General features: G+C 47.2%; 1 protein-coding gene across 1 annotated transcript; it reads right to left on the bottom strand.

Annotated features, from left to right (window-relative positions):
• Nucleotides 1-20,178: 20,178 nt before the first annotated feature.
• Nucleotides 20,179-57,537, bottom strand: SNAI3 (snail family transcriptional repressor 3). The gene is made up of 3 exons (XM_078671582.1): nt 56,393-57,537; nt 35,303-35,905; nt 20,179-21,347 (listed from the first exon to the last, which is right to left on the bottom strand). The coding sequence occupies exons 1-3, from the start codon at nt 56,466-56,468 to the stop codon at nt 21,082-21,084; spliced, it is 945 nt and encodes a 314-aa protein (XP_078527708.1). The 5' UTR covers nt 56,469-57,537; the 3' UTR covers nt 20,179-21,081.
• Nucleotides 57,538-72,089: the final 14,552 nt, after the last annotated feature.

The following is a 72,089-nucleotide window of genomic DNA, read 5'->3' on the forward strand; positions in this document are numbered from 1 at the left end:
AATAATCTCACAATGCCTCAAATGGGTCCTTTGGTTTCACACTACTACACTCTGCAACTTCAGGACCTGCACAAAGAAAAGAGAATAAAGATTGCACCTGTGGCAACCACCTTACAACTGCATGACTACGACTTGTCCTGGACCAGAGACTGGTTCCAAAGGAGAGAGGAACCCCTCCAAGAGCCAAAGGCAACTCCAGAACTCACTTGGACTAGAAGGTGCTAGTCCCTTGCAGCCTGCAGGAAAAACCACACCCAGATCCAAAGACTCCATTGGGCCCACCGAGGGAATCACCAAAAAGTAAATTGTATAGTGCATGGTAGGAAACACAGTCCTGACCTCCAGCAAGTTTCAGGCGGCTATTGTTTACCTCTGGACGTCAAAGTGACTGAAGGCCGAGCTTGCCGCTGCCAAGACTTGTTGGTGATCAGTCCGGCACCACTACCTTTGATCAACAAAGCGCATCAAGGGAACCCTGCAGCATCTTCAACCCGATGACTCCGTGGCCCAATTGTCGGGATTTTGCGCACTCTTTCCTCACCACCACCATCTAAGTGGTAAAACCAGCAACGACGGCTCCTGTTTTTCAGCACCAAGAACAGCCAGGACTATTCTACACCCAGGCCCTATGCGCTAGGTAAAAATCAAGTGACTGTCAGAGCTGGTCCTGGGACCCGCATTACCTTACCACCAACTGGTTTTGCACTGAACTCGACCTGCTAGTGACCCATTGTCACTAGTGTATTTCCCAGTTGACCACGACGTTATCGTTTTGGGAAACAGCCACTACAACACGCATCACATCATGATGCCCTTACAACGCGGTCGTTACAACGACCGCGTTGTTACCACGCACTGCCATTACTACGCAAGTCATTACATCGACTTGCAGTAGATGGCGTGCTAACATTAGCAATAGTATAGTTTACTTTTCCAACACCTTCCCTACTGTAACGTGGCCTGGAGTTGGAATAGTGAGTTATACATTTCTAATGTCAGCACGCCATCTACTGCAAGTCAATGTAATGACTTGCGTAGTAATGGCTTTTTGTGGTAACAACGCTGTCGTTGTAATGACCTCGTTGTTCTGGAACGCATTGTGATGACTCGCGTTGTAACAAGTCATATTCTATCATTTTGCAAGATTGAAATGCACTGATTTATTTTTCCTTTTAAAATCTATAACTTCGGTTAGACTCATCCGATTGTCTTTGTTTTGGTGTCTAAAATTATATAAAAATCTGCTTTATTTTTATGCATTGGTTTTGGATTTCTTTTGAGTTGTGTTAATTACTTATCCTCCATGTTGGTACTCTGAAATGCTTAACATATGTTCATCTAGTAAAGGTTGACTGTTCTGTGCCATACTACCAGGACTGAGCTAGTGATTTAGTAGTGTGAATCCAAAGGACCTATTTGGGGCATTGTGAGATTATTACATAGTGAAGCCTAACCAGCCTCATGGCATAATAATCAATTTTCCTACAATAGCTGACACTCACACTATTCTTATATCTTCTGGGGTGCCTGGAATAGTCTGCATTGTCACACTTGTAAGAGTGAGATTGTAAATGTGTTGGTACTGTCATTGGCAGTGCTGGAGGGGCAATGAGCGGCGCAAGCTGCAGTCACCTCCTGAGAAGGGCCCTGGTACATACTTTTGGTTTTCAAATTGAGCACTGCTTGAAGTGAAAAGCACATGTACCATGCATGTTAATCAACCACAAGAGATGCAGTGTCAGCAGTAAACTGCCAGGGATTGCCACACATCCCCCTTCCTGTCTCACATTTGATTCTTGAGGATGTTAATTGATGTTGTGGTGCCTGATACATGACGTAGCAGGCATGTTTAGGAGCATCAGACTCTGGTGTGGGTGTGAGATACAGGAAGCACCTGACAAGCAGGCCAGAAGCAGGCAGTGTTATGCCTCACATCTAAAAGCCTGCTAACAACTGACCTCGTCCAAACAATCTGATGTCCCCCAAAATACTGCTGTCTTGAAATGTGATCAAAAGAGTGATTAGTTTACCTTCCGATGCACAATTCACAAGCAGGGGGTCTTTTGTTGAACACCTAATAATATTGCAAACAGGCATCTGTCTCTAAAAAGTGTGATGCTCCCACAAACTAATGTTGAAATCTATTGTAAACAAAAGGTTGCTTAGTGAACCTCCTGGTGCACAATACCCAAGCTGGTGGTGTTACATCACAAATTTAATAAGCAGTTAATATCTACAATTTTCCAATGTGTGCCTTACTTAAGTCAAAACCCTAATCAAACTACAAGTCTTAGCCAACATTTTAACCTTTACCTACTCCTAAAACTAAGTTTATTCCTTATCCTAATTAAAAATCTCCCCCTTAACCTTATTTTTAACCTATTTGGGGTCAATGCATCTCAATGTATGTAGTAGTAGACATCATGTTTTTTTTTATAGCAGGGCCACCCTTTTGTAGCCTAATAAACCACTAGCCACAAACAATCATCCGAATGTCTTTAAGGTTCACTAGGGTCGGTGCAACCAAATGGACTGAAAATTCGATTAGTACAGCAAAATTTGGCGGAACCAGTTCACATTGAACAAGCCACAGGTGTTGCAAATTTCAGGCTCCAGTTGTTTAAACACAGAATTTAACAAAATGGTGTCTAACTTCAGTGGTATGATAGCGAGTGGGGTTCTTGGTAAATTTTATTTGAAAGCTGGCTTACTTGACCACTGTATTGATCTGTTTAGTAATAGATTTCAGAGTCCTTGAGAAAACCTGCTGGGCAAGCTTAAGGTAAAAATGTAGGCACATGGGAGTCTGTATTTCAGTGTTTGAACCACTGAAAAGGAAATGGTTAATTGAACGCAAACAAGAATTTTTGGTCGGGCACGCCAATATTTTGTCACCAACAATGGAGGTAAGTGGTTGAGGGTACGTGGTGGAGTTGAGGCACATACAGTGTTAAGTGTACAAATCTCACTTACTGAAGCCTGGTTGTTGCACCATATCCCATTCACCCTGACATCTAGCAATGACTGTATGTTAACGACTTGTGGACTCAGCCAGAGAACTTTCAATAACCTGGAGATCCCCCACTTTACTTTCTTACATCAAAGACTTCTTGTGGCATTAGAGTCCTTTGTTTGTTCACTTCAGCACCAACTCACAGAAACTCTGCCATTGCATCTGCAAGGTTATTCTCACAGGGAACATGGATCACACGGATAATAATGTTATGAGCAACCCTACGACTACCCCCATTTAAACTGTCCTGGTTGCTCACCCATGCACCTACAGGTACTTCTTATGAGGGCGAAGCGTGCTGGCCAACATTGCTTACTTGATGACATCTCGTAAAAGGAAATGGTTCATAATTTTTTGATCCAGAAATCAGGAGGTTGTCAAGAGTTGAATGTTTGTGAGCAGGCTGCACTAACATAGGATACCGTTGGGTGCCATTGTGAGTTTGTATGTGTATGTATATATATATATATATATATATATATCGCAGCTCCAAAACACCAGCCTGCCGCACTCCAGAGCAGGTGCTCACGTAACGGGGGTGTACCCGTCAAATATATACTGCTCCTGACATCCACAGGCCCTCAACCTGATAAGAATCGCAGCACTCACAGGGGTGGTTTTCAATCCGATTTAATAGAAAACCCTCAGCACATGAAGACGCGTTTCAGCATTGCCTTTCGTCAGTTGTTGCACAAAAGGCGCGGCGGCCATTAGTATTTTATACTCATTAAGCATGGAACATATCATAGACATCAAAAAAGGACTTACATGCAATCGCAAAAAGTATGCTGCCATATTGAAACGTGCAATTTACAATGACGATAGATCACGTCCCCCAGATCAATAATGCATATAGTATACATAAAAAATCCTTGTAATAGTCATAAATCCCTTATACATTTAGGTATCTGAATAATACAGCCCTGAATGGGCATAGCTCCGCATATAGGTCCCTGATGATGAAATGAAATGAAAAATGAAATGAAAATAACTCTTTTGTAGCGCATGGCTACCCGGAGGCATCCCAGCGCTTGCAGCTACAACAGGAAAAAAGGTCCGAGGTGGACAGGATCGAAATCGTTAGTTTATAGGGAAAAGCCAAGTTTCTAATTTCTTACGGAAAGAAAGATAATTGGGCTCCTGTCGAAGAGGGGTGGGCAGGGAGTTCCACAACTTTGAGGTGTTGTAAGAAAAGAGGCGACCACCCGTATGAGCCTTATTGATTCTGCTGACTCGTGCCAGGTTAAGATCGTTGGAACAAAGGTTTCTGGAGGTTTTGTGAGGTTTGATCAAATTGGCCAGAATGGGGGGGCCTTTGCCCTGCAGATTTTTATGGGCAATGCAGAGGGCTTTGAAGTGTACCCGTTCTTTTATAGGCAACCAGTGGAGTGATTTCAGCGCTGGTTTAGCTGAGGAGCGATGGTTGGTGCTCGTCAGCAATCTAGCGGCAGAGTTCTGCACCACCTGTAGTTTGTGGACGACAGAGACCGGGGCTCCCAGGTAGAGCGCGTTGCCGTAATCCAGCCTCGACAGGATCATGGCTTGGACCAGTATTTTTTTGGCTTTGTCAGGAAGTTGAGGGAGGATTTTACGTATGGATTTAAGCAAGCCAAAGCAGGTGGCCGCGGTTTTTCTGGCTTGTACTTTAAACGTAAGATCATCATCAAGCCAGAAGCCCAGACTCTTGATCACGGTTTTTGGAGTTGGACTAGCACCCATAGAGGGGGGCCATAGCGTGGGGGAGTTGAATGATGCCTTCCTGCCCAGTAACATCAGTTCAGTCTTTTGATTATTGAGTTTTAGCTGGGACAGGCCCATCCACTTTGATACCTCTTCAAGGCAGTTACTCAGACTCATGTGGGACAGGTCAGCCTGGTTAAGAGAGACCACGAGCTAAGTATCATCAGCATAGCTGATCAGTTCGATTCTGTAAGGGGCCACTATCTCAGCCAAGGGGGACATGTACACATTAAAAAGTGTGGGGCTGAGGGAAGAACTCTGTGGAACCCCACACTGCAGGGGTAATGGCGAGGAGTGGCAGTCTCCTTCAAATACTTTAAAATACCTCTCGCAAAGAAAGGATTTAAGGCAGGAGAGAGCTTTTCCCGAAACTCCGATTTCATTTAGGCGGGCTAGAAGGATACGGTGGCTTACCGTATCAAAAGCGGCGCTGAGGTCCAGGAGGATGATGGCTACATTGCCACCTGTGTCCAGGATCCTCCTGGACTCTTCCACCACCTTGAGGAGTGCCGTCTCCGTCCCTTGGCCCGGGCGGAAGCCTGTTTGAGAGGGATGAAGTAGATTGGAGGCTTCCAGAAATAAAGACAGTTGCTGGTTTATACATTTTTCTGCCAGTTTACTAATGCTCGGGAGAAGGGAGATGGGGCGGTAGTTGGAAAGATCTCCGGGGTCAAGGTTAGGTTTTTTTAACAGCGGTTTGACCATGGCCACTTTCCAGTCCAAAGGGACAGTGCCTGTTTCTATCGAGGTGTTGATCAGGTTGATGACTGGAGACTCCATGATAGGCAGGACTAGCTTTAAGATGTTAATAGGGACAGGGTCAAGGGGGGAGCCACTTTTGATTGAATTAAGAAGGGGGGGTAACAAATCCTTAGTGAGTGGAACAAAAGAAGAGAGTTCGGGAGTGGAACCTTGAGAGGGGGGTTTAGGTAGCGGGGGAGAGTCGGGGGGGTGAAGGGTGGAAGGACCAGAAGAATGTTTTGAATTTTAGTGTGGAAGAAGAGCGCCAGTTCTTCACAACGGGGCCCAGCTGCTTGTGGGGCCAGGGGGGGGGCGGAATCAGGGGGTTTCAACAGACTTTTCACAATTGTGAAGATCTCTTTCGAAGAGTTGGGAGATGCAATGATTTTCTCGGCATAGAAGGCTATTTTTGTGGCCTTTAGCGCAGCTTTATAGGCTTTGATGGAGGCTCTATATTTAGTTTTCGTCTCTGGATCAAAATCTTTCCTCCATAATCTCTCCTCTTTTTTGCAGCTCTGTTTGAGTTTTCGGAGCTCTGGAGTAAACCAAGGATGATTGATAGATCCCCTTTTTTGGATTACGGATTTCCTGGGTAGGGTAGCGTCCAGAGAGTTCTCTATCCACTGGTTGAACTCTGAGTTCGCTATATTGATGTCCGGATTAACGGGCGGTAGGGAGATCCTTAGTGCTTCCGACCATTCGTTTATCTTGAGTTTGGACCAGTGTCTTGTCTGTTTGGTGCTAAAAGGTTTGGTCGGGGCTGGGAGAGGGACGTTCCAGGTAAAGGGAATGATGAAGTGGTCAGACCATGGGATGGGGTTCGGGTGAAGAGTAGTTAGGTCGGTGATATTAGAAAAAATGGGGTCAAGCAGGTGTCCCTTTATGTATGTAGGCTTATGAATTGTTAGGACCATTTCACAAGTCTCTAGGTCTTGGGCCAGATCCGCAGCTAGCATGTCATGTGGTTCATCGAAGTGGAGGTTCAGATCTCCCAATATAGTGATGCCTCCTCGTTTTCAATCACGCCCTCTATGGGCCAAACCAATTATTTCGTCTCGATTTTGTCTATAAATTCTATTTCATCTTACAACGATCTCAGATGCAGTACTTCTTTTCATACAACTTTCTCCAAAGTCAATTTCATCTTATATACATACACAGTAGATTATAAAATGTCATACAGTATCATTGAGGACTAAAGGAAGGGAAAAGGGAAAAAGAGGAACAGGAAAGAATATCTCTCATCCCAAGTGTACCGCCAATTCTAATGGACATCGAGTCCATTGGGCATTTTACTCTGAAGGTCTATGATATAACGCGATTCTAAGCGCCTCAATTTCTGTAATCGGTCACCCCCTCTGATGGTAGCAGGAACACTATCAAGGCAGATATAAGACAATAGGTCCCTATTGCGATTATGGGCCTTATCAAAGTGTCTTGCAATGGGGTAGGCTTCATCAACATTCTTGATGGCTCGCATATGTTCCAATATGCGTATCTTTACCGGGTGGGTCGTACTACCAATATATCTGAGCCCACAGGAACACATTAAACAATAGACTGCATAAGGTGTCGAGCATGTCAGAAATTTTTGTAGTAAACCAGGAGCGCGAGGAGGAACGGCCAGGAGCGCGAAGAGGAGCGGCCAGGGCAGCGAGGCTGAGGAGAACCGGCGCCCGCGGTGGGCTAAGGTAGAGGTCCGTCAAAACAAAAAGAGAGGTAGGGAGAGTAGAGAGACACTCTTTTTCCCCGGTAATTATCAGTAAACAAAGAAAGAGTGTCCACTAGTAGTATTCAACCACAGTCTGGAACAAGTAAACGGCTTCACTTAAGACGTCCTAAGTGAAGCCGTTTACTTGTTCCAGACTGTGGTTGAATACTACTAGTGGACACTCTTTCTTTGTTTACTGATAAGGTAGAGGTCCGACATGCCCAGGGGTAGGAGCGGCCAGGAGCGCGGGGAGGAGTGGCCAGGAGCGCGAGGCTGAGGAGCGGCGGCGCCCGCGGTGGGCTAAGGTAGGTGAGTGTCACCCGATCTTTGGCCCACGGCTGCACAGGTGGTTGGGGGCCGGGGATTCGGGACGCGGCATGCTGCCGGAGGTCTGTGCACGCGGACCATGTGCGGCTGCTTGGGGGCCCTGAAGGTGGCGGTTGCGCTCCGGAGGACTGCGCAGTGAACCTCATTGCCCCCGGACAACGTCGGGACTGGCTGCTAGTATATATATATATATATATATACACACATTTATATCATTTTCAAAACAAAAGAGGCATTTTGTTTGTAAATGCAGACCTACCTATAACTAACCAGTGGCCTTCTGGGTTTTATTTTTATCAGTGGCGGCTCCTCCGCAAAGCCAGAGGAGCATCACCCCACTGCTTTTCAGCAGTGTAAGGAAACATAAAATGATAGCTCATTCCTGTTGCAGCAGCTTCGCATGGGGCGGGGCTGCTCTGCTGACAGATCAGGGGAGAAGTGGTTTCCACTCCCTAAGTGCGCATGAATGTTTGGCCTGCCACCTCGGGCCGGCCAACCTTCCCTCGCATTTAGCAGGTTCTCCACCCAGGCTGAATTACAGCCTGGGTGGAGAACATGCCCAGGCTCCCATTCCCTGGCTGAACGCCGTACCACGGCACTCAGACCAATCACAACGCTGCATTGCAGCATTGTGATTGGCTCAGGGGAGCCTGGATGCTTAGTGTTATGGTCGGAGGGATGAGGAGGAGAGACGCAATGAGTAGGAGGAGGCCAGGAGGTAAGTGAAATTTCGGTTTTTATTTAGCTGCACCTGTGTTTGTGTGTATATAGATATTTACACACATACAGCTTTATCTGTTGCCCAATGTTGTCCCCCGCTAAAATTAGTTCTAGAGACAACACTGTTTCAGGTTACCTCACACATTTGGAATTCAACATAGATTTTACCATACGCTGCCAGACATGTACACACAGACAAACTATGGCAGAAACTAAACACACACACACACACACGTACACGTACACACCTTCACCCCCCTGGTAGACATCTCTGCTGAAGAACAAAGGAAAAAGGTATATCCATTCACTGTGATGCACACTGACAACTATAGGTGGCTCCGGTGGGGGAGCCACTGAAAGCGAAGCCAGAATCAAGCTGGATGCTCTGGCTCAACTAGGCATCCTTGTGGACCCCCAAGCTCAAAATGAGCAGAGATTTATTGTGGCTTGTGCAAGTCGCCCACACTTAACACAATGTGGGTCGTCAGCCAATTTTTGGTGGATCGTGAAAGTCCAAGCGATAAATAAAGATGACTTTAAAGTCTGTATTTATCTTGTTACATTTGCTGCTCGTCAGTGACAGAGGTCAAATGTCACTCTGTTTTCTGACGAATTGCTGCTTCTGTTTAACCCCTTGGGCGCGGCCGCGATTCTGCGCATTGGCGGCCGTTTTGAAGAGTGGGCGGGTTCATGACGGCCCCCAGCCGTCATCAGTACACGCCCACCGTGATGCATGATGGCCGGGGGCTGTCATCAGCATGTAAGGGGTTAATATGAGGGTTGGTGTTTACAAACGCCTCAGTAATTACCATGGGCTGTAGCTTTTTTATTTACATTTGTGCCAGACCCTGTTTGGGGTCCACAGGGCAGACAGGAGCTATTGGGCCCCAACCATGGTGGTTGAGGTTGTGTGCCACAGTTGTCTTGGGGGCAGCCTTGCTATGACTCTGCCAGCTGGGCCAAATACAAGCCTTCCCCCTCTGACTCTCAGAGTAGGGAGAGCGAGCAGTCACAGGCTTCGCGAGGAGGTAGTGTATGGAGAAAAAGCTCAGAACTCCGCGATCAACCAACAGACAGAATAAGGTAAGGTGTGGCCCAGGGCTTATCTTTACGGGAAAGAAAGGACTTTAATTTAACAACAAGGCTAAATGCAATACAAATCAATGGATGTGACAAAAAGAATTGCAAAATGCTGCATTCTATCAGTGAGATGCTATAAACCCAGTATTCGTAGTCCTTCCCGCTAGGGCGAAGGTTCCCACTATTACCGTTCCCACCCTTCAATGGCTTTAGGCAGAATTAGACTTGGTTGTAACTCAGATATTCTCATTGTTTTAGGATACAGCCTAGTTCAATATTTTATCGTTCCTTTAGCAACAGCAAGCGTGGCACATTGGCCTGCACGCCTTCGTGTCTCATGTTCCCTAGTGCAGACTAAGCTCTGCAGTTTACATGCAAGTTATTCTCAAGCGTGCCACTCTTCCTTGTGGGGTCCTGGTGGCAGCCTTTATGAGGGGCACTGCAAGGCAAATAGGAGGAAGCTGGTTTTCTTAGCAGCACCCTGCTTAGCATCAGTTCTCTTGATTGGCTGTGGGCAGGCACTCGGAGGTACTTTCGCCTCCAGACTCCATCTTCTTGTGGTGATATCTTCAGGCAGTCGCAGCCTCCGGTAGATGGAATTCTCGCAGCCTCCGGTAGATGGAATTCTCTGTGCAAGGGTGAGGCAGTCCTTTGCTCCTCAGTGATGGTGGCAGCACCAGTTGATCAAACCAGTGACCAGCTGCTGGGGGACATATTCTGGCACAAAGTTGGAACAGCCAGGGGCTGCGCCTCTGCTATGGCGGAGAAGCATTGCACCACTGCTTTTAAGCAGCAAGGAACATAAAATGACAATAACAGAGTGATTGCCACGATGTACGGTTTGGACTTATTGTGCCAAGCAATAGGTCCCCTTAGTTGGGACTGTTTCCCGAACATTGTTCTTCCTTTACCCCCTCTTCCATTCCCCCCTAATACCTCGGTGGGAGCATATGACGAATCTTCAAATACAACGATGTGGAGGGAGTGTGCGGGCGGGTATGGCTTTGATCATAGACCACGAGGTGGGGAAGCACCGACTTACAAGACAAATTACAGCACATGACTAAAATCTCTAACTCAGACGTCACATTCATCACGCTAAATGTCAGAGGTCTACACACGGCGAGTAAGCGCTACGCTGTCTATGCTTATCTAAAAAGACAGAAGGCACATATCGCCCTCTTACAAGAGAGCCACTTGACGACGACGGAGGTTGGCCGCCTACAAAAAAAATGGAGGGGCATAGTATGCGCCACAGGGTACTCTGCATTTGCTAGAGGGACATTGATATGGGTTAGGCCGGGCATCCCATTCAGAGAGCAGACAAGGGCGGTGGATAAGGAGGGACGATATGTGCTACTGGAGGGGCTGTTGGACGGACAATCGGTTCTGATAGGCAGCATTTACGCCCCTAATGCAGTCCAGAATGTTTTTTGGAACCGCCTCACGACAATACTGACACACCACACCCATGCCCCCTGGATACTAGGAGGGGATTACAACTGTGTCCTGGACACGACCCTCGATCGCATCCACCCCCCGCCAGCACGCTCACCACTTTACAAGCAAACGGAATTTTTTAATACCTGGGTGCAACACTGGGCATTGACTGACACATGGTGAGCACTACACCCTACCACGAAACTGTATTCATTCCATTCCATTCCACATGACCTCCGAGTACGTCTAGATAGATTCCTTTGTTCGGCAATTTTGCATACTAAAGCACATAGAGCAGACTATCTTGGGAGGGTACTTTCCGACCATGACGCCCACATATTGACACTTAGATGGAAGCCACCCCACCCCCCAGTGCCAACATGGAAACTCCCTCGGGAATGCCACACAGACCAGGCATTCACACACGATCACGGGACATACCTGCAGGAACATTTCACCATAAACGCAGGGACGGCATCCTCCAGACTTATAGAATGGGACACACATAAAGTGACGGCGAGGGGCCACTGTATACAACAGGTGGTGGGAGTGCGTAAGACCCTAGAGCGCGCGCTCCAAGACGCAGAATGCGCGTTAGCAACCCTGCTAAAAGCGAACGACTGCGGTGAGGTGGCCCAGGAACGAGTGGCTGAGGCCAAAACAAAGTACGCGGAAACACTGCGGGATTTACGCAAATATAACTTCAGGGCCTATGCAGCCAGGATGCACCGAGAGGGCAATAGGGGGGGGGGGGGAACACTTCTAGCATGGTTAGCCCGGCAGGACCCAGACCTAAAACCCATGACAGAAATCAAAGATCAGGATGGTCGGCTCCAAACCTCCCAACTCGACATCATGAAAGTATTCCACACATACTATACTCACATATACCAAGCACCGAGACAGGGAGACCTCCACGCGATGGACAATTTCTTCCTCACCCTGCCACTCCCCCAGATCTCGCCAGACGTTCAGAAGGACCTGGACCACAAGATAAGACCTGCCGAGATTAAAACAGCGTTAGGAACACTAGCCAGAAACAGGGCCCCGGGAATGGACGGCTTCCCTCTTGAATATTATCGTACATTCTCGACCCACTTAAACCCACGATTAGCCATTATGTTTGAGGATGCGCTCAAAACAGGGATCTTGCCAAGATCCCTCAGGCAGTCAGTCATCGTTACGTTTCTGAAACCACACAGGGACCCCAAGTTCCCGTCGTCCTACAGACCGATCACGTTACTAAATGCGGACTGCAAACTCCTCGGCAAAATGCTAGCATACAGATATGCCCAGGTTACACCCCAACTGGTTCATCCTGACCAGAGTGGGTTTGTGCCAAACCGAAACACGTCTCACAACCTTCGCAGACTATTCCATATCCAAGACACGACACGCGATAGGTTTCCGAGGGAAACATCCTTTACAACGCAACTTTTACCACGCAATCATATTACAACGCAGGTTTTACAACGAAAACCATTACAACGCATTGCGCTGGGGGCGCTCTAGGATAGGGAATAGATTTAATTTACTATCCAACACCTTCCATAGTGTCCACGGGGACTGGAGTTGGAATAGTAAATTAAACTATTCACTATCCAGCACTCCAAAGCTCTATGCGTTGTAATGGTATGCGTTGTAAAAACTACGTTGTAACAGCATGCGTGGTAAAAGCATGCGTTGTAACGTCATACATCCGGTTTCCGAACGCGGGCTGCCTCATATTAGACCTTGAGAAGGCGTTCGACACTCTCCTATGGCCATACCTGTTTGAGGTCCTCAGGAAGAACAATTTCGGCCCGCGCCTGTCAGCATACACCAGGCTCCTGTATACTCAACCCACATCTAGGGTCCGGATGGGGAGTTACATTTCCCCGGAGTTTGCGGTGGAAAGAGGAACCAGACAGGGGTGCCCGCTGTCACCCCTCCTGTTCGCCCTTGCGGTTGAACCCCTGGCGGTTCGCCTGCGCCAGGAGGGCGAAGACTGGGGAATTCCCCTGGCACACACGTGGCACTGCGTGTCCCTATATGCGGATGGCCTAATATACGTCAGGGATGCTACAAGCGACCTGACCCGCATCTGGACGACGCTGGAGGATTTTGCGAACATTTCGGGCCTTAAGGTCAACTGGGGGAAGTCCTCGCTGTACCCGTTTGGTTCCCGCATGGCCCCATTCGAAGCCCAGATAGGCGCCCGGTCACTCGCATGGAACGCAGAGGCTCCACGCAATCTGGGAGTGCAACTGTACGACACCCCTGAGGACCTATACGAGGGAAATCATCGTAAAGTCCTAGCCGGACTACGGTCAGCAGTGGCCTTTTGGAAAACGCTACCGCTGGCACCTATCGGCCGAGTGGCCCTAGCAAAGATGGTTATGGTCCCTCGACTACTATACCATTTTGCGAATCTCCCAGTGGTCCCACCACGATCGTTCTTCAAAGAACTGAACAGTCTCCTTACGGAGCTGGTGTGGGGTGGTGGACAGCGGCGAGTAGCATTGTCAACCCTTTACCTACCCACCACAGAGGGGGGGACTAGGAGCACCAGCCTTTGAGGCATAATTCCTGGCGGCCCAACTCCAATGGCTCTCCTACTGGACGGCGGGGCGTCATATGGGAGAGACCATTACTACCGATGGTCTTATGTCACAAGCAGCGCTTTATCGAATGCTGCTACCGGGCACTAAACCTATACGGATGCGCCCCCTGCAGATGTCCATCGCCCGCACCTGCATGATGCGCATCCACCGTATGTCCAAAAAACAACCGCCATACTCGCCCCTGCTCCCACTGGTAGGCTTCCCACGAGGATACACATATTACACACAGGGAGCACTTAGAGTCTGGACAGAACTATCAGTCACAGAGGTGGAGGCAGTGTTTGAAGAGGGACAGCTCAAAACATTTGATCAATTGATGGAGCAATATGACCTCCCCCCGGGGCAATTCTTACTCCATAGACAGTTAATAGATAGCAGTCGTAGGCACTGGAATCCGGACACAGGGGAGCCCACGACGCACCCAGTGATACACGCGATCTTACATATGGGAGTGGGCCGACACCTGATAACTTGGCTCTATAAGGCGATACGTACTCTGCTTCTGCCTTCCCTCCAACCCTTACGCCAGAGGTGGGAGACGGATATCGGCAGGGTGGTCCACGACAAAAAATGGAGCACCGCCCTGGAATACCCTAAAAAAGTATCCAGAAACGCCAGATTCCGTAACATACAATTCAACTTCCTCCATCGAGCCTACCTCACGCCGCACCGACTGCAGCGCTTCTTTTCCGATACTCACTTCGAGTGCCCCCGATGTCACCTCCCGGGAGCGGACTTCAGACATATGTTCTGGGACTGCTCCACACTCCAAGGATTCTGGAGCGCGGTCCATCGAGTCCTCGAAGAGGTTACTGCCATCACAACCATGTCCACATGGGAAGGATGCGCGCTCGGGATTTTCCGCAGGCGGAATACCGAGAAAGTACAGTATCGCTTCCTCTCACTAGCCATTCTTTTGGCAAAGCGGGGGATAGCTATGCATTGGAGGTCCCCCACGGGGCCACAAGAGGCGGCGTGGGTAGGCGCGGTACACAAGTGGGGCAAGGCAGAGGAGGAGATACTCCGGGAAGAAGAGGTGAGGGGCCACCGCAAACATCCCATATCCCTAGAATGGACCCAGCTAATGTACGAATTTACACAGGCAACACGCCCACCAGAGTCGCTTACAGCCTCGCAGACCCAGACACGGATAGCCACACCAGTAGCCGCACCTCAATGACACACCCACGAATGCTAACAGCACATCGACAGACACCGCGCCCCGCCACCCTAGTGACCTGACTCGCGACACCCACTCCACACACGATTTTATATCGCGTGCCCTGGCAGCGCCGACACACCGCTCCAGCGCAGCGACTCGACACCCGCTCCCCTCCTAGCCTCCCCCCCTCACCCCACCTAGTTTATCCCCAAAGGTTAATTTCTTTGTCTTCTTTTTGTTCTTGTTGCAAGAGTTAGAAAGTTCAGTGTGGAGGGAGTATCCCCCCACCATTACAGATGCATTGGGAGGACCTATGGATGACGAAATCATGTTCACACATGAGGCTGTGGACCGAGTCGACTCTGTCAGCGATCCCTGTGACGACCACATACCAGTAGCTACACCATGAGGTCACTACCATCCCATGAATAGCAGACCACTAACCGCGGGCAGTCTTAGCTATACTCAGGGGCGAACAGCCGACCCTGCAGGGGACCATGAGGTAAACGCTAATAGATCACGCGGTTCGGTGTGATCGATGGACACAAGACCGCCAAGGGGGGGCTGAACACTGAACACTCTCCTTGGAACAATGTACCTATGCTATGGTTGTGTATTACTGTACCGTATATTCATTGCTATGTTGGTTGTCAAATGCAATTAAAACCCAATAAACAAATTTAAACAAAAAAAACAGAGTGATTGCCATTTTATGTTTCGTATCCTGCTGCTCTGCGGCAGGCGGGCTGCTCAGCTCTACAGGCAGGGGAAGAGTGGTTTGCCCACACCTAAAGTGCTCAATGACTGTTGGGTCGGCCCTCTCGGGCAGCCCAAAACAGTCATGTGCACTTTCTTGTTCTCCATGCATGCTGCATTACAGCCTGAAAAGCTGCATGGACAACATGCCAACAGCTCCAGCCCCTGGCTGAATGCCGTGTTACGGAGCTCAGACCAATCACAATGCTGCATTGCAGCATTGTGATTGGCTTTGGGGAGGGAGCCTGGTTGCCTGCATCCTGTTCCTGTTGGAGGCAGGAAAGCAGGAGCAGAGAAGATGCGGGACTCTGCCTTGATGTAAGTTTTTTTTATTTTTAATTACGATATCCCCCTGCATGTGACACCTGTGCCCCCCCCTCCCCAATACCTCCGCGCCCACCCCACCATCCGCGAGCCATGTCGGCCTCAACTGGGAATAGCTCACTTCATGAACTGCATAAAGAAGCCAGGGAAACAATCACATCTGGCACACTCTCTAGGGCCATCAACTTCCACTGGTGTTCCATTCCGCTTGCTGGGAACACACAGGCCTCTCTTCCTGGACAGACCCTTCTCTTGCAAGGTCAGGAGCACTCCATCCCTCTCAGCTGGCAGGCTTCTAGACTCTTTAGGCAGATCCTCACCTCCTCCAGCCGAAAGTGTTGACTTCAGGTAATATCCCTTCACCTCTGGAAAACTGTCAGGCAGACATTCCGGCCTAGTTCCACAGCAGGTCTTCGAGTACTCAGTGGGTCACTTTCTTGGTCAAGAAGAACATGAGACTTCAACAAAGTTGGGTGGCTTGTATCGCACTTTTATACATTTTCCAGCCAATAGATGTGGATGCACTATCTCAAGCCTCAGAAGCAGTTTGGGTTGGTTCTCTTTCAAGTGTCCTTCTCAGGCTGCTCCCCAGTCACACTCTTTGGGAAAAGTGAGGCTTCTCACAGAGGGTAGCACTAGGGCTGACTCCAAACACGATATGGGCGCAATGAAGAGTGAGTTTTCTACATCTGACTTTCATTGGCCATCCTCAAGCAATAATCAGATAGAAGGGCATGCCTAGTCTAGAAGCCATCACCTCAAACAACAGAAGCTGAAGACCCACCATTTACCACTAACATATCTAATGGCAGGGCTCAGGAAGAACGAATCAGCAGCCCCTGGTTAACAAAGTCTGCATGATTGAAATGATGAAATGATTACGCACTTGTATAGCGCACGACTACCCGTAGGCATCTCGGCGCTTGTACGAATACCGCCAAGGAACCCTTCCTGGCCTTTCCCTGTGAGGATACCACTCCTGGGCACCCCCAAGGTGAAGTCAGGCATCCTCAGCGTTGTTGGGGCCGTTGTAGAGATTAAGCAAGCTATTGCCCAGAGGTGCAGAGTGGGACTCCTGATTAGAATAGGCACCGAGGCGAGAATTATGAGGTCCGAGGAAATTGAGCCCGAGACCCGCCGAGGCAGGAATTGAACCCTGGTCCCTGGTCCCGTCCCGACTACTGCATCAGGGTCTGCCGCTCTAACCATTGAGCCAGAGTTCTCTACTTTCTAAACGTAGCCCGATATCCATTGTCCTGAATCAGTGTCTGTCTGGGTCTCCACCCTCCAGTCACATTCATGCAGGCAAAATAGGCAATACACCTCCCCTGTCTGGGGAAGCTATCCCTCCATCTTGTACCATGCCACAGTCAGGGACATCCAAAATGGTTTCTTCTGGCTTCAGTACTTCCATACACACAGGTATACATACACATAGGTTGGCAATTTGCGCCACAGTTAAAGAACCACCAGCATTGGAGGACCACATTTTGTCCTACAGCGATCAGCCAATGGGGGCGAGGGACAGGATGGGACCTGTAATGGGAGGTCTCCCGAATAAGGAAAGATATTTCTGGCTAAGAAAACACACCGAAAACAGGGTTTGCGTGATAAGTAATTTCTCCCTTAGCTGCTTGATACCAGGCACATTGGTGAGAACATGCCCTGTGACCTCCCTGTGATAATTTTACCATAAACGCATTGTGACATATGTTGACGAGCAGTAGCTTAGCCCGTGTGCCTTGGGCCCTAGTGCAAGGAACAAAACAGTCCCCAAGGCTGCTCTTTGACTTATAAAAAAACAGCAATAATAAAGTTTCAGTGGGCCCCTCAGGCCTCTGTGCCCCGGTGCCACTGCACCTGTTGCACCAAACGAAGCTACGACCCGTTGATGAGTTTTGAATCAAATACCTGCACCCCACAATGGCCGCTCCCGCAGTAATGACGAAGTTCCACTGATTAGGAGGGGGAGGTGGGTGTGGGCAGGGCGTAAAAGGGGTGCTGCATCAAGCTGGCCTGGAAGCGAGGAACATTGCATCCATTCATTCCAGTATAAACTGCCTGCGGAGCCGGGTGCCCGGATTAGAACGCCCGGCTGGCTCCGCCATCTGCATTAACACTGGGCTCGCGCTGGCTCCCTTCCACCTGACAGGAATGGCGCGCATATTTATAAGTTATTTTCCATCCACTGTTGCAGAAGGGAAAGCATCCGGCTTTATTTAGAGCAGAGAGATTCTTTCCTCCGCTCCAACAGGTGGATTCGTTGCATTTAGATACTCCCCCTGGATATAGGCCCAGCTTTTACTATAAAGCGTTTTCCTTTAGGATTCTGAGGCCTATTAATACCAGAGAGAATGACACCGCGTGCTACCCAAAATATGAAGATGGTCAGGGAGTGACTGCTACAAAACAGCAGTCACATAGCGCAGTGGCGACGAGAGGCGAGATCCCAGAGTCGGACTGGCCTCAGTGGAACTGCAAGAACTCCAGGCAGGTGCCTCTTAAAGGCCTGCAGCAGGACAGATTCAAAGGGCTTTCTGCAAACCTTACGATTTCCCTGGAGGCAGGTGTCCCCCCCACCCCTTCTCTTGCTTTAAAAAAAACCACAAAAAAAACTGTGCATTGCTCCTGTCTTTACCTAAAGCACAATACAACCGTAAACAAATTCAATCAATGTGCCTAAAACAAGATTCCTGTTAAAAAAATGTTTTTTAATTGTTCCCCATAGTGAGTTTAGGGGTGTTGGGGGGACGGGCATGAAAAATGATGTGGACTACCACGTACATACTTGTAAGTTTGTAGATATTCACAAACATTTCAAGGGTAGAGATTTCAACCCTGGAAATGCAAGTAAAACTGATCCTGAATAAAAGCAGTAGTAGTGGCCTTTCTAGAGGGGAAGGGGTGGGAGGGGGGTAAGGGTACACCTCATGCATGTAAGTTTAGGTAAAAGGGGTTCGCCAAAGGAAACTATTTTGCCCAGTCAGTGCTTTAAATGAGCAGTACTCTCCGGTACTAAGTGGCTATACTTCTCCCCCCCCCCCCTCCCACGCGAGATTGCAGATAGGACTAGCTAAAATTTCACATTTCCATTTAAAAATTGGGTGAAGCAGTCAAAATTCTCCCTTCAGCCACTCTATGAATCGTTGCCATTTTTCCCAACTTTGCTTCCAGAAGACCTTTCCCAGAAAATAGTTTCTGCAAGAAAATGCTCTTGGATAAAAACACTACATGAGATAATTTCCTATCTGAATTGGATTTTTTATAGAGTTTTTCTCCTACAAATATACGTGTTTTATATGTTTCCACTATTTTTTACTCTAATTTTCATAAGGTTCAAGAAAGCAGTGAAATAAATAAAAAAATAAAAAACTTTAAAGTCGCAGTGGGAAAACTTTACAACTCCACACACAGGACGATTAGGCGGAGAGTTTTATTTGCGTTATCGGAATTCAGCTTTCCAAGTGTAAACTCCTCTAAAACTACAACTCTTTACTTATTTGTATTGGGATTACATTTTAGTCAGAAAACATAAATGACCCTAATTGGATTCTAATTCGAGTTTAGCTGGCAGAATATTGGTATAAAGACTACTCCTCTAAATGCGGATGAAACCGGACATGGAAATTTCAATGACAATGTGAAAACAAAACTAAAGAGGTGACTTAAGGAGAAAATAAGAATAGAAGTTTATGAGAAAAATCTAACCAATTAGAAACAAATATCTTTGAAAAAACAAGAGTTTTAGATGCAAAGCTCAGAACGTTTATGAATATATATTGTTAACACAGTGGCATATAGGCGCAAGTGGCGATGGATGAAGACAATCTAATGAGACACTGTTTGGTGGCACTAGGAAATCTCACCAGGAGAAACTCTTAGATACACGGTTTGAATCAGCAAAGTTTCTCGCGTAGAATGGACCATTTCCTTACCCTTCCTCCCTCTCTACCACACATACCATTTTACTTTGCAACACCCTTTCTTAGCACTTTATAGAACTTTGGTTTTTGGTATTCCAGGAGGGCAGTTCCTGGGACCACCCTGCAGAAGGTGATAAGGAACAACTAACTCTCCCATATGTCAAAAATATATATTTGCCTTGGGCTGAACGGGGCCCCTGAACGTCTGGTGGGGCCCTTGAAGGGTTACTGGGGCTCCTATGCATCAAGGGCTCCAGGGGCCTGAATACGCCCCTGCTCCTGTTAGAAACATGGGACAGGCCATGAACTAGGATTTAATCAGTTTCCAAGGTCCAATTCCATGTCTTTTTGTATGTTTTAGATTTTTTTTTCTTTTTAGTTTGGGTTCGCAGAATGCGCTACAGAGACCACCTACCCTGATTGGTGTAGAGAGATAGCGATAATCTATGTGGTCTAAATATTTTAATATATAATCTCTTGTGGAACAATTTTAAATCTCGAATGTCTTTTTATCAGCAAGGGACAAAGTTAATTTTGTGTTAACATATGCAGCTGACTGGTCAATAACGACAATAAAACTTTCTTTATGAAACGCTACGATTGAAAACTATACTAAAGAAAACACATTTCAATTATATTTTGCACAGTTATTTTATTCTTTACGTATTCACAAAAATGATACATTTGTTCTGATTCGCATTCCATTATAATGGACTTTTTTGCGAAGGAGTGTAGGAAGATTGAATTGTTTTGGGAAACAGGATTTGACATGGCTCATCAGTGCAGAGAAACATGAAATGGACTTAAAGGAGCTTAAATTTAGATACCAACCAAACAAGGACAGCTGGGAACTGTTGCAATCTTAAAGATTCACAGGAGAGGGAAGGAAACTGAAAAGAAAGATTTCCTAAAGCCTTACTCATCAGCACACATGACCTCCCCAATGTGCTCCATTAGTCAACCTTGACCATCTTCAATAAGCTCTTAGAAACTTCTCAGGCAATTAGCTGACAAGGATTGTTGGAAAGGAAGCAAAGGCATACTGGAGTGTAGGGGAATTGTAAGATATTCCAATACTTGGTGTCTCTGAAAGGGCTGGGACAAGATCAGCCACACGAGTTGCATCATTGCTGTCCAGGCAGGTCTTTCAAGATGCAGCTGCTGCAGAGAAATGACCCAGTTATTATAAAGTCCTGTCCACCTCTAAATGCAAGGAATAGTAAGTGGGCAATGCACAACTATCAGTTCAAAGATTTTGGTTCTCTTTACAAAGTGGATATAATCAATAATTGTCTGTTTGGTGGATAATGCCGCATCATACTCCTCAGTGAAATCGCTTTTATCAAAATAGTTTTGTTTCTGGTCCTTCTGGATGTTGGAAGAGTACTACTCCACACTTCCTGTCGCCTTTGCACGCATTGAAGAGGCACATGTGTATTTCACAGTTGGTTTTGCTGCTCTGAGGGAAAACAATTGAGCATCAGAGCAATTCAACAATTTTTAAGTTTGACAAAAGGCTTCCAAGATCACCAAAAATACATTCATTGGCAGTGGTCGCCCCAGCACTGGGCCATCTGCCCTGGCGTCAGGCTCTTGCTGCTTTGGGGCACAGTGAGGGAAGGCAGTGGTGGCCCCGGGCCACAACCAGTGTCCCGGTGTTTGCAGAGCAGTGATACACGGGAGAAGGTCTTGGAGCAGCACCGGCACTGGTACTTTTTGATGTCGGTGTGGGTCTGTAAGTGAGCGCGTAGATTGGAGCGATCTGCAAAGGCTCTTGTGCAGTGAGGACAGGCAAAGGGCTTCTCACCTGGAAAAAAAAAAGACATACACAACCAGAACCATGAATGCTAGACTATGACCAAATTCACACACCAGATGGCAATTACAACCAATTTGCATATATATATATAATATATATAAAAAAAAAATTAAAAAAAATAAATAAATATATATATATATATATATATATATATATATATATATATATATATATATATATATAGGTCTATATGCGCCCATAGATGCGCTAAGGGTGTGGTCCGTCTTCTATGTCTACAACATTACTAACACAATATGTATGGCTGACATGCAAAATGCAATTGACACCGAGGAAGGCTTGAAGCCGAAACGCGTCTGTTCACTCTGTTTAGAAAATAAAACAAGTACGAGCACCAGCCTGGTTTTCGAGTGCTGTTTTCCTAGCTGAAAGTTTAGGAATTGGAGCTGCATATATATATATATATATATATATATATAAATCATCCATCACCCAAACCGGCACAGTACCATAGGGTGAAGAACCAGCGAAAATTGAACATAGATAACAGCCAGAAATTCACATTAGACCAGCCTTAGAGGAAATGCACGAATCTACTTACAGTCATATAAGGGCAGTAACTGACAAGTTACATCTAACAAAAACCGGTCCACATTTTCCTTTATACCAGGAAGAAAACAGGCTATGAAGAACAAGTAGGTGACCCATGGGAGAGCAGATACATCCTAGAGTTTAGAACACTCCTAGAATACTTTGGGGTTTTGAGAGGAAGGGAAGGTATGAAGCATCATCAGAAGTGCCTTGCAACACTTCGCAGTTGCAGTGACTCTCATTCACCACCCACTACTTCACCGGACTGTGTGTCACTTCACTTTGTTCTTTTTTCCACTCACATTACTATTATTGTTAGTGAGTTATCCTTCCAGACTGTTATTTTTGTGCTCTCTCATTCCTTCCCACAGCATACCTTGGCTGGCCAGCGATGGGGTCCTCTTGGTGACCTGTGGTTCACCATCAGCATCCTGGCTGATGAGTGGACTCATCACAGCAACTTCCGTCTTGACGAATGGTAAACCGATATCCCTTTTAATGCTGCTAGTAAATTCATTTATTTATTTATTTTACAGAGTTTTATATAGCGCGAACATGACCCGAATCGGGTATCAGAGCGCTTTACATAGCACCAGTTGCATTACATGAGGACACATTCATTTTTTGTTAGGCACGGGGAGATTACGTGATTTTCCCAGAATCACAGGATGTTCAGCGTCTTTGCCGAGACTCGAAACAAGTTCCCCAGATTTGAGGTTGACCGCCCTAGCCTTTAGGCCAACTCCTCTCCCCAAGAGTTCATTTATATACGCACTTCTTCCCACTATTTTGTTTATATGTGTGTCAACGTAACGCCCAGAGATGTGCTATGCGGACAACAAAGCTGTGTTTTTCCCCTCTCTCTCAATTTCTGCATAGTAGGACCCTGTCACGGGGTCGCGAACTCCCCTTTGCGATCCCCCGTAACTGACTCTCCATCTCCTCAACAGGACTGGTCCGGGCCCTTTAAGGACAGCCTGGACTTCCAGGACTTTGACTCCACCCCTATGACGTCGGAGTTTGTCGGCCTATCAGAACTGGCCTCTGGGAAAAGAAAGGCGGACCCGGAAGACGCGAACGTGTGTGTGGTCCAACGCGACTTTGAGCGGAGGAGAGGAAGCCGACTGGAAGAAGACTGTACGGAAGCCACAGACCAAGAGGACGTCGGAGCCGGGAGAGCTGGCAGCGGAGCCACGGACCTGGAGGTCATCGGAGCCGGGAGAGCTGGCAGCAGAGCCACGTACCTGGAGATGTCGGAGCCGGGAGAGCTGGTAGCAGAGCCAAGGGTCGAGAGAACGTACCGGAGACTCCACCACAGGAGAAGCCACCACAGGAGAAGCCAGGAGGCCACCGTCCCCTCGCATCGCCCAGCCACGCTCAGGAAGACACGTGGCTAAGCCAGGTACGGGATCGTTTCAGAACACTCCTAGGATTTAAGAGGGGGGGAACCGGGTAGCAGAGGGAGGAGGGAGGGACTATCCTAAGGGCACCATTTCCTTTTGAGCACTGAGCACCGCACTCATCGGTTTAGTGTTCTATCCTGGACAAATAGTGATGGTTTATTCCTTCCTCACTAATGTTACCCGCACACCCTGCCCCATAACCAGAATCGGTTATTGAGCTGTGAGCTAACGGACACGTTTCCTTTCTTTTTCATTATACCCCGGCGAGACGGTGAGGAGAAAAGAAAAACGATCAAGCCGTGGACACATACCGAAGATCAGCTGCAAGAAGCCTACCCCTCATTCAATTTTGACGAGTTGAACTTGCTGTATAAACCACCTAATAAACATATTGTTATTCCCACACTTCAGTATTGGCTCCTTCTCTCCTTGTTTACCCTTAAGGTTACAGACCCTTTGTTAATGCCAGTGTCTTTAGAGTAGTTTGGGGAGGATAGGAAATCTCGGCTGGATTAATGGATCAGTGCGACTCCTAGACAACTTTGATCACGACCCTTCTCTTTTCTGGCAACTACTACAACAAAGAAAAACATTTCAAAGAGAAAGAACAAAACACACTGCAGATTTGGTTTCTCAAATGCAGGAAGTTTTTATGGTCAAGTTTTGTATTATCATATACCAGACTTGCGATTAGTCAGTTCCTGGACAGTGAAGTTCATAGGCCCTGCATGGATTTCAGCACTTCTGACTCAATGAGAAATATCTCCTGGTGACAGAAGACAAGCAGACAGTTGTATGCGTCATCCAGGTTTGGATGGGAAGCTAGACCTTTAGCTCTGATGAACTTCAAGAGAAGATTGCATACAGTTGTAAAATAACAGAAGAGAGACCTAAGGACATCGCATTTTATCGCCACTGAAAACAAGAAGATGAAGGCCGACCTTCATCTCCAGTTTCATCCCTGTAAGAAAGGAAATGAAACAACTTCAGTACTGACTCTGAGGTCCGAGCTATGACTACAAGGTGGTCAAACAGGATCCCAGGCCCTGGTTTTCAAATCTTAGGACAGTTCTGGGGCCATATTATGGAAAGGGCGCACGGTCGTTGTTTGCGCCACGGCAACACCTTTAAAGGAGGTACGCGGGGTACAAACAGAAAATATGCACCCTCTTATGATAAATGCATTGTTCCCTGCAGGGCAGCACATTCAGTGAAATATGGAGGGGCTGCTTCAAAGCCGTTCCATGTTTCACAGTACAAGTGACATCCCGTCTGCACTTTAAAGAGGGGCGAGAGATCCCCCTGCAGGCAGACGCTGTGAGTGTCCTCACCCACCGGTAGGGGGATGACTGGTGGGGTTCATGGGACACCCTTTCTCCCCTCCAGAGGGCTTCCATCAGAAAGCGTACTGACAGTGCACCATCTTTTTGTGATGCACTGTGAGTGCATCTCCGAAGGGTCTGCCTGTGCCCGCATCTGTAATACGGTGCGGGCGCAAGTGTAAAGATTCACACTTACAAATGAATGAGCTCCCTCTCAGGATAGTGCTGGCGCGAATGTTGTGCCAGCGCTATCAGTATTACAGAAGGAGCTGCACAAGCGTCTGCAGACCCTTCTGTGATACCGTTGCGCACTGGGGGTACACACCCTTTGCACCCCTGGGGCACAGTGTATAACACGGCCGCTGGTAGCACCACCACCCTCGCAAAGGGGACAATCCACCAGATCCACTAGGTCATCAGTTTGATAACAAGAGGTCAGTCCCACCTCCCCAACAAAACCCTAACAGGCTCTGGCTAAGGAGTCACTTACTGTCTTTAAACGTCTAGAGTTGTTTGGCACGCCAGGCCATGCTGTTGGCCCACAGTCTGTCAGTGTATCTAGATGAAGTGATGGCCTCTTCAGTTGTAATTTGGTGGTTAGTGGGGCTGCCCCCATGCCGATTTACACATCCATCATTTTTGTAATGACCGTGGTCACCAGGCAGGTCGCTCCCCCACGCCACCACACAGCTCTCCTGTCTGCCCTGAGCCACTGCTGCCGCTATATTGGTTTGTACCGGCCTGTTCTTTTTTCTGAACTCTCTGTACTTGCAGTTTGAATTGTTCTTTTGTACCCCTCTGTGCCCACTTTTTCTTCTGTGCCCTCTGTACTCGTAGTTAGAAGTGGTGTTTACCCCTCTGTGACCACTTTTTCCTTCTGTATACCGCTGTGCCCGCTGATCTCCGTCCACGCTCTTTCCCGCCGCTGTGTCCCCTGCGGCCCTGCCCCCCTCTGCTCCCATTCGTCACCCGCTCCCACCTACCAGCTGCTCCTCCCTCCCACTCCCCCTTATATGGAGGCCACGCGGCGGTGAGGAGAGCGACCTTTGACCCTGTCACCAGGCAGTTCGCTCCCCCACGCCACCACACAGCTCTCCTGTGTGCCCTGAGTCACTGTTGCTGCTTTACTGGTTTGTTACTGCCTGTTCTTTTTTCTGCACTCTCTGTACTTGCAGTTAGGATTATTCTTTTGTACCCCTCTGTGCCCACTTTTTCTTCTGTGCCCTCTGTACTCGTAGTTAGAAGTGTTGTTTACCCCTCTGTGACCACTTTTTCCTTCTGTATTCCGCTGTGCACGCTCGTCCCCCGTCCACGCTCTTTCCCGCCGCTACGTCCCCTACAGCCCCCCCCTCTGCTCCCATTCGCCGCCCCGCTCCCGCCTCCCAGCTGCTCCTCCCTCCCACTCCCCCTCATATGGAGGCCGCAAAGCGGCTGCGCGCAGCGGGCGCGTGGCATCCTTCTCAACAACCGCTCCGCCAGCAAACACGCCGCCGAACTCTGGGGCCTACTCGACACCAACTCCCCAGACGATGCCCTCCTGACCGAGACCTGGCTGACCCCCACCTCTCCTTCGACTGCACCACTGAAATTCACTGGACCGACCACCTCTGCATCCACTTCACCTTCCGCAAACCAACCACTGCACCCAGCCGATACCCCGCCGCAGCTGGGGCAAGATCACCGAGGACCAGCTAACCACCGCCCTTGCCCAGAGCCCACCAGCAGACCCCATCGACCCCGACACCGCCGCCTGCAACCTCAGGCAGTGGATCAACGACTGCGCCAACACCCATGCCCCGCTCAAGAAACCCCCCAACACCCAGACCATCAAGAGAGCCAGCTAGTTCACCGAAAACCTCCAGGCCTCCAAGCGAACCTGCCGAAAACTGGAAAAAAAGGGACCCACGAAAGAACACAAAAGAATAACGGAAAGCTACGCAGCCCACAGGAACGCCACCCGCCGACACCACCAACTCATCAGATCCACCAAAAGGACCATCTTCAGAGACCGCATAGACAACAATGCACACAACAGCAAAGCGCTCTTCAGCATCGTGAAGGAACTCTCCAACCCCAGCTCCAACACCAACGACATCCTACCATCTCAAGACCTGTGCGACTCACTGTCCACCTTCTTCTATCGCAAGATAGCAGACATCCACGACAGCTTCGACGCCGTCATCACCCCGGCAACCACCAGCACCCCTGCCCCTCCCGCACCAACCGCCTGCTCGCATGGACCAACATCAACGACGACGACACCATCAAGATCATGAACACCGTCCACTCCGGATCCCCAGAAGACCCCTGCCCACACCACATCTTCAACAAATCCAGCAGCACCATCGCACCCCATCTCCGGAAAACCATCAACATCTCCTTTGAGACAGCGACCTTCCCGGAGAGCTGGAAACACGCAGAGATCAACGCCTTACTCAAGAAACCCAAGGTGGATCCCAAGGACTTAAAGAACTTCCGACCCATCTCCCTGCTCCCGTTCCCGGCGAAGTTCATCGAAAAGGCAGGCAACAGACAACTGACCAGCTTCCTCAAAGAGAACAGCATCCTGGACCCGTCCCAATCCGGATTCCGTAATAACGACAACACCTAAACTACCCTCATGGCCGCCACCGTCGACATCGGGATCCTGCTTGACAACAGAGAACCGTAGCCCTCATCCTCCTGGACCTGTGAGCCGCTTTCGACACAGTCTGCCACCGCACACTAAAAACACACCTACACGACGCCAGAATCCAAGAAAAGGCCCTGGACCACCTCCTTCCTCACCGGCAGAACCCAGAGCGTCCGCCTCCCCCCTTCTGCTCCAAAGCCACGGAGATCATCTGCGGCGTACCCCAAGGATCATCCCTCAGCCCAACGTTGTTCAACGTATATATGGCACCGCTCACCCACGTTGCCCGACAACACGACCTAAACATCATCTCCTATGCTGACGACACCCAGCTGATCCTCTCGCTCACCAAGGACCCCCACACCGCCAAAACCAACCTCCACGAAGGAATGAAGGCAGTCGCCGACTGGATGAGGAACAGCCGTCTGAAGCTGAACTCAGACAAGACGGAGGTCCTCATCCTCAATCCCACCCACTAAGCTTGGGATGAATCCTGGTGGCCAACGGCACTAGGAGCACCCCTTACACCCACCGACCACGCACAAAACCTGGGGGTCATCCTCGACTCCACACTCTCCATGACAAAGCAGGTCAACGCAGTCTCCTCCTCCTGCTTCAACACCCTCCGGATGCTTCACAGGATCTTCAAGTGGATCCCCACCACAACTAGAGGGACGGTCACCCAGGCCCTCGTCAGCAGTAGACTGGACTACGGCAATGCACTCTACGCGGGAGCCCCGTTCAAACTCCTGAAACGGCTCCAATGCATCCAGAACGCCTCCGCATGACTGATCCTCGACATCCCGCGCCACAGCCACATCACACCCCACCTGAGAGACCTGTACTGGCTCCCCATCAACAAGAGGATAACCTTCAAGCTCCTCACCCACGCACACAAGGCACTCCACGACACCGGACCAGCGTACCTCAACAGCCGACTCAGCCTCTACACCCCATCCCTGCTGCAAAACCAGTCCCTATTAAATAAACATGGCCCTCATCCTTTCGGCCCACATGGAAAGTGCCCGTTGTCTGCTACAGCCAGTCCGGCCCTGTCCCATACCTAATATACCTACTGAGAAAAAACTCAGGTCGGCAGTAAACTGCATGGTCAGCAAGCCGATCTTAATCTTTTTAACCTTTTGAATTAAACTAATGGTTGAAGGAACTGCCCATAATTATCCTGCTGGGTTCAGCCAAGAGGGCAGGGGCTAAAAAAAGGACTGTACGAATTGAAATATTTTGCATTGATTTCTGATTTGGGATTCCATTTTATTTCCAAGTTACTCTTTCATCTTCAGGGTTTACTGTTCACTACAAGGCCAGTGAGTTGTTTGTACATTGAAATAATCTTCATGCAGATTTCTCCATTTAGTTTCCAGGTGACAGAAGTAATTTGACAATTAAAAGCTAACAGATTATATAAACACATATACGTGCATCCAAAGGGAATGCAACTAAATGCCAGAAAGATAGAATGAAAGAAATATAGAGTAAACACATATACATGCATCCAAAGGGAATGCAACAAAATGCCAGAAAGATTAAAGAATGATCGAAATATAGGGGACAGAGAAAGAGCAAGAGTGAAAGAAATAAAGTAAAACACAAAAGTAAAAGCAAACAAACAAGATATATGAAGGAATGTCTGCAATTAATGGTACCTCTGCATTTTTCACCCAATACTCAAGGTAGTTTGAGTACCCATCTGACTTGTGAAAAACATCTCTTTCACGGTTAGCAGTAATCATGAACAGACCACAATGGGTGAAGTGGCATAGATCCAATTTAAAGTAGGTTTAACAATGCTTTAGACTATATTAAACTATGGCAAAGAGCCAGAAAAGGGTCATAGAATTTACCTTCCCTATCATGGGCAGAGCAGAAACTTAGATGGGCACTAGGTAATACAGGACTAATAGGCAAATGTACAAAAAGCAAAACAATATTGCCATGATTAAAATAATCTGTGGAAAGTGGCTAAGTATGGACGCAAAATCCCTTCCGCTCACGGAATTAGCGGATTTTCAGCAATTTCGCGATCCGTGAAGCTCGCGAAATATCCGCAATTCCGCTCGCGGATTTTTTTTTTTGTTGGTGCATGCCCGAGTTGAAGCTCAAATTAAGTAACTCATTATAATCAGCCCAAACAACTAGTGAGCACAGCACGGTCGAGGCTAGGCAGGTGTGCTTCCTCCCTATATCTACCGTCTACAATTAGATGTAATCCTTGATGTAGGTCTTTGCATCCAAGAGTTTCTCGAGCCCAATCACCGTGTACTTCCTGTGACCAGGAGGCTGCTTCCTTCTCATCTGCTGCTCTGATCGGTCTCTGACCCTTTATAAACAAGAGGCATGTGAACTCGCATAGAAGCCCCGCCCGTTTGGCCCCGCCCAACAGACACTAGGGTGTGCAACGTCTTTGCGCCCTTTCCTCACTATGATGGACAGCTCACAGGAGGAACCTTGGCGCCTTTCGGCGCGGTGGCAAAGTTACAGACACACGTGGTCACTGAAGACAACTCTTCTGTCCTTTTACGCAGCTGCAGTGTAGGAAAAGCACTATACATTTACCCAACGAGCTAGCACTTACTGATTAGCTAGTAGAAACAGAACTCTATATATATTTGTGCAAATCCGCGAGTTCGCGGATTTTCCCGTGAACTCGCGGATTTGTTTGCCATTTCGCGGACCGCAGATCCGCAAAATTCGCCCATACTTAAAAGCGGTACCTAGAATCTGAATTTGAAAACACAGTACAGACCAAAGGGAACTCTTTGCTTTGGTGCTTTTCACCACTGAATTCAGCTGTCTACACTGCTTTTTCAAATCTACAAAAGGCTAAAGGCAATTCCGTATCTTGTTACCAAATCGCAATTTGCATTTGTGATTTAGTCTTTTGAAGGGGTGTGTTTAGGGCATCTCTTCCAAATACTGAATTGGTATGGTATGCATGACTGCGAAAAATTCCTGTTTTCAAACAGTAATAATTTACCACCAGTTTAAAAGTGGTGGCAACCCATTCCCAAATCCCCTTTCAGAATGTAAAAAAAAAAATACTTAAGAGATCCTGCTCTTAAAAAAAGAAATGTAATTGTTTTTTTTTTTTTTTTTTAACGCCTCCCATTTTCCTTTGAGGAAAAAAGACTTCATTTAAAAAATGTTTTTAAAGATTGCTGTATTATAAAGAAATCACAGACATGGTGGTCTGCTGACTCCAGCAGGCCACAATCCTTGTGATGGCTGCGATTTCTAATGGGTTGCAAATTGTGACCTACCTGATTAATATTCGTGAGATAGCGATTTTCTAGTCGGTCGAAAATCGACCTATTTCTGAGTGGTTTCAAACATTAGGATTTGTGATTTCATGACTGCGATTCGGTAAAAATCACAATTAGAAAATCCAGCCCTAAATTTTGTACATTTGCCCATGCTACTTTCCATGCTTGACAGGACTGAGCCTACTGGGATGGAGCAGTAGATTAAAAAAAAAAGTGAGGAAAAAAAGTTAGCACGCCCAATCAGAAAGAGGACCAGCGCACTCCTACGTTGGAACGTTTCAGAAAGTGTTTTGCTGTACTCAAGGCTGATTGTAAAAGTTATTCTTTGTATAGGGCAATAGACAGGGGTGTGCATAGTTCTATTTTCGCATGCAAGGTTTGGTGGAAGTTCTAGATTTTGCCCTTCATAAAGCTAGTGAACTTTCTGTGCCTTTTCATGTGCATAGATTTACTCTACTCTACGTTAACTTTCACCGCAGATCAGGATATTCTTCTCTCAAATCCTATGCAGAATCTTCTTCTGCACATTTACCTTTTGCTTTGCAGGGCTGTACTTCTGGGTTGGGTGAAGGGTATGGGGGGAGGGGAGAAGGGAGACTCACTTGGGACAAGGAAAGAGAAGAAATTATTAAGATGAGAGAAGAAATGAAGAATGCACACTTCACCAGATGCATGACAGCGCTCACAATCCATATTCACATTCAATACACTGTAAACCGCCCTTACCACAAGCACCCAACAGAAGTCTGATATACCATAATCAGACTTTCACTGGATTCCCAACTGCACTCTCCACTCCACAACACCATGATGTATCATTGTACCAAACCGACCTGCAAATGGTCATCTTCAAACTTACACATCATTCAGCGGGCTCACACTCTCATGAATACAAGACACAAGTTTATCAAAACGTTGCCTTAACTGCACAAGTCACACACCACAGTAAAATACACTGTAAAAAGCACTTCCATAAATCTAGTATAAGCACTCCACCCAAGGAAACAATACTGCATGATAATAGACAATCAGCCATGCAGTGCTGGAAAAACTGGAGTTCCTTGGCACACCCACCCATACACACAACGCTACAAAGATCTCCCATGAACAAAAACAATTTACCATCACACTCACCGACACAAATCATTTTTAAACTGAACAAACACTTGACTAATCTCCCACAAGCACACATCAACAACAGCAGCAACAAACATCAGAAAACCAGATTGACGGTCTTCCAAATTTTGCAGACATGGGGCTATATGTTAAAGAATGACTGACAAGGTCATTGATGTTGTGATTGGCACAACAGAATAACCATATATGAGAATAGTGTAACTTAAAAAAGGGCCCCTTATTTTCTGCCAAAGTACGTTTTTCAACTTTTGTTTTGAGAATCTGCAGTATCTAAAGTCAGTGTTTAGGTTACAGCCATCTAACAGGCCGATCGTTAACTACCAGTAGGTCTCGATCTACTTCAAAGTAGCTCTCACATGATAATTACTGGTCAAATGGAAAAAACGTATTCAGTTATGGCCGCTCCCGTTATCATTACAGGCAGGAGTGCGGATGGGGTAGGTGCGAGAGAACCAGCACCCGAGTAAAACTTCTGGTAAGTTGCGGGCACCCCACTTTCCTAGTCTATGGAGCAACTCTCCCAATATTTAGAGGTGACGTACAGGAGTGACCATAACTGAATACATTTTTTGTAGTTATCCCCTGGCCCGCCCTGACACTTCCTCAGGGTATTAACCTTGATACACTTCACGTCCACAGCACTTCACCCTGTTTTTTTCGGTCCCAAAGAAGCGCCACGGATCTTTGAGACCAGATAGGCGTGAAACATGTCGACCTCTTCTACATTATAGTTACCTGGGGCTCATTAAGCAGACCGAGGTAACCCCTAACCTTCAGTTTTTTTACTCTGTCAAGGGTACCCTTTCATTAAAAACCATAATTCGGGTAAACTTTACATAGTTTTAACTCACGTTGCACGCACTACACCACCCTCTAAGAGGACCCAATCCACACACCTGCATGCACCTTATGGCGTTTTGTCTCAAAAGATCTCCGCTAAAGTGACCCTTCGGGGGACCCATGGGGCATTGCAGCGCCGGCCCGATGAGGAGCAAAATACCCGATGATGAAGCATGAAATCCTTCGGGGTGTGTGAGGGCATCAAGAGACAAGACTTGCTCTTCCCTCTCACTAGTGGGTTCTCTATAAAACCTAGGACTACTTACTTCTCCCTTTTCCTCTTTTTTCTCTGCTCCCCTTTTTGCATTGAGTGGGTGACAATTTGCACCCTTTAAACTGGAACTGTGCCCCCTTTTTTGATTCAAATGGTTAACATTAGGAGCACGGGCACTGGACCTATAAACTGCTCCTGGTCCCCCCCTTTTTGCATTTATACAAAAATGTGTCATATACACACACATATAATTATAAATATATCTAGGCCAGATGTAAACTTTTCAAGTAGAACAACTGTGGTATGCAGTGAGAGATAGTTGGACGAATTCATGTATTTGACAATATAAGGTTCTGTGTCGCCTCCTTAACAAACAAATCTGGGGCAAATGCAACACCCTACCCCCCCCCCCCCATCCTCCCCAGCCCCCACCCCTATCAGAGACGCCAGTGGTAGTGGCCTGATCCTCAGAGGGCAGAAGATGTTTAGAAGGACTAACTGATAGAAGTATTGACATGGGGAAACCCGGACATGCTCCATCACGTTCACAGTTTCATAGTTATTTAACTGGTGGGTTTTTGGAATTTACATTTTTTGAGATGCTCTATTTTATTTTGGCCACAGGCTATATTTTTTAGGGGTGGCACAGGTTACTTGACCTCTTGGTCCCAGCATGAAACCCAGAGAACAGACCTGGGCCCAGAGTTCCCTCATCTGTAACCCTTACACCACTTTAGCAGGAAGGTTAGCAACCACCAAGAACTAGAGGCCAGGGAGCTTCCAAGGATCAGCCGTCCTAAACCAAGCAACATAGGAGAACACTGGCCTTAGAGCCATTGGTAATAGAAATATAGCACCTAGCGCCGAGGAGCTATAATAACCTTTGAGGTCATATCTCTAGCCCAGAAGGTGCTAATATGCCACAACTTTACATCCTTTCACCTTGAGGGTGTTAAAGGGCCAAAGAGAGCAACTTTGCTATTCGCATTGGAGGGCACCGGTGGTAAATGGCAAATCCCACACAGGGCACTCTCTGCCACCTGTGACTGCCCAAGTTCCCCAAATAAAGGCCTTCCTACTCAGGAGCTAAATTCTCTTTAGGGCTTAAATATAAAGGAAGTAGGAAAAGAATACGTTCATATGGGCAGTGCTGGGTCTGGGGCTCATGGCAATTCCAGTTACTGCAAAACGTGCTCACCCAAATTCTGATTTTTTTGCCGGACTTCTTTCACGTCATTTTCATTGACTGCGTTAGGCTTTGACAACTGTGAGGGGCTGGGTTGAGTGAGTTTAAGTGTGCCTTTACAGCAATGGTAAGAACATGTTTTCCTACACCATTGCTTGCTTGGGACAGTGATGTGTGACCTGGTTTCATACACACTTTCAAAAATATATAACTTTAATATGGATCCATCAAAGGTTGGAAGGTCGCGGCCTACATCACATCATTGGCAAAATATCTGATTGGTTGCGGGCTGCAGAAAACGGTCAACAAGGGAAGGACCAATAAAAAAAACTCCAGCAAAATTCTAATTCTACAATGAGTGACATCACAAACACGTGGGTCAGAGATAGATCTGCTTTTCCACATGACCTCTGTGTAGATTACTTCACTTAAATCCTGTGTATAGCGACCCTTCACACAGAACATATAGAGTTGTAAATTCCAACAAAAAAGAAGGGAGGAGAAAAACAGAATATTTTGATGCACCAATGTTGCCATTTCAGTGCTTCATGATGGTACAGAATGGGGTTCGATTCCTCATGTCAGGTGGCGGAGATCAATAAATTGGCACAATAGGTGAGCAGTTACAGCTGGTTTTGCTATCTGTATACTTATTGCATGAATTAGGGGACTGGATTAATTTTGAGATAAGTGATAGGGACAGGTAAAGATTGATAAAAGAAGGTAGATCATGACCCGCTATTATTTTGGCCAACTGGAAGGTGAGGACTTGTCGTGCAACAAGGTTTCAATAGACAGACAATTTTGCACATGGTAAAGGCAGACAACTGGAAATCTCTGAAGAGTTAACTAACAGTGCTTTTGTAACAAGGCGGTGGTAGGGAAGAAATTGTGATACTCTCTCGTAAGAGGAAGGCTCTAGATAAGTACACGCGTGGCAGAGGAAACCATTTTTGAACCAAGAAGGAGAGGCTGACAATTAGCCAGATCGTAGCTAGGAAAAGTGGCTCAGAGGATCCAAGCGGTCAGTTAATGCTCTAGAAGAATCTCCTACAAGCTCAGGCCGGTTTCACAGTGAAGGTTATCTTTCCACTTACAAACACAAATGGTTTCAGGACCAGATACTTGACTGGCTGTTTTTAGATGAAAATTTACTTCATCCCTAATTTTTGATTGGTTAACTCAAAAGGTTTTGTCCTAGGGTGCTGTAATCTGTCCCGCAACCCACCATCAAGCAGCACAACGGCATAAGATTGCAAAGACCAATGTGAAATGCCCCTTCTGGCAGCACAGTTAAGAAATAGTAAGAACTATTCTAGTACTGAATCATGTAGCACAGGATTTCATATCTGCACCGGTCAATGTCAATTCCGCCTTACCTGTGTGTGTTCGGATGTGCCCCTGTAGCAGCCAGGGACGGGAGAAGGCCTTGCTGCAAATCCTACAGACGCAGGGTAGAGTGTGGGTGCGGATGTGCATCTTGAGGGCACCCAAGCTCACGTATTCCTTCTCGCAGTACTTGCAATTGAAGTTCTTCCTGGACGAAAGCTCACAGTGAAGCTGCCTGTGCTTGGCAAGGCCAGAGAACGTGTGGTAGGACCTATGGCAGTCAAAGCAGTCAAACCTTGCCGGTACCTCCAAGGCAGAGGTATTCTGCACGCCGGGGAGTCTGTTGGATACCTCCTTACATTGCTCTAGCTCTGGCCTTTTATTTGTGTTCGGTGAAGATGGGAAGTGGAAATTGTTCAGGGTGTCTTTGAGAGGTGTGACCAGAGCTCTATGATGCAAAGAGTCATTCAGACTGATATCTATGGCTCTGGTGCTGTAACTGAAGCCCTCTTTGTTGTCTGCGTCTAGCGTTATCAGTGTGATGACCGAGCTTCTGTCCCATGGATTTCCGCAGCAGACAGAGGGTGCTGCCTCATTCTGGCACACAGAGGGGAGGATCGGGACACTGGAGACAGCCAAGTCATCAGCTACACCTGAGAGAAAAATAGGAGGATTTATTTTGACGCCCATCGATTTGCACACATAACTATTCAAATAATGGTGAAACAACTGCGTTGACACCTGTTAATCCTAGAAAATGTAGAACTCTTACTTTCTCACCAGGAATGGTGATGAACCTGAAGCAACATGCCGGACTCAGCAGTCAACACAAGATTTTAGAGCAGTTGAATGTTGAGAGCTCCATTGAGGACAACGAAGAGGTTCAGCAGCAATAATGGATGGTATAAACCTTGTGCTCCATCATTCTAATGCTTGTCTTTCTGTTTTTAGATCTGCTATTAGCCAAGATCTTATGATTTTACTACATTGCATTCTTACTTCTAGGGGCTTGCCGCCAGCCCTCTTCATCAATTGGTTGGTTATGGTGTCATGTACATTCTTCTTCCACCTATTACAGCATATAACACATGACCATAAATCCACCCATGTCATCCATTACTAACTTCACTGTGAGTAACGGCATTGTGCCTGGTCACAAGGAGCACATCCACAGAAAGTAGTTACCTTGAGGGCCTTGAACTACTATGGCAGTGTGTACTTTAAGCCCCAAAAATATTTTTGCATTTAGCCAACTTTTTTTCTTGTATATTGATGATGGTCAGACAGCTACTCCAACAATACCACTTTGGAAAAAAGTGTGACTGAAGTAACAAGAGTGGAGGGGCATAGAGTAGAATGGTGTAGAGTGGAGTGGTGTAAAGTGGTGCGGAATGATATAGAGTGGAGTGGCGTAGAGCAGTACAGTTGTGGATGTAAGCAACTAATGTGTCAATAGGGAAAGTAGATAGGGTGAAAGAAACATAAATAAGAAGCTGTATGCCCATGTTAAAAGCAGAAAAGTACACTGCACGTCCAGGAATAATACAGAAACTCTTCTAAAATAAAAATAAATAGTGCCATTTAAAAAGACGAAAAGGAAGATCAAAGACGAGAAAGAACACATAAATGGTCCATGCTCCAGGGAGGAGCAAACACAAGAAAGTAAAGGAAGTCTATGGAACTAAGCAATCAAAAGATTGCAAACGAGTGCGACAGTGAAAACAACTAATGGTATGCTGTGGGCAGGTTGTAAGCCCACAGAATTGTAAACAATGGGGCAGATTTATGTCGGACTTGTGCCACGTTTACACCGCCGTTGCGTCACGCAAAGGCGGCGTAAACGGTGCGCATCGCTGCGACCCATTTACAACGTGACGCATCTAGGCAGATGCGTCACGTTGTAAAGCCCTGCGCCACATGTGGGCGTTTCGGCGCAGGGTGGGCGTTCCGGGGCAGGTGCGCCTCGCAAAAGTGCCTGCGTGAAATCTACAAGATTTCACGCAGGCACTTTTAGGCCAATGCTGCGTGAAAACCCTGCGCCTGCTTGAAGCAGGCGTAAGGCTTGACGCAGCATTGTACAGATAGCGCCCCCCAGAGCATTGCTGGAGCTGCGTCATGCTTGCTTCCGGTCCAGGGAAGGCATGGTTTGGCAGTTCGGGCTGGACTGTTCCCATGAGGCACAGGGTCAGACTGATTTGCATATAGCCATGTCTGAACTGGGGTGGCAGAGTGGGCCAAAGAAAGGTGATGGATCAAACCCAGATCTTTTGACTGGGTGTGAGTGTTTGATTGGTTCAGATGCTCCGTCCATCACCACCCCCTTTTTTACGGCACAGATGCGTCACGCATCAGTGCCGTTTTTGCCCCATGGGGCGCCGCATTGTAAATGCGGCGCACCATGGGTGGCGGAGCTGCGGCGCACAATAACTGGCGCATCCCTGGGGATGCGCCAGTTATTGTAAATCTGCCTCAATAAGTCTGGCAGCACATGGCTGTGTAGGCAAGACCTAAAAATGTGACCTGTAAAAGGAAGGACCCACAGGGAGGGAGCAGATAGTGTTTTTTGTGCAGTAATTAAAAGAATGCAAGCAAACTAAAGTAAATGAAAGATAGACACCATTATTGTGATTTTAAAACAGGCAACCAGCTAGGAACAGATGTGAATTTCAGTATCCAAATATCACTTTTCCAGCATTGGTACAGAAATGTACAAACAAAACCCTAGAAGTTCTGTTGGAAGAGCATCAACCACAGATTCCTCGATAAACGTGATTAGAATAACATTATTTTGCTGTGGTCATGCTTCAAGGGTTTCAACGGCATGAGTTCAAGATCTTGGTTTTGGGATGATATTTTATACTCATATAATCAACAATTCGTTCCTACTGGATAGCAAAACGGTTGAGCACAGACATACAAGAACAGTGTGCAGGTATATAAATAAACCACACATTTACGGTGCAGGATTTACACCCAGTGTAGATGCTGGTTTTAACTTTATAATGTGCACACACAGATCCTGAATGCCCACTTACAGAAATAAAACACAGTTTTCTTCTTTTGGGATTTTTTCTTGCAAATGAGTTAGGACATGTAGCCACTTGTGTGTGTTATTTATAACATTCAGGAAGACTGTGCTCTCATGGTAGCCATCACATAATGTGTTCCATCTCTCAGTGAAGCATGAGACAGATGAGGTTGGCCTGCAGGAGAGTATGAAGCAATGAACGAATGTTGATCTGATCTGGATTTAATTATTTATATAGTTGAACAAGCACAGACAGACAAAGTCAATAGATCTCTCCTATTGGAGAGCTATTCGTTTTTTTGTCAATTTATTTTAGCCATGCTGTACAGCATAGTGGATGCTAGGCAGCATGGTTGAAAGTTAGAAAAAAGTACTATATGCAGCCAGCGCTGACAGTGAGGGTCAGTGAAAGTTAGAAAAAAATACTATTTGCAGCCAACGCTGACAGTGAGGGTCAGTGATCAGTTTTCTTAGAATGCGAGTCTCAAAAAAGTGCTAAATTATCGTATGTCCGAGCTGAATGTAGTGTGCGCTCTAGTCTATGAGCGTGTATGCGATGACGCGTCACGCTATAGACTGGAGCGTGGGGCGCGCGCATGCGCAAGAGGACATTGGTGAAAGGCGCGAACCGGGATAACGGCAGTTGGCGACCGGAGCGAGAGCAGTGCAGACGCTCGGCGCCCTAACGCTCACATTGCTTTATGATAAGTTGAATAAAGAAGTTATACAACGTACAGAGGCTCAGTGCATAGTGTGTGGGCAAGGAGGCAACATTACATTGGCGACGAGGCTGGGACCACGAACACCATTGAGCACAGTGGCCAGGAGCAGGCACCCTCCAACAGCCCCACACCAACCAGAAGGACAGAACAGCAACAAGGATGAGCAGAGGGCGTGGCAGCAGCGCAACAGCACGAGTATAACCGACAATACAGCTTGGACACCCAGGTCAGTGCTGTGCTAGGGAACGGAGCTTACAGCTAGCACCCTGGCAGCCAAAGGCATCACCCCCAAAACAGAGGAAGGGGCGCAGACCGACAACCCCATGCAGGCTATAAGGGACAACACCCCAGGAAGTCCCAGAGGGCAAGGTGACACGGCAGGGAGTGCAGGAGCATCCGGTGTACCCGTCCAACACAGTGCCCAGGCGGTAGACCCCAGAGGCGAGGCCAAGATGGTGAATCAAGCGTCGGCCCTGATGGCCCCGGTCCCATTCCTGCCCAGACCGGGGGAACCACAGTTAAAATGGGAGGATTGGAAGGAATATTTTCAAAACTACATTGAGGCACTTGAAGATGAAAATGATGGGGCATTCACCCCGGAAAGAAAGAAGAGACTGTTACTCCACAACCTGGGCCCGGAAGGGGTGAGAGTGTTCAAAAACCTGGTGCCCAAGGAAAGGGGCGCGACTGAGACGGATGTCTTCAAGAATGCAATAGATGACTTGGACAGCCATTACCGTCCAGCAGTTTGTGTCTCCATAGACCGGTATAATTTCCAACAGAGGAAGCAGGAGGCTGGCGAATCGATTGATGACTATGTGGCAGCGCTCCGACGTCTGGCCATCACGTGCCAGTACGGTGCTCTACAGGAGGAGTACATCAAAGACCAGATCGTCATGCATACCACCAGCAGGGCTGTCCAAGACAAACTATGGGCGCAGAACGAGACATCACTCAAAGAAGTTGTTGCAATGGTCAAGAAGGCAGAAATGTCTAAACGCGGCGCTGATGCAGCCAAACGAGAGGGCGCACCGAGACAGATGATTAACAAGATCGACGAGGCGTCCCAGCCCAGCAAACCCAGAGGGATGTATGGAGACCAGAGGAAGGAGTCGAGATGGACGGGGAAACAGACGGTCCGCCCAGGGTCAGACAACAAGTTTGCGTGTTACAGATGCGGCAGCACGGCGCATTCGGCCCAAGATAAACGCTGTCCCGCGTTCCGCGCCAGATGCGCGTTTTGTGGCCTGGTCGGCCATTTTGAAAAGGTATGCCGCAAGAAAGGGAAGAAGTCCACGGTCAAATGCGTCGATTCGGCCACAGCGGACATCAGCGAGGAAGACGACCTGGAAGATGGAGATTTGGTGCTATGCATCGAGGACCAGGTGCTGGAAGTGGCGGGGAAGCGAAGAGATAAGCCTCGCACGGACATGCTGATAGGGGGAGTGAAGGTACATGTGGCTGTCGATTCAGGATCTCCCTGGACCATTGTGCAAAGATCCATATGGGAAGAAGACTTCGCGCCAGTAGTGGGGCCAGACCTATGGCCGCCGGACATCAAACCCATCTCGTATACCGAGACCGCCATTCCACTGGTGGGGTGCCGAGACTTCACGTTTGAATTCAGAGGAAGATCAGCCACGTGCACCCTGTATGTGGCGGAGAAGGGCCCATCTGTGCTGGGGTGGAGAGACGCTGGGGATCTAGGAATCATACTCAACCCAGGCGGGAAAGAGCAGATTCTATTGACGGACGAGTGGCCCCTCACTAGAGATGAGGACTGGAAATCTGCTTACCCCAAGGTTTTTGATGGCTCAGTCGGAAAACTGGACAAGTTCGTCCACAGAATGGTCCTCAAGGAGGGAGCTGTACCGGTGGTACACAAAGTCAGGAACATACCCATATCCACTAGCGGAGCGGTACAACAAGAACTTCTGAGGCTGGAGGAGCAAGGCATCATAGAGCCGGTGGACAGTGCGGAGTGGCTATCCCCCTTGGTGGTGGTCAAGAAACACAATGGACAGGTTCGTCTCTGTGTTGACCTCCGGGAGCTCAACAAAAATCTCATAGTGGAGAGATTTCCCCTGCCCAGAATCGAGGAGATGCTCGCTAGGACAAAAGGGGTAACACACTTCTCCACCATAGATCTCACGTCAGCGTACTATCAGATTGAGCTGCATCCTTCGAGTAGGAAGTACACCGCCTTCATTACACCCTTTGGGTGCTACCAGTTCCGGAGGATGCCCTTTGGCCTGGCATCCGCAGCGGCTGTATTCCAGAAGCTGATGCATCGGCTGTTCAAGGACATCTCGGGGGTACAGTACTTTCAGGATGACATCCTGGTGATGGGCGCCTCCAAAGGAGACCACGACAGCAAGCTGCATAGAGTCCTGGGAGTGCTGCAAAGCAAGGGGTTAACTGCAGAATGGAGCAAATGCAAGATTGGAACCCACTCAGTGACATACTTAGGTCATGAGATCGGCACGCTGGGAATATCACCCAAGGAACAAAATGTGAAGGCCATCAGGAATGCCAAAGCTCCTAGCACCAAGGAGGAAGTGCGGTCATTCCTTGGAATGGCCGAGTATTATAGCAAGTTTGTGAGGCACTTCGCCACCAGGACATACAGAATGAGGCAACTCATCAGAGACAAGACGAAGTTTGAGTGGGACTCAGAAGCGCAAGTGGAATTTGACACGATAAAAGACTGCATCAGCCATGCTGTTCCACTGCAAGGGTATGTCCCCTCGGGCAAGACCATAGTGACTACAGATGCCAGTGATAAGGGCTTAGGAGCGGTTCTGGCACAGGTGAGGGAGGATGGATCTACCGAAACGATCAGCTTTGCTTCACGCGCGCTGTCCCCGACGGAACAAAGGTACAGCGTCATTGAAAAAGAGATGTTGGCGGTCACCTGGGCCATGGGCAAGTTCCGGCAGTTCATTTGGGGCACAAGATTCAAGCTTCAGACCGATCATAAACCCCTGATCAAAGTCTTGACGTCCTCGGGCCATGAGACAGCGACCCCGAGAATAGCAAAAATTACTCTTAAGCTACTCGATTACACCTATGATGTGGAGTACCTACCAGGCACGCAAAACAGGGTTGCAGATTACCTCAGCAGGGCTGCGGCGATGGAAGAGGCGCCGGAGGAGGCCCCGGATAGGGAAGAGATGGTGGCCAGCATGGAAGACCATGAGACGACGATAAGTATCCAGGAATGGGCGGCTGCCTATGAGCAGGACGTGGAAAAGGTGGAGATAAAGAGACATTTGACGTCGGGCTGGCCTGACAAAAGGAAGCTCACCGAAGGAGTACGGAGGTTCTACGAAATGAGAGAGGAACTGTCCCTAAGTGACTCGGGAATTTTCATTTACAGAGGTGAGAGGGTCGTACCACCAGAATCACTGATATCCAGGTTGCTAACACAACTTCACGAAGGACACCTGGGTATTGTGAAGACCAAGGCACGTGTCAAGCAGATGTATTGGTGGCCAGGCATGGATGTCCACATAGAAAGGCAAGTGAGGGAGTGTGGCCAGTGCCAAGGAGCGGACAAAGTGCTAAGACCACTCCGACCAGCCTTGGGGAAGTTTGACACTCCGCAGAGCCCCTGGGAGAACGTGGCCATCGACATACTAGGGCCGGTCCTGGACAGTAAAGGGGTCAACAAGTATTTATGTGTGGTAATAGACAAGTATTCCAAATGGCCTGAAGTGGACATCCAAGAGTCCATGGATACGGACACGATACTGAAATTCCTGACGACGGTGTTCCTAAGAGAAGGTATCCCCAAATATATCCTCAGTGACAATGGGCCGCAGTTTGTCTCAGACAAATGGATTAGGTTTATGAGGAGGAATGGGATTGAGTCAAAACACACGGCCGTCTATCACCCAGCATGCAATGGTCAAGTGGAGCGGTTCAACCGCGTGCTAATGGGCTCCATACAGGCAGCCATCACGCAGGGAAAGGACTAGGAGACCGAAGTGATGAGTATGCTGTGGGCCTACAGGATCACCCCCACGGCCGTGGGGTACAGTCCATTCCAAGTGCTAAGAGGACGACACCCGTTCACCCGAGACAACGTAGTGTGGAGGGAGAAGACCATCACCAGCAAATGGTCCCCTGCGGTGGTTCAGCACAACTTGGAGAAGGCCCAGAAGATCTATGCCGCACACTATGATAAACGTCGCAATGCGAAAGGGACAGAGCTGGAAGAAGGAGAATGGGTCAGGGTCAAACTCCCTACCCTACAAAAGAAAGGCGAAAGCAAGTATAGCCAGCCCTTACAGGTCAAGGAGGTGCGAGGCAGGGCAGCCCTCCTCAGCGACGGCAGGGTGTGGTCTCAAGACCGCATGGCCAGAGTCAACAAGATAGTTGTGTGGCCCAAGCACGAGGAGATAGAGATACAAGTGGATTCCCAAGAAGCCAGACCTCAAACAGAGCACGACGCTGAAGTCCTGCCCGATGGAGCAGGAGAGGACAGTGAGGCGGAAATTCCCAGCACAGCGTCTACCGCCAGAGACACTACACCGGCCGGTGTAGTGCATAGTGGAGATCAGAAAGATGGAGAGAGATCGAGAGGAGAGAGAGAGGTGGAAGAGAACATGCCGGTAAGACACACCCGTAGTGGCAGGGCAGTCACTGTGCCCTCTCGATATAGAGACTTTGAATTGAGTGGACACTAGCCATAGGCATTGCCAAACCTGAGGCCCTCCAGAGACACATTTGGGGACTATGGACACACAGTGAGAGTTGGGGAAAGGTTGTTTTGTTTTCTGTAAAAAGGGGAGATATGTAGTGTGCGCTCTAGTCTATGAGCGTGTACGCGATGACGCGTCACGCTATAGACTGGAGCGTGGGGTGCGCGCATGCGCAAGAGGACATTGGTGAAAGGCGCGAACCGGGATAACGGCAGTTGGCGACCGGAGCGAGAGCAGTGCAGACGCTCGGCGCCCTAACGCTCACATTGCTTTATGATAAGTTGAATAAAGAAGTTATACAACGTACAGAGGCTCAGTGCATAGTGTGTGGGCAAGGAGGCAACATTACACTGAAGTTCACCGTTTTCGCCAGGCATGAAGACAGCACCAAAAAGGCCATGCAGAATAGGGAGTGGAGGAGTGCGGATTGCATCTTTGTAGCATCTTGACACCTGTTGGTGTTACCTTTGGGTACTTTTTCTCCAGGCAGAACAGGAGGAGGCCAGCAACGAAGAGGGAGATGGTGGTGTGTGGAGGGAGCAAGCAACAATGGGGATGGGGTGGACCAGACAAGCAACGACGCAGGAGGATGGTAGGGGAATTGGCAAGCAACAATGTGTGTAGGAAGGGCATGAAAGTAGAAGGTAAAAAAGTACCTTTAAAAAAGGGAAGCAGTGTAAGGACACTGCACAGAGGAAGCAGTGCTTGAGCCATGCTCCACGGTAGGGACAAAGATACGAAGAAGTACAGGCGGCATTTGCTGACATAAGGAAATCAGAGTGATTAGGAAGCTAACCAATGGTTGGGCTCTAATACCCTTAAATGAACAGTCTTGAAAGCGACAGAGTATGTGATCTCCAAGGTGAGATCTAAAGTATAGGGCGTGGGAGGATGGGGGCAAACTGTCAAAAAGGAGATGTATCGGTCAAACATACTGAAGGAAATAAAGCAACCAACACTGCTCCCAAAACATTGTGTCATGCCTGCGTGGGAACAGCCTTTACCAAACAAGTAAGTTCTATGCAGGTGTTTTATTTTTAAATAACATACTTTGTAAGTTAATAAAAGTGATTTTTAGGGTTTAGGGGTGGGTAGAGGCGAAGGAAGCTGAGGGGGACTTGAAGGACCTGAAACTGAACTCAAACAAGATGGAAGTCCTCATCCTGGGATCATCGCCCTCCGCCTGGGACGACTCCTGGTGGCCCCCTGCCCTGGGCACCACTCCCAAGCCAACGGACCACGCACGCAACCTGGGCTTCATCCTGGACTCCTCCCTCTCGATGACCAGACAAGTCAACGCCGTCTCCTCATCGTGCTTCAACACCCTGCGTATGCTCCGTAAGATCTTCCGATGGATCCCCACCGAGTCCAGGAAGACCGTCATCCAGGCACTCGTCACCAGCCGACTGGACTACGGGAACACCCTCTACGCCGGAACCACAGCCAAACTTAAAAAAAGACTCCAACGCATCCAGGACGCCTCCGCACGACTCATCCTCAACATCCCCCGACACAGCCACATCTCCGGCCACCTGAGAGACCTGCACTGGCTCCCCGTCAGCAAGAGGATCACGTTCAGGCTCCTCACCCACGCACACAAGGCTCTCCGTGACCTGGGCCCCAGGTACCTCAACGACCGCCTGACCTTCTACACGACCACCCGCCAGCTACGATCGACCAGCCTCGCCCTCGCTGCCGTACCACGCATCCGCAGAGCCACCGCCGGAGGAAGATCCTTCTCCTACCTGGCAGCCAAGACTTGGAACTCCCTCCCCATCCACCTTCGGCTGACCCAGGACCATCTCTCCTTCAGGAAACAACTCAAGACCTGGCTGTTCGAGCAGTAACGCACCCCTCTCCCCCAGCGCCTTGAGACCCTTCCGGGTGAGTAGCGTGCTATACAAATGTCATGATTGATTGATTGATTGAAGGTTCTGGAGTGGATGAAGGGAGGTGATGGTGACTTGAGGGTTCATGGGTAGGTAGAGGTAAAGGGAGATGAGGGTGACTTGAGGACTGAGGGGATTGAAGGTTCTGGAGTGGATGAAGGGAGGTGATGGTGACTTGAGGGTTCATGGGTAGGTAGAGGTAAAGGGAGATGAGGGTGACTTGAGGACTGAGGGGATTGAAGGTTCTGGAGTGGATGAAGGGAGGTGATGGTGACTTGAGGGTTCATGGGTAGGTAGAGGTAAAGGGAGATGAGGGTGACTTGAGGACTGAGGGGTGGGTATAGGTAAATGGAGGGGATGTAACTTGAGGGTTCGGTGGTGAATAGAGGGAAAAGTAGGTGAGTGTGAATTGAGGGTTCAGTGGTGGGTAAAGGGAGATGAGGATAACTTGAGGGTGGGGCAGAGGTAAGAAGAGGTGAGGGTGACTTGGGGGCTCAGGGTGGGGTAGAGGTAAAGGGAGAGAAGGGTGACTTGAGGGCTCACAGGCAAATAGAGAAAAAGTTAGGTGAGGGTGACAAGGGTTTTAGGGTGAGTAGAGAAAGTCAGATACGGGTTATGTCGTGGGTAGATGGAAAGGGTGACTTTTGTGCTCAGGGGTTTGTATAGATAAAGGGATAATATAGTATGTTATGATCTGTTATTGTATAGTATGGAACGGTATGAGTATGGTTTGGTGTGTTATTGAGATGTACACCTATTACCAGCTAACAATGTGCATACAGATGCATTTAGGCAAGCGCCAATATCACCGGTTGGTACAATTTACAAATCATGAACTTACGTTGGGTTTCCAAAATTGGAAAGGAAGGCAGCATTACACAGAATGGGACAACAAGGATGAGTCATAGGGCATAAACAAACGCACCCTTAGTGAATTCTGCAACATGTAACTGTTTTCAAATGTAAAAAGCACGGTCTGTTATATGACTGGCCAGAGAAAAGCGGCTTAATTGAATGATAAGTTCTGAAAAGTCTGGAAAGCAAACAACGAGTGAAGGGAGCGGTGAATCCTAGATGAAATGGCATAAAAAGCAGCTAAAAAATGACAGAGTGGCATAGCAGCGTGAACAAAGGAGCATACAAACAAAGAATACACACTCAAACTAAAATACCAAAAATATATATTTTTAAAAGGGACACAATTCAAGGGCAGCAGTGCGGAAGAATACTACTCAAGAAATCAATCAGTACTTGATCCATGCTCCAGGGAAGAAAATGAAAACACGGGGACGACGTGAAGCCAACCTGGGCAACAACACACTCACCAATGAAGAGAAAGAAAACAAGAGCGACAATGAACCCATCAAATGGTGAGAAATTGCCAGGCTAACAGCGCCTTCTTAAAGTTTTTTTTTGTTTAAAGGTTCATCGCAAGCGACGGCGCATGCACACGGTTTCAGGTGAGAACCAAAAAGCATGTGCATTCCTCTGACGCTGTTCAACATTACACCTTTAGGTCATGATTGATTATCCTCCCAACAGTTAACCTGCTTGTGCAAAATATTTACGAGTGATATAACTGTGTGGGAGGGAAAAGAGAGTAGGATTAAGGAATCTAGTCGCCCACAACAGGATTCCAAAGCCTTACGTCTTTCTTTATGATGGTCTGCAAAGGTGGAAGCTAATTTGCAGCTTGGGACACACTTATTTTGAATAGATTACATGGGTGTCTACAATCCAGGTATACAAAAATACTTTCCTATTCGAGTTCAGACGTGACATCAGTACTCAACTGTAACAAGAAAATGATTTAGCTGCTCAGAGAAAAAGAGAACTGGCTTTCCTGAAATGCACCATCATTGGTAGAAAGGAGAAAAATATGGCAGCATTTTATTCTGTTTTCAATAGCTATACTTAATTTCATAAAAGGAAGACTCTTTCCCGGTCAACACATTAGATTAACTATGCTGATCTTTGAAAGTGACTTACATTACACTGAATATAGTACGTTGTTCCAACAAATTATTAGCTGTATATTGGTATACTCAAAGTGAAGTAGACATTGTGCATTACATACTCATTCACAGGGAGCAAGAAACCCAAAGATTTTTTTTTTTTTAAGAAAAGGGTAATAGCGGTACCCTGTGTTATAAGGAATAAAATACCCTCTTCCATAAGTTACATTGATATTTTCAGGATGTCTACAAGAGCAAAGCTGACATTTAACCAATCTTAAGTGGAATAATTTGGTCAATGGAAATCCAGTAAATGTGCCATCGCTCTGGCGGATGTATGACATTACAACGCATGCTTTCACTCCGCGTGCCATTACGATGCAACTTTTACAACGCAAGTCGTTACAACGACTTGCGTTGGGGGGCGCTGGAAAGTGAATAGTTTAATTTACTATTCCAACTCCAGTCCCCGTGTATAGTAGGGAAGGTGTTGGATAGTAATTAAACTATTCCCTATCCTAGAGCGCCCTCCAGCGCAAGTCGTTGTAATGACTTGCGTTGTAATAGTTGCGTCGTAATGGTAGTGCGGAGTAAAAGTTGCGTTGTAAAGGATGTTTCCCGCTCTGGCTCTTCTAGAGCAGCATTTTCATCGGACACCCCTGTGTAAAGTCTATAGCAAAATAAGAACACACTCACGCCATCAGCAGAGTTTTTGCTGGGGTCTGTGTCTAGTGTCTGGAGAGGTGTCACTTCTAAGTTATGTTAATTATTGGTAAAACGCTGACCTGCAGAAATAGGGACATTTACCAGAAAAGGATTGACATCCAAAAGGCTGGCGGGATAGAACAGAGTCAGTCGTATGGCCATTGATCTTTTAGAGGGCAGCTGCTTGTCGAGTAACCTCTGTGTTCGTCTGAAATTACCCCAGCCCAAGTAACACATTACCCACTTCAGCACCAGCACCGAGGATTACACACAATGGTGTAGAGTGAATCTCAAACATGTGCTCATGGTCAGTGTACTGAACAAACAGATAATGTTCAAAGGAGGCTGCACTTCAGGCAGGAGTCACCCACACAGCAAACAAACACCTGTCCCATCCCTGCAGCCCAGGGACAGTCAACGCCTAGACAGAGGGGACAGAAGACTATGCTTTGAGCAAATGGATTTGGGGGAGGGGGAAGGGGGTTTAAGGGTTAAGCTGAATAGCCAATAAGGCAAAAAGACACAGCAAGGAAGGCAAAAAAGAGAAAATCCAAATAATGAGAAGTTGAAAGTAAAATGGACAACATCCTAACTTGTTTTTAAAGTTTTAGGTATTGGCACTTCTTCTAACTTTAAAATAATTCATGAGCTAACAATGCCTTTGTGCACGTTCTGAAAATACCTTAAATTACTCAGCACAACCAGTAAATAATATAGAACTCCGGATCTGATTTCACAGGCAGTCTCCACTGGACAGGCGTTATTTTTTAATTACTCTATTCATGTCTTTCCTCTCTAAGCTCCAAACAGCCACAGCTCTCGAAGAGGCCTTGTGTTGCCATACCACACACTGAAAATAAGCAATGCAACTAAAGAGAACTAAAAACTAACAAGTCAAAATCCAGCGTATTCACTTTTCTCTTCCAAGGCCAATGACCAGCTACAGACCACCCAGGTAAATCATTGCCTCTAGTACAATAGAAATCATGAAAGGCAACATGGGGGCTGCAGAGTGAATTATACTTCTTCAGCTCATTACAAAATAGTTTGTGCGCCTCTCTCACACTTCCTCCTCTTCCGTACTGCTAGGTGCAGCACCCCAACACAACATCACCTCTCCAGTCACTCATGCAGGACACCAAAATGCTTACCACTTAGGATGACAACAAATACAGCACTCTTCTAGCCAGGCACTCCCAAGGCATAGTGTGCCGCTCTTCTGAAAAAGCGCCTTGCACCCCACAATGAGATATGAAGTGCTATGTAAATGTCACAATACTAAGTGCCTAAATTAAGAGCCTGGCAGGTGGCTGTCCATCAGTCCTAGTGAAGGAGGACATTACGTTTACCACGCTGACCGAGTGCTGACATCACTTCCGGCCCAGCAGTGATCTCAGTACTTTCAGAGGAACCACCATCTTAAAAGTGGGAGTTTGTTTTTGATAAACAAAAAATAATTGACCCCCACAACAAGGGAGCTTTTTCCCCTTGGTGTGAGGTCATTCATATTCTCCCCACATCAATGTTTTTCCTGGACAGGAGCTATGGTGCCCTAAGTTGTTCCGATGGCCAGCAGTCAGTCAAATGTCCTGCATACACAACGCCCTGTCGCCTCGCAGCAGATCATAACTTTTGCTGGTGTCAATTACACATGCAGCCTTCAAGACGGGGAACAAAATAACCAGGGAAGGCCACAATGAATTTATAATGCAGCTAGTGGAAACACTTAGTGAGTGTGTGTGCCTGCTGTAGAGCTGGCAACTCAATTTGAAAGAAAAAAAAAGATACTGTATGCACAATGTCCCATTTATTTATTTCCATTACTTGAAACGTGTACACTATGCACTGAAGGTGTTCCTTCTTTCGTCTAATACACACAATTAATTTCAAATGACAGATTAGAAGGGTCCTAAAATTTGAAGGACCAAATTGTGCATCAAAGTTGTTGTGTGCGTTATGCAGGTATGAAAGGCATGCGAGGCCATCAGCCTTTGTATTGTGGTGCCCTTCCCCACAGCCCTTAGGTTTATCATGGAGTACCGTAATGATGGCAGTGTATGTTTAGATCTGGTCTTTGCAACGAAGCAACTGTTCAGTGATGTTTTTGAGTGTGGCTTCAAAGAAAACAAACCGCTGTGTGACCAAAACTGGACACTGAAAAGTGTGTCAGAGTCAATGGCCATAGGACATGGCCGCGTGGCTGATTTCTAGAGGGTGTAGAGCTGGCCGCTGCCCAGCGGGATGTGCAGATAAGAAGCCTTCCTCTGCTACAGATGTGGTTTGCATGCTGTGTCATGTGCCTTGGGCTGGCAGATGTTCTAGCTGACATTTTACACTAGTTCTCTTAGGGTGGATGAGGAAGGGGAGTGCACACTGTCGACCAGCATTACTTTACCAACTAGCTGCCTTTAGTTCCATTTGGAGTTTGTCCAAGTTGGTATTAAAGTAAAGTAAAGTAAAGTAAAGTCCACATTTGTAAAGCGCACAATCACCCGTAAGGGTCTCTAGGCGCTGGGGGGCCGTCGGGAAGATTAAGCGAGCTATTGCCCAGAGTCACATGGTGCTGGGCTAACCTGCCGCCGGAGCCGGGGATCGAACCGTGGTCCCCAGATTCCAGCGTCAGTCGCCCTGGCCGCGGCGCCACACCTCTTATTAAGGCACTTTTATTTACAACAAGGGGTGGTGATGGACAGAGTCTCTGAATTAAGCAGAGTACTCTCACCCAGTCGAGATCAGGGCTAGATCCAACACCGTTTTTTAGCTCATTGCACCATCCCAGTTTCAGAACCTGGCTGTATGCAAATTAGTCTGTCCCTGGCCCAGTGCATCATGGGAACAGGGCAGACCAGACTACAAAAGCCAATTCTTACACTGGGAAGGAAACAAGCTTCCGGGGACCGGTTTCTGCCATTTCAGGCGTCTTCGGCCCAGCTTGCTTGAATCCTGATGGTGCAATGAGCAAGGGACTCACATCTGAGTATACCCTTCCACGCTTAGGGTGGACAAAATTATTTACAACAAGGGGTGGTGATGGACAGAGTCTCTGAATTAAGCAGAGTACTCTCACCCAGTCAAGAGATCAGGGCTAGATCCAACACCGTTTTTTAGCTCATTGCACCATCCCAGTTTCAGAACCTGGCTGTATGCAAATTAGTCTGTCCCTGGCCCAGTGCATCATGGGAACAGGGCAGACCAGACTACAAAAGCCAATTCTTACACTGGGAAGGAAACAAGCTTCCGGGGACCGGTTTCTGCCATTTCAGGCGTCTTCGGCCCGGCTTGCTTGAATCCTGATGGTGCAATGAGCAAGGGACTCACATCTGAGTATACCCTTCCACGCTTAGGGTGGACAAAATTATTTACAACACAGGGTGGTGATGGACAGAGTCTCTGAATTAAGCAGAGTACTCTCACCCAGTCAAGAGATCAGGGCTAGATCCAACACCGTTTTTTAGCTCATTGCACCATCCCAGTTTCAGAACCTGGCTGTATGCAAATTAGTCTGTCCCTGGCCCAGTGCATCATGGGAACAGGGCAGACCAGACTACAAAAGCCAATTCTTACACTGGGAAGGAAACAAGCTTCCGGGGACCGGTTTCTGCCATTTCAGGCGTCTTCGGCCCGGCTTGCTTGAATCCTGATGGTGCAATGAGCAAGGGACTCACATCTGAGTATACCCTTCCACGCTTAGGGTGGACAAAATTATTTACAACAAGGGGTGGTGATGGACAGAGTCTCTGAATTAAGCAGAGTACTCTCACCCAGTCAAGAGATCAGGGCTAGATCCAACACCGTTTTTTAGCTCATTGCACCATCCCAGTTTCAGAACCTGGCTGTATGCAAATTAGTCTGTCCCTGGCCCAGTGCATCATGGGAATAGGGCAGACCAGACTACAAAAGCCAATTCTTACACTGGGAAGGAAACAAGCTTCCGGGGACCGGTTTCTGCCATTTCAGGCGTCTTCAGCCCGACTTGCTTGAATCCTGATGGTGCAATGAGCAAGGGACTCACATCTGAGTATACCCTTCCACGCTTAGGGTGGACAAAATTATTTACAACAAGGGGTGGTGATGGACAGAGTCTCTGAATTAAGCAGAGTACTCTCACCCAGTCAAGAGATCAGGGCTAGATCCAACACCGTTTTTTAGCTCATTGCACCATCCCAGTTTCAGAACCTGGCTGTATGCAAATTAGTCTGTCCCTGGCCCAGTGCATCATGGGAACAGGGCAGACCCAGTGTAAGAATTGGCTTTTGTAGTTTGGTTTGCCCTGTTCCCATCATGCACTGGGACAGGAACAGACTAATTTGCATACAGCCAGGTTCTGAAACTGGGATGGTGCAATGAGCTAAAAAACGGTGTTGGATCTAGCCCTGATCCTTTGACTGGGTGAGAGCATTCTGCTTAATTCAGAGACTCTGTCCCTCACCACCCCTTGTTGTAGGTATTAAGGCACTGGCATTTATTTATAAGAAGTGGGTTAGATTTTGTGTTTCCATCACCTTTGACAATTAGATGTCCGACACTTTACTGTGCACTTGAAGGCCATAGATGGTCGCATCTGTAAGTTCAGGGAGGGGGTGTATTTCAGAGTGGGGTGTGCCCTTAGCACTGCTTTGCTATGCCAGCCGGGGGGCAAGGGGTGTAGTACAGTTTGCTCGAAGATTTTTTTACGCACCCAGACTGATGACTAATCCTGTTTTTGTGTAGCTATGTTTCTTCAAGCTGGGGTATCCTCCAGGAAAACGCCATTAGAATGATGTTACTCAATTTTAGTTAATTACCCTTGGAAAATGTGGATTCATTACGATATTGTCTGCTGCTAATTTTATTAGGTTTGTATGTCTTAATATTTATTAGTGGCTAATGTATTTTTGTGCTCCTGGCTATATGCAGTATTGTTATGTATACATTGTTGCTTTTATGGCTATTTTATAGCCAAATAAAGTTGACTTAAACTAGTGTGGGGGCTAATAATCATGTGCAACTCATAAATGACGACACAGGAAGTAAAGTCACAAGAAGTGACGCTATACTCTAATCCCTACTTAAAAGGTCAAGGGCCTGTTTTACAGAAACAATTACATGTAAAAAAGGACATTTTATTAGTTTTTATAAAAATCTGTGTTTTTCCACACATGAAAGGTGCAACTGAGTTTGGAAAAGTCCGAAAGTAAAAAAAAATTTTAATAAGGCATGTGCAACGTGTAAATTATATTTTACAACTGCTGAAAGAGACTATACAAAATGTGCCGACTGTATATTTTTGCAAATGGCTGGGTCCAAACTAGAATGGCATGGTGAGCAAAAAAATGATGCATTGAGGCCCAGATCTCTGTACTGGGGTGAATGTATGAACTATTTCTGCATTCTGTCCATCAATTGTTCTTTTTGCATTTGTCACCCAGAGTGTGACGGGTATGCCCAGACGTGGGTCCTGTGCTCTCCATGCCACTGGAGTCAAGCCATCCTGTCTGATGAGGGCTGAAAGCCCAAAACCGGTTCTAGGATGCTTGTTTCTAGTCTATGGGCGACCTGGCCTGGTAGTTTGGGTTGGACTGTTTCCATTGGGTGCAGGGTCAAGACGGATTTGCATATGGCTGGGCCCAAACTGGAATGGCATGGTGAGCAAAATATCTATGGATTTTTAGGCCCAGATCTCTACACTGGGGTGAATGTATGACATTGTTCTGCATTCTATCCATCAATTGTTCTTTTTGCAGTGTATATTTTTTAACATCAAACTTACTGTACATGTGTATTGGTTTCCTGCCGGTGTTCTTTAGCTGGCTACAAAGCACAAAAGTGTTTAACATTTGTAGTTGTTGCACCCTTGACTTGTGCTCTGGGGATTTGTGTTCTGGCCCATTTGTAGGACTGTATTGTGTCTACTGGATCAACAAGGATGATAATCGGAGTCGACTGCCAGAGGATCATCAGTGGCTGTGTTAGCTGGTTAGGTAGCAGTGTATTATTAACTGAGCAGCAAGGCAAGGATTATAGTATAGGTTAGGCGGGGATACAGGCTGGACCATTTTCTTACAAGTCTCATTGGTCAGTGAGATTCCTGTTGTCTGGCGGCTACTGTAGTTTTTGTTTGGTGCGATGGCTAGGTGGCATGTCTGGGCTGCGTTGAACCTATCTGGGTATTTCAGCAGTGGTGTTGAGCGCAAACATGTGCAGTGTATAACCTTATCTCTCTACATTCGTGAGTGCATTATGCCACATTGCATGTGAGTGCACACATAGCACATGGATCACATGTAAAGATAGACACTGGCAGCCTGTGATAGGCACAAATTCAGAAACAGGGCTTGGGCTATGCTTGGAAGTTCATCTGTTGGTGCAGCATGGATGAGGTGGGGCCACTTGCAGCTCATGTCACGCATCAATATGCCACAAATGTGGTGGCCAAAACGATGATTCGGCTGATGAATCTATTGGAGAGACTATGACAGAGATATATTTTCTCACAATGCTCGAGAAAGCATGCCTGCGTTGCATGTGTAGCAGTCACCCAAGGTGTTTGATTGCTTAATGTGTTAAAGCAAAGAGTGCAAGGTCTCAAACTTTTCTTAGGAGCTCGCCGCTGGCGCTGCTGAAAGCCAGAATTGGCATATACAAAGGCTGCCCTCCATTTATTCCACCCCAGTAGGTTCTTTTTCATCCCTGCTTTCTCGCTTTGTCATGGTGCTCCTACACTTCTCCGGTTCTCTCCCTTTTCGGGATTTCCCTCTTTCTCTTGGTCAAAGTCAGATCATGAAAAATAAGTCCCAGTCCCCAAAAATGAGTGCCAGTAACCAATGCCCGTGAACACCAGCACAAATTAAGCAATGGCCGGCAACTTCAAGCTTACGGATGCTCCAGTAGAACATTGCTAAGGCTTAAAACTGCATTTGGCCACTCAATGTCTAACTAATTTGCAGGAAAAAGGCAAAGCAAAACGATGAGTGTATGTGTGTCTTGCATTGCTAACGCACGCTTTGTGTGTGTAATTTGCATAGCAACTTCATGGCTTAATTTGTTCCTTGTGTAAGGAAGGCTGAACCAGTTCCATACATCTCAACTGTCCAGCGAAAATTAAGTCAGGCGTATAAGAAAGAGGGTGACTTCATTAACGTCAGGGCAACTGGAATTATGGGATTTTGCGGCTGTTTTCTACATAATTGTAGATTTGCCACGTTTGCCACATTATCCATCACTTGCTGCATAATTTGCAGATTTTAACAAAAAAAATCTAATTAAAATGGATCAAAAGTAAATAAACACGGTAACACGTGTTGCTGTGCAATGGTCACAAAGGTTGATTGGTTACTTTTCCGTTGCCTATTACAACATGTGGGTGTTAAACTGGTACTAGTGAGGTGAAACCTTCGCCTAGACAGTTTTAAAAAGTTTAAAAATTACAAAATAATGAAGTAATTCTACCACAAAATATGTCACATTATCCTATATAATTTGCCTTTACTTGCAGCATTATTGAATGGAGAATTAACTATTTTTGGAGCGTGATATAGCTTAGAGAAATGGGTGAAGTCACTGAAATCTGTGGAGGTGTTTTGTATGTCAGGAGGATGAGAACAAGTGAAAAGAAGACCGCCGACAGTACTGCAGTTCTGTCAGCGGTAGGTTTGTCCCTGGAACCCCCAAAATCAGGAACGTAATGCAGGCCTCTGTGCCGCACGGGGCCCCAACCCTTCAGAAGTCTCCAATTCATCCCAAGATAATGAATGCCTAAAAAAAGCCATAACTGGACTATTGTCACACTGATGACGCACGGCAATTTACAGGTGCGAGGCTCATCAGCAGAGTCACACAACGCAGCAAAAGTACTTTCCAGGCACCATGGCATACTAAGAGAAAAGTACCCAAGAAAGAGATACAAGAGGATTCATGGCACAGAGAACGCTTATAGGCATTCCAGAGTTGCAGCAAACAACCGTGCATTCTGGGAGCTGTAGTCTTCGTTTGCTCCAATGAGACTAAACAGAAGATAACAATGATTTGTAATCGGAAAGCCCAGGGCTGGGGGGGAAAAAAAACAAGGAGGGCCCATAACACGGATACATTGTGTAACCCTATCGAGGGCAGGAACCTGCCCCAGTAAGCATTCAGACCCATCCACACTGCCTTACCTCTCCGGGTCTCCAGTTGCCCGTAGTTGGGGATCTTGTGGCTGGAGGCCTTCTTCACCAAGAAGGACCTGGGCATGGTGCCAGTGGGCCTACTCGTCGCAGGCTGGCTCCTTGGGTTCTGGGAGCTCAGGTACCGGGTCTTTTCACCCCACCCCTTACCTTGGCGTGCTGGCTCCCCCAGACCGTGGGTGCTCGTGAAGTATTCAGGGTTTCTAGCTGCTCTTCGGGGTGTTCCTGCTTTTCTTTAAGGCTTTTTTTTAATTGTATGTATTTACTAATGTGGCTTGTTGAACTTTGGGTGGCAGGGTGCCAAATGTGGCCCAAATGCTTTCGGTTGACGTTAATGCTTATGAGTGGCTTTGGTGATGCCCCGTGCTAAGGGGACAGACTTCCAGCCTCTCTCCTGGGGGATATTAATTGCAATAGTGTGATTGCTCCCGGTTATATCTTTCAGTTTATAGAAAGAGCCCCCTGAATGCTGCTGGTTTCCTATTGCGTGCCCTCTTGCTGCCTCTCCCAGAGGGGCTGCTAATATTCCCACTACTGCTGCACCCCCAATTGAGTCTTGGCGCCTATGGCCGGTAGGAGAGCCAGGGATGCGTCTTGGATATATGTGCGTATTATAGCTCCATGGGGTGCTGCTGCTGCTGCTTTCAAGAAAGCCTCCGCCCCCCTTCCTCTCCTTAGGTGCGGTCGTGCTCTACATTTCTATGGCTCTAGTGCCGGGTTTCCACTGGACCCTCTTAGGTACCTCTCTCTGTTGAATGGTCGGCTAATTATTCTCTCTCTAGTCTCCAGTTGTAGAATCCCCCTACTTGCTTTTGCGCCTAGGTGGCAGTGCTTGCCCAGGTGCAGAGATTTCACTGGCCTCCCGGATGACGCGTTGGTTCAGGTGCCCTAGCGGATGGGGCTGCCCCGGCAATTATGCTTTCTAGGGTCTTCCGGGTGCTGAGTTTCCCAGGACCTCTACTTCTCAAGACTCCTGGGTGTCACGTTCTCCAAATCGCCGACTGTTAGAGGTTATCTCTTTGCTGGCTTTTTCGTATCTCAAGTTCTAGGGATTTTCCTCTCTTCCTAGTCAGGAGTAGCCCCCCCTACGCTGCAGTGACCGGCGCGTGCCACGCTCTGCCGCCGGCTCGCGCTACTACAGCTGGACATTCCCCGCGGATCAGGTGCAAATAAAGCTCATTTGCATGAAGCCGCCAGCGGGCCAATCAGTGAGAGGCGAACAAGTGCATTGGGCGCGGTCTCCGCTGTCCGGCTTCAGAGAGCCCCCGCCCCTCCAGGGAACAGGTGCGCGCGTCCACTACTTGATTGGCTAACTTTATGGCACGCGCTTCAAGTAAACATTGGGCCACGCTGCACGCGCTCTGTAGCACATGTCTGACCACTCAGCGGGGAACTGCGATATGATTATACAAGCGCGCGGGCGTCTATTCCCACGTGGGGGCGCTCACCTCAAAAGACGGGTAGTTGAATGTATATAGCGCTTCTTTTCCGCGTCGAGACTCTGATGCGTTTTGAAGATAGGTAGCAGCATGTTATCACGTGGGAGTACCAAGGACAGAAGAATGTGTGTGTTACTGAATTGGTAAATTAATAAGTGCCCTCTCCAAGGTTATACTTATAGCCTGTTAAGAGTGCCGAATAGTAAGGCTGCATTGTCTTGGTCAAGGCCGGCTAGGTCTTTTTATTCTACCAGCCTCCACCCCCTCCCTGTCATTGCAACAGGCGTGGTTTCAAGTAAAGAAGGTAGAAAGGCAGAGAGCAATCAAAGAGGGAGAGAAGAGAAAGAGAGAGAAAGGACAGATGGATGGAAAGAAAAAGATTGTGGAAAGAGGTGACGGACGGGAGATCAGGGCCAACTTTAGCGCTGGTGGCGACCCGTGCATGCGACAATGTTTGTTGGCACCCCCAATGAACTCTTTCTCCACAGATTCCCTCACTACTGTGGAGTTGGTACTTCCCCAGAGATGACAGGACACCAGTACGTTGTGGCACCGCTATTTATTTATAATTTATGCACTTATACAGAGAGCGCCGAGCTGGCTGCCTTCCTCTGCAGCTCCGGCACCCGAACTCGCGCTCCTCGCGCACGACCCAAAATGGCCGCCATTCACGCTACGTGGTGACGCAGCGTGAACGCTAGAATGCCAACCCTACATATCTCCCCCTTTTTGTATCACATTAATAAACAGTCTTGGGGGCGTTACTGTCCATCACCCATCTCATAGTCCCGGAACCTGTAAGGTCTCACAATCAATCGCCCCCCCCCCCCTTGTGCATCTTACCGGGGTGGACGTCACTTCTCTCCCGCTGGCCATCGTGGACCCCCTCTCTCTACCTTCTTGGGTACACGGACTCTCTCTGTCAGACGGCTCTCTGCTCTCTCGACTCTGTGTCTCTGCTCTGGGAGTTTCGCAGCCTCCTTGCTCCAACCCTGGGTCCGCATCTTCCATGTCTCCTTCCTGGGTGGTGTGCTCCTTCTCCGATGTACTCTGATCCGTCACTCCTTGTTCCCGATCTTCGGGGGCCCATTGGATGATCTTGTTGCACCTGGCCATGCGATCCTGGGACCACACATTTCCATCACTAAGCAACGCTGCTCGATCATAAACCTCTTTGACTTGAAGGGGCCGGCTGTATTTACTGTCACCCTTCTTCTGTAACACCGCCAGCTTGACCCTCACCCATTCTCCTTCTTCCAATGACGTGTCCTTTACATTTTTTCTCTTGTGATAATGTTCAGTACATATGGTTTGAGCTTTTTCCAAATTTTTCTGTACTACAGCAGGAGACCATTTGCTGGTAACAGACTTTTCCTTCCATGCCAAATTGTCTTTAATGAAGGGATCTCTGCTTCTGAGAATCTGGAAGGGGCTGTACCCCGTACTTGTGGGCGTGATGCTGTAGGCCCAAATCATGTGTAAAATCTCTTTTTCCCAGTCCTTCCCTATCATGATGGCTGCCTGGATGGACCCCATTAGTACTCTATTAAATCGTTCCACTTGTCCATTTCCCGCGGGGTGATATGGACGTGTGTTTATTGATGATCCCATTCCTCTCCATGTATTTAAGCCACTTTTCTGATGTGAATTGAGGACCATTATCGTTCAATATGGACTTGAGGATGCCTTTTCTGAGAAAGGTTACCGTGAGGAACCTAAGTATGGTTTCCGTATCCATCTCCTCTTGGACATGAACTTCAGGCCATTTAGAGTACCTGTCTACTAGGACACATAGATATTTTGGAGTTCATTGTTCGTCCAGAATTGGTCCCAGTATGTCAATGGAGAGTTCCTCCCATGGATTCTTCGGGGCAGCGAATTTCCCTAAGGTCGGCCTCAATGGTGTCATGGTTTTGTCTGCACGCTGGCATTGGTCACACTCTCTTACATGTCGTTCAGTTTGTATGTTCATGCCAGGCCACCAGTATCCTTGTTTGGCCCTCAATTTAGTTTTTCCAATACCTAGATGACCCTCATGCAGTATTGAAAAGATAACGCAGCAGCGTTTGCACTCGGTAATCAAACTTATCAATTATTCAATAGAATCACTTACACAATATTCTAGTACATTGCGTGCAAAAGGTTAAAAGGTTCTGCTAGACCTTTAGGCTATAAGCAAAAATGGGCATCCGGGAAATTTCCCAGGAAACTGATGCACTGCATCAATCACTCTGATGAGTGTAAACAAAAACTTTAAATACAAAGAATTACTATATAAACGCAACCTTAAACAATAGCACACAACTGTGAACACTCTTTTTAACATTCAGTTGAATTTCATAGACGTCAGCATTCAGAGTTAGTTGCTCAATAGTTGTTTATTGAGAGTTTTCCATGAGCTTGTTGAATATTCACAAAGTCACGTAATGAGGAATCATTTTCAATTATACGTCCCAATGCATTTCGGGCTGAACAAACTGCCCTTCATCAGGGGATCTATGAAATAACGATAATGCATATTACTGAACAATATCGGCAGTATTTACACGGCTACTCATTCAATGGGGGCAGGTTTTGTTACTTAATAAAGAGCTCAACAATAGAAATAAATACCAGGGTGAATGGTAGAGTGGAGCAACCCTTTGGGGCAGAAAAATAATACCAAGAAACCAATCGCAAGCACCCATGTGCCATGGAGAGAACAAGCAGTGAAAGGACCAGTGTGGAAGGAATCAGAAAAGCGTGGTGTGCAAGAACTGAAATACGAGTGCTAGTTATGGATACAGGAATACTGCGTGGGTGGAAAAAGACCGAGGAAACCAAGGTTAAGAGCTTACTGAAATCACAAGGAGACGCGCAAAGGCCCATGGGATTGGAATGAGGGCTGAAGTTGCACTCAGGGTATCGAACGGGAGCTGCAATATAGAACCAAAATACTAGTGAAATGCTCGAAAGCGTGGCTGAGAGCCTGAGTGCATAGTCAAAAGCAATAAATAACTCACCCGCTTACTGGTCGCGGGTTGAAGTGCTGTGTAATACGGAGGTTGGGCGTCTCTAAGGAATAAATAGAAACGTCACTAAGTGCACAGGAAAAGCATAAGGGGGTATCGAGTGGGAGACTGAATATGATAACGGCACTCACCATAAACACGAGTAGATCGGTGACCGGGTTGCCGACAACGAGATACAAGCTGTGCGGAAGGGAACGGGGCTTCCTGTTAATAGCGGGCGAGGTAGAAAGAGGACTGGCTAGAAGATCGCCATCTTGCGAGTAAGAGAATCGCAATGTGGTGACTAGGAGAAGGAAAGGACTAGAAAAGGCACCGAAATGCGTGCACCGAGGGTGAGCTCAATGTAACGATGTTGGAGTAAAACACTTCAGGTTAGGTCCAGATTCTTAAAAATTTCATTAAATCAAACAGACAGACAACATGAGAAGAATGGATGTAGACATGTGAGGCTGCCACTTTTCATGTGCACAATCTTCAGTATACAACATGAGAAAAACGAATAAAAGAAAAGCACACAGTTTATGTTACAAAAAAGCCAAATAAATCAAGTAATCACTTCAAATTTGTCGTTTAGCCCAGTAGGGGTCAGTTTTTGCATAAACCAGATCAAGTGCAGACACAATATAGCCCAACTGAAATTTGGTATCCTTGAGGTTATTGAGCCCAACCCTGAACGCGACCGCACGCAGACACTTTCACAGAGAGAATCCCACTGGATCTGGTTTATGCAAACACTGACCCCTACTGGGCTAAACGACAAATTTGAATTGTCTTGTTACCTGTAGTCACATTCTCACTTACTGTATACTACAAGTGATTACTTGATTTATTTGGCATTTTTGTAACATAAACTGTGTGCTTTTCTTTTATTCGTTTTTCTCACGTTGTATACTGAAGATTGTGCACATGAAAAGTGGCAGCCTCACATGTCTACATCCATTCTTCTCATGTAGTCTGTCTGTTTGATTTAATGAATTTTTTAAGAATCTGGACCTAACCTGAAGTGTTTTACTCCAACATTGTTACACTGAACTCACCCTCGGTGCACGCATTTCGGTGCCTTTTCTAGTCTTTTCCTTCTCCTAGTCACCACATTGCGATTCTCTTACTCGCAAGATGGCGATCTTCTAGCCAGTCCTCTTTCTACCTCGCCCGCTATTAACAGGAAGCCCCGTTCCCTTCCGCACAGCTTGTATCTCGTTGTCGGCAACCCGGTCACCGATCTACTCGTGTTTATGGTGAGTGCGTTATCATATTCAGTCTCCCACTCGATACCCCCTTATGCTTTTCCTGTGCACTTAGTGACGTTTCTATTTATTCCTTAGAGACGCCCAACTCCGTATTACACAGCACTTCAACCCGCGACCAGTAAGCGGGTGAGTTATTTATTGCTTTTGACTATGCACTCAGACTCTCAGCCACGCTTTCGAGCATTTCACTAGTATTTTGGTTCTATATTGCAGCTCGCGTTCGATACCCTGAGTGCAACTTCAGCCCTCATTCCAATCCCATGGGCCTATGCGCGTCTCCTTGTGATTTCAGTAAGCTCTTAACCTTGGTTTCCTCGGTCTTTTTCCACCCACGCAGTATTCCTGTATCCATAACTAGCACTCGTATTTCGGTTCTTGCACACCATGCTTTTCTGATTCCTTCCACACTGGTCCTTTCACTGCTTGTTCTCTCCATGGCACATGGGTGCTTGCGATTGGTTTCTTGGTATTATTTTTCTGCCCCAAAGGGTTGCTCCACTCTACCATTCACCCTGGTATTTATTTCTATTGTTGAGCTCTTTATTAAGTAACAAAACCTGCCCCCATTAAATGAGTAGCCGTGTAAATACTACCAATATTGTTCAGTAATATGCATTATCGTTATTTCATAGATCCCCCTGATGAAGGGCAGTTTGTTCAGCCCGAAATGCATTGGGACGTATAATTGAAAATGATTCCTCATTACGTGACTTTGTGAATATTCAACAAGCTCATGGAAAACTCTCAATAAACAACTATTGAGCAACTAACTCTGAATGCTGACGTCTATGAAATTCAACTGAATGTTAAACAGAGTGTTCACAGTTGTGTACTATTGTTTAAGGTTGCGTTTATATAGTAATTCTTTGTATTTAAAGTTTTTGTTTACACTCATCAGAGTGATTGATGCAGTGCATCAGGTTCCTGGGAAATTTCCCGGATGCCCATTTTTCCTCATGCAGTATTGCCAGTAGCCTCGGGATTAGCCCCTCCGGGGGTACCAACGTATCCCGTCTGTATACAAACACACCTTTGTCATCCAGGGACAATTCCTCTCTTACTTCGTAATACTTCCTCTGGTTTCCATTTAAATGTTTTTTTAGGGCCATCCTCCAACTATGTGTTCTATCACCTCTTGGATGTTCCTGTCCGCCTTGTACGCATCCTTCCATTCTTGATTGCTTATTACTTTCTCCGGGTCTTCCATCAATGCCACCATCTCTTCACTCACTTCCTTCTCTTCATCGGCTTTTTCCATTGCTGCAGCCCTGCTCAGGTAGTCAGCCACCTTGTTCCTGCTGCCCGGGATGTATTCCACATCGTATCGATACTCCAACAGTTGGAGGGTCATTTTCGCAATTCTGGGAGTGGCGCTCGCATGCCCATTAGACGTGAGAACTCTCACCAAAGGTTTGTGGTCCGTTTTAAGTTGGAACCTCGTGCCCCACACGAACTGTCGGAACCTGCCCATGGCCCACACTACAAGCATTTCCTTTTCGATGACGCTAAACTTCTTTTCAGTGTCTGTCTGGGCTCTGGATGCGAAGCTTAATGTCTCCATTGTTCCTCTGCCCCTGTCTTGCATTAGGACTGCTCCCAGCCCCTTGTCGCTGGCATCCGTTGTCAACACCGTTTGACCCTTTGGATCGTACCCCTGGAGGGGTATGGTCTGGACAACATCCTTTTTGATGCATTCGAACTCCTTCTGCGTCTCTTCCATCCATGTGAATGCCGTTTTCTCTCTCGTGAGCTGCCTCATTTGGTAGGTCTTGGTGGCAAAGTGTTGTACGAACTTGCTGTAATATTCAGCCATCCCTAGAAAGGACCTAACATCTTCCTTGCTAGAGGGGGGTGGAGCGTCACATATTGCTCTCACATTCTCCTTCTTTGGTGTGATACCCTGTTCTCCAAATTCATGTCCCAAATAGGTGACAGAGGCCATCCCTAGACGGCACTTCCCCCACTCTGCGGTCAGTCCTTTATCCCCCAGCACATTCAGTACTCTGGACAACTTGGTGTCGTGGTCTCGTTGGTCCCTACCCATCACCAGGATATCATCTTGGAAGTATTGGATCCCTTCCATGTCTTTGAAGAGGCGGTGCATGAGTTTCTGGAAGACGGCTGCTGTTGAGGCAAGGCCAAAAGGCATTCTGCAGAATTGGTAACACCCGAAGGGAGTTATAAATGACGTCAGCTTCCTACTCTCCGGGTGTAACGCTATCTGGTGGTACGCCGACGTCAGATCAATGGTGGAGTACCATTTTTTTCCCTTAGTTTTCGCCAACATTTCCGCGATGCGGGGTAACGGGAACTTTTCCACCACAATGCTTTTGTTTAGTTCACGCAGGTCCACGCACAACCGGACCTTGCCGTTGGGCTTCATTACCACCACCAGGGGCGCTAGCCACTCCGCACACGTGATGGGTTCTATTATCCCATTCCTTTCCAGCTCTCGCAGTTCCTGTTGCACTGCTTCCCTCACTGCGATCGGCACGTTCCTCACTTTGTGTGATACCGGCGTGGCATCCATCTTGAGGACGATCTTGTGCGAGAATTTTTCCAACTTCCGACCTTTCCGCCGAACACCTTTGGGAAGTTTCTTTTCCATTTTTCTAGGTCCGGCCATTGTTCCGGCGTCGTCATCAGCACCTGTACCGCTCTGCCAGGGTCCAGTTTGATGCCCAGGTCTCCTTGATCCATCCAGCCTAGGACCGACGGGCCCTTTTCTGCTACATATAATTCACAAGCGGCACTGCGTCCCCTGAACTCGAATTTCAACGGTCTAAACCCCACCATTGGGATGCGATCTCCAAGGTACGTGACAGGTCTGATGTCTGGCAGTTCCAACTGCGGACCCAAATGAGGCGTGAATTTCTCAGTGAACTGCTCTCTGAACTATCGTGTATGGCGAACCTGAGTCCGCCACAATGCTTATCATCACACCGCCTATTAGCATGTCAAGTAACGGTTTGTTCGACCGCCTGGCGTCCACGCTTAGAACTTGATCCTCTATACATAGCACCTCGTCCTCTTCCTTTTAACATCTTCCTTCTATACCTTCCTGGTCTTGGTCCACATACTTCACCGTGTTACGGCCTGCCTTCCTCCGGCATACCTTTTCGTAATGCCCCATTATGCCGCAAAACATGCACTTGGCGCAGAACGCCGGGCATCTCTTGTCGTGTGCTTCATGAGTCGAACTGCCACAACGGTAGCAGGGATTCTTAACTCCTTTTGTCTGCTTCCCTTGTGGTCCCGGCTTCCCCGGCCACCTGTTGGGTCCTCTGTAAGCCGCACCCATGTTCTTATTCCCTCCTTTGGGTTCTTCTTCGTCTATCTTATTTACCATTGGCCTCGCCGCTGGTTCTCTTTTAGCTGCATCTGCGCATCTCCGCGCCTATTCCGCCTTTTTCACTATCGCGATCACTTCTTTCAACGAGGCATCTCCGCTCGCCCATAGTTTGTCTTGCACCGTTTTATTTGTCGTGTGCATCACAATTTGGTCCTTGATGAACTCATCATGGAGTGCGCCGTATTTGCATGTCGTCGCTAACTTTTTTAACGCCGCCACATACTCGTCGATTGATTCTCCATTTTCTTGTTTCCGCTGCTGAAAGTTGTAGCGGTCTATCGACACGCACACTGCCGGCCGGTAGTGCTCATTGAGTTCTTCGATCACATGGGCAAAGACATCATCATCTGTATCTTGCCGAGGTTTGGGTACTAGGGGGCAGATTTATGATGACTGGCGCATCCCCAGGGATGCGCCAGTCATCCTGCGCCGCTGCTCCGCCACCCATGGTGCGCCGCATTTACAATGCGGCGCACCATGGGGCAAAAACGGCACAGATGCGTGACGCATCTGTGCCGAAAAGGTGTCGCAGTGCTGGAGCTGTGTCGCAAGCGCGACGCAGCTCCAGCAAGGCTCGGGGGTGCCCCATCTCCACAATGCTGCGTCAAGACCTACGCCTGCTTCAAGCAGGCGCAGGCTTTTGACGCAGCATTGTCCTGAAAGTGACTGAGTGAAATCTTATAGATTTCACTCAGCCACTTTTGCGAGGCGCACCTGCCCCGGAACGCCCACCCTGCGCCGGAACGCCTCCTGATGGCGCAGGGCTTTACAACGTGACGCATCTCCTAGATGCGTCACGTTGTAAATAGGGCGCATTGTTTGCGCCGCCATTGCGTCAAATAAAGTGACGCACCGGCGGCGCAAGGCCGTCATAAATCTGCCCCTTGGTTCTTAAACACCCTGATCCCTTCCGGGCCTAGGTTGTGCAGTAAAATCCTCCTTTTCCTTTTACTTGTGAACGCCTCCTCATTTTCGTCTTCCAGGACCTCAATGTAATTTAGAATGTACTCTCTCCAATCGTCCCACTTCATCAGGGGTTCTCCCGGCTTGGGCAGGAATGGTATCGGAGCCGTCGCTGAGGATGTCTGCGCGCACATGGCTTCACGTTTTTCTGGCGCTGTAATCAGGCTCTTGGGGCTGCCTGGTGCACTTCTCTCCTCTCCCTGTTCTGGGTGGAGTTGGGGACTTCCTGCGTCTCCTCTATCACTGCCCCTTGATTCCGCCAGTGCTCCTGCTCTATAGGGCTCTTTCCTCGCAGTGTTGCCCCCTTGTGCACTTCCTGGCGCCGGTTGGGACTGGGTTGGCTGTCTTCCTACTGCCTCACCCTTCCTGGGTGTGCTTATTCCTCCCTCTTAATTCTGGTTGCGTGGTGCTCTAGTACCTGGACTCTTTGATCCTTATCTTAGGAGTCGGTGCCCCACCGCTTCTGCCGCGCTCTCCGTGGTCGTCTGCTCACCTCCTGTGGGCAAGTCTTGTAGTGCTGGCTGGGTGTCTTCTCCTGTTGCTGCTGTGTGTACCTTTTCCCTATCTTTGTTTTTTTTTTTCTTGGATCCCAGCCTCGTCGCCACTGTGGAGGTGGTACTTCCCCAGAGATGACAGGACACCAGTACGTTGTGGCACTGCTATTTATTTATAATTTATGCACTTATACAGAGAGCGCCGAGCTGGCTGCCTTCCTCTGCAGCTCCGGCTCCTGAACTCGCGCTCCTCGCGCGTGACCCAAAATGGCCGCCGTTCACGCTACGTGGTGACGCAGCGTGAACGCTAGAATGCCAAACCTACAACTACCACCCTTTAACCGTGCCCTTCAAGTCTCCATAACCACTCTCTCTCTCTGCATGCATTTCTTTTGTTTTATAGCGCCACTATTTCAGTGTAAGGCGTCAGAGCACTTTACATCACATACACATTACACAAAGACAATGAATCATAAGTGTGTAAATCAGTGCATGGGAAATGTTACATCAGACAGTGAACTACAAGGTGTAAGATTCACAAGTCACCCCTACTGGTGGAGAGTATAGTTTAAGAGTGCTTGGTCTGGGGAAGCACAACTTCAAAATGTAAAACATAACATCATGGTTGGGGTCTGGGTTTACTAATAGGAATTGATTTCTCCCCAAGTGAACCCTTTTTGCAACATTAGGAAAATGAAAGACGGGGGTAAACAATCATAATGCTCTAATATATACCTTTCAGTTTGCACGCAGCTCTTTGATGACAGTTAATAGCTCACTGTTCTATATTGGGATTTAAACTTAAAAAATGCAAGTAACAAAAGGGGCTCTCTGACAGAAGCAGTAACGCACTGACCTATTTACATTGTATGCACTTTGTGATCTGCACGGTACACATGCTTTGCAGGAGGCATTTTAACTTCCAGCGCTACCTTATAATGAGTCAAAACTTCCACTAGACAAAACTCCAATCTCTGCAGCAGGTCCATCAATCACCATGTTGCCTGAAAATTGCCGGAGGCAAAGAACCCACCAGCATTTGCTTTAAAAATCATATTGTACTTGAAAACACGCTCCCCCCTTAAGTCGGCGCCCAATGCAGTGACACCAATCGCACAGCCCTAGAGCCGGCCCTGTGGGATATGGACTGGTTTCAGCATTTTTGCCTGGGTTGCTTATGATTCCCTGGTCCAGAGCTGGTCTTGATTCCACCTCATGCCTCTTTCAACCACCACCAGAAACTCCCTACTTCTTCACCTCACTCTTGCAGGTTCTTTTTCATCTCTGATTTCAGTTTGCACATCGGACAAATTAATCTAGACCAGACATTTGAGTCAGCAACATTTTGTTTTCCAGGACATGTAGTTTGATTAAGTGTCTTGTTCAACATCTTTCTATTTAAAGTGGTGAGGGATAACAAATTGTGACTGGCTAAAAGAGTTACATATGACATGAGGGGGACACTCACCTCTTATGAGCTCTCAGCATAATCCCACTGACAATGCTAGAAATGAAAACAAAATACTCAGGGAACCCACAAATTAGTGATAGGTGTGTGGCAGTGGAAAGAGAAGGATTTACATGGGGCAGAGCTTGTGACCATTTACAAAAGATGTTTTATTAACTCTACCGCCAAAAGAAACTGGCAGTATGGAAACGTGACAGTGCAGCTGGTTATGATTAATTAGTCACAAAAAAGCTGCAATTTAAGAAACCATAGTGGCGAAGGTACACGGCGCAAAGACCTATGCACAGGCAACCTTATTCAGGGTATACTACTGGTAAGACAACTTGCTGAAAACGTAGGTTGTAACTTCTGGTCATAGGTTTGATTCATCACAAAGTATGGCAGAGGGTCTATTGCAGAGTAATGTATGAAACTTGAAGGTTCCTATTTTTTTATTTTATGTAAGATAGCTCTGTGGGTTAAAACGCTTTCTGCAGAAACCCTTGTGAAACCTGCAGGTTACAAGCTACAATCCTGGTAAAATAGCACAGTGAGTTATACACCCACTGATTGCAAGTAACTACCAGGCATAAGTTTGAATCCTTGCAAGTTTCAACATAGTCTTTTGCTATGCAAAGGGTGATAAAATGGGTTCTGCTGAGTAGTACCAAACACTTATTCCATGAAAAAAACAAGTTTGTATTGTAAGGTACACAAATGGTTGTTAATGTGATCATGCACATAGAGAAACACACCTAACATTCTGATACAACACACATAAGCCTACACAACTGATATAGACATCAAATCAATCAATTAGTATATATAGCACAGCTAATCACCCTGGGGGGTATCCAGGTGCTGTACTGCAGGTCTCAGTAGAAGAGCCAGGCAGGGGTGGCCTTAGGCATGTGCAAACTGTGAACCTGCACAGGGCCACCAAACCCCAGGGGCCACCACGCCAATATATATCCTTAATATAATAATCCTCTGAGGATGGATACATATTTGCATGTCGGCCCCTGGCAGGGATTTGGCGGCCTCCGGCTCTGTTCCACTTCCAAACACCCTGACACCCCCCTCTTCACTGGCCTCCGCGCCCCGCCCCGCCCCGCCCGGACCCCCTCTTCTGGGGCCCCCTACCTATGCTCCCTGCCCAAGGCCGCCATGAGCCTAGAGCCACCCCTGAGCCAGGTCTTGAGTCCCTTCCTGAAGTGAGTCAGCGAGAGTTCAGTACAAAAGTGGAGGGGAAGGATGTTCCAGCCTCTGGTGGCGATGTGGGAGAAGGAGCATCCTCCGGGGCAGCTGCAGTGGATGTTTAAGAATAAGAGGGGCCCCTTACTAGGGCACTTACACAGTGAGACGAGAACAATACCCTTGGGTCGTTTCTATACAAGTCTTGAATACCATACACCACTTTGCACCCCCATCAAATACACTCTTTCAGCTTTCTCACTTTTCACGCCTAAAGATTGAACCATATATAACGGAAAAGCAACTATAAAAAGGAAAATATGCACATAGTTTTATCAATTATATAAACACAAAATTCATTAAATTGAAAAACCTAACAGTAAGCTAGATGTCTCAAAGTTTAAAAAACACAATACATAACAATTTGAATCCAACAAAGTTAAAAAAACATACTGGAGAGTAAAAAAGCCAGACAGGTATACTAAGCCTTGACAAGCTACACATCCATTGCTACACGATATCACTAGCATTGAAAAATACAGTTCCCTATTCGCTTTTTTGAACAATGCTAGATAGATGGATTGTGTATTAATTTGGCGTCGACGCGTTTCGATGGCTCAATAAATCATTCTATCTTTTTCAAGACCAGTTTATAGACTCTCTGTGCTTGTTATATTCTTTAATGCATTCACCTACATAAAAATATAATCATTATTAAAAACTAATTATAAAAATATATTTTATAACATCTGAGCAAACAAAAATGCAGAGCTGTGTGTACACATGTATGAAATACAGGGCATATAAGCATCTGTAAAGACTCCATTCGGAACCAGGTTTTCTTTTTTACTTTTATTACTTTTTTTACACAACCCCAAGTGTTTAGTCCCCCCTACGATATTTGTTTCAACCATTTATTTTAACTCTATATTCTCGAGGTCATACATGTCCTATAAAAACAAACCTATTATATATGGCCCAGTCTTCAAACTCCTGAGAAGCATCATTCAAGTAGAGTCAAACTCCCGACGCTTCCTTACACACCACACTCTTATCAGTCATTCTTTGTCATTTATGCCTATAGTGTAATGCGAGCTCTTATACGCTCACTACCACGGTGGTTATCTATCACACCTCACCTTTAATGAGATGGTAGACTGCCTTGTCTTCATAGAACTGGTCTATCCCTTGGGAGTATAGACAGTGGCCCACGATCAATTGAAATGTCTCAATGTTAAAACTGCGGCAAAAAAATTAGAAAAGAAATGTAAATGACTGGTAAGTAATCATAAGGGTCTGCCTGCGAGTAAAAAGACATACAGATGAAAGGTAGCTCACCTCAGGGCTGACTATGTCAGGTATGTCAGGTATTTTTGACTATGTCAGGTATCTTAGATTGGACACTCTGTATACGGTTCCAAGATTTGTGGTATATTTGTAAAAAATCGCCCCTGCATGAACATAAATTAGAAGATTTTGTAGGCATAACATTCTATCATTTGATCGATTTTATGACTGTCATAACAAGCATGATTGTTACCTTAAGCAGGGAAGATAGTATAGCCACTGGGAGACAGGTTGCCTTATTAATCCCAATTCTTTTGAAGTTACTTAGTTTCCTTGAGCCGGGATCTTGCTCAATGTTCCTTTTATAATTAGGGTCAGTATTCCTGTTTTGAAAAAGAATTGGGACACCATGAATGTAATCGCCCTCTGTTATCTAAACCCTGTTGGTATCAGAGTTTCCTGACCGGTTATATTAATTGTGGGAAACAACTTTTACAACGCACTACCATTACAACAAAACTTTTACAACGCAACATCCATTACATCGCATGCCATTACAACGCAACCATTACTACGCATGACACTACAACGCATACCACTACAACACATGTCATTACAACGCATACCATTACAACGCATAACATTACAACGCATAGTACACTTACCCTACTGTTGCACCCCCCTGGAGTTAGAATAGTAATTTTTACCCCTACACTATCCAACACTTACCCTACTGTTGCACCCCCCTGGAGTTAGAATAGTAATTTTTACCCCTACACTATCCAATAGTTACCATACATGCAATGTAATGTGATGCGTTGTAATGGTATGTGTTGTAAAGGTAGTATGCGTTGTAATGGAATGCATTGTAAAGGTAGTTTTTAAAAATTTGTTGTAATGGCATGCGTTGTAATGGATGTTGCGTTGTAAAAAATGCGCTGTAAAGGTATGCGTTGTAAAAGTATGCGTTGTAACGTCATACATACATTAATTGCCATTAGTGAAATACCAAACGGATCAAGTGATATGCCTTTAGCTAAAGGAGCACCTCCTAGCGAACCTTATTGCCCTTAGGACCTTACCCTCGTATCTTTAGGTGTTCAGTAAGAATATCTCTAAGTACATAGAGGCTGGTTTGCTAGATTAAACCCACTACCCCACCCTTCCTGGGAAGTTCAGAAAGATTAAAAAGCAGATCCCTACCGCCCTTCGTGGCAGAACGCTGTTTAATCTCTGCATATTAAATCAATA

This window comes from Lissotriton helveticus, chromosome 12 (assembly GCF_964261635.1).
Source record: "Lissotriton helveticus chromosome 12, aLisHel1.1, whole genome shotgun sequence".
In the NCBI taxonomy this organism is placed as follows: domain Eukaryota; kingdom Metazoa; phylum Chordata; class Amphibia; order Caudata; family Salamandridae; genus Lissotriton; species Lissotriton helveticus.

Coding starts and splice junctions, on each gene's coding strand:
- SNAI3 (XM_078671582.1), bottom strand. CDS start 56,468: ATGCCCAGGTCCTTCTTGGTGAAGAAGGCCTCCAGCCACAAGATCCCC. Junction 35,906..56,392: donor GCAACTGGAGACCCGGAGAG/GTAAGGCAGTGT, acceptor TTTTTCTCTCAG/GTGTAGCTGATGACTTGGCT. Junction 21,348..35,302: donor GCACATCCGAACACACACAG/GTAAGGCGGAAT, acceptor TTTTTTTTCCAG/GTGAGAAGCCCTTTGCCTGT.